The sequence below is a fragment of the Pagrus major genome, chromosome 3, assembly GCF_040436345.1.
Source record: "Pagrus major chromosome 3, Pma_NU_1.0".
Taxonomy (NCBI): domain Eukaryota; kingdom Metazoa; phylum Chordata; class Actinopteri; order Spariformes; family Sparidae; genus Pagrus; species Pagrus major.
This window is the reverse complement of record NC_133217.1, coordinates 3,342,702-3,406,683: the sequence shown is the minus strand read 5'-3', so window position 1 is coordinate 3,406,683 and position 63,982 is coordinate 3,342,702. Positions and strand designations below refer to the sequence as shown.

Genomic DNA, 63,982 nt, shown 5'->3' with positions numbered 1-63,982 from the left:
CAAAAATCAAATGAATATCTACGATACCACAGGTTACATTTGTTTTAGTCCTGACCAATCACAGACATCTTTGGGTGACATTACTCACCATCAAAGCTCAGACTGTGATGCAACAGTTAGTTTATTATTTTACTATTACCTTTCTGTTAAAAAGGAGTTGATAATGAACAATTTAAGCTAAAAAGAGATGCCCATCCAACCGTTTCATTTGACCCGTATGAAATGATCAGACAGGCTACATCGGACCTCTTCAACTACTTTTTTAGAAGGGCTGGATTTTTAAAAAAAAAAATCAAGTGTCAAGGCGCCAGACTTTTTCGTTCCATGTGTCTGAAGGGTTAGAGAATAGTGTCTCCTGTCAGAGGGCTCAGTAGATTTGTATTGGACCAGTCTGATACCCAATGCAGTTCAATGATGGGTCGAAACGTCATTTAACATGAATACTGTGCAACCAACTGTTGGTACATTTTACTGTGTATAAATTGTTGATGAATTTTCATTAATCTGATTAACCCAGGTGAGGAAGGAGATTCAGGAGATTCCCTGTCTGTGATTATTTAACCTGCCACAGAATACTCTGTGGAAATGTGCTTACCTGAGTCATGTTGTTACTGATGGGAGAATATGGAGTTTCATCTATCACAGAGCCAGTGCGTCTCTCTTATGAGATATAGTGATATACATATCTGCCCAGCTGCTTAATAGAACAGTTTCTTCCACTACTAACAAGATCTGGTGTAGGGAGAGGAAAAGGACCCTCTGAGAATCAAGAACATGCAGAAAAGTAGCAGGCAATGCATTAGGTCCCAAACTCTTCACCAGGTCAGCAGCTGGGGGAAGTAAACTTTCCAGAATGCGTCTTGTGATATGTAATGGTGCAAGGCTTGGATCTGCATTCAAAAGTTCAATTTCAGACTTCCAGGAATCATAATCTGCTTCGTGTTGTGGTTTTGGAAGCTTCCCTGAGAAGGTGCGTAGTCGGAGTGAAGACAGAGGTTGAATATTTACATCATCTCTGCGCACAATATGCTCAACTACAACTCTTTGTACCTCAGGGGGGTTCAAGTCATTTCCAGAGAGCGAAATTCTCGGTCCCAGATTTACAGGTGGGTTTGGCTGGGATTGAGGTTCTTGCTGGTCAGTGAAGGAATGGCCTGCTTGCTGTGACGAAAGTACCTCAACAGTGTCTTCCTCTTCATACTCCTCTCCAGTAGCCGCTATTCCCAAATGTGCACTTATTTGGTCAAAGACTCCCTTCAAGACGTTGTCAAAGAATTGGCCACTCTGCTGAGAAAGACGTCTCAGCACTTGGAGGTAGTCAGGGGATGGGGTAGTCCCCACTGTGACTGTAGCAGCGCGCTCACTTGAAAGTAATGAAACAACAAATTCAACGTCTGCAGCTACACGAGATGTGTATGTATATGGCAAATGCGGTTTTAGCTGTGCCAAGGCAGCAGCGTTAATAAATTCGATGGCCAGGTTTTTGTTAAATGGACTTTCACGTTCTGTAACAGTAAACGATGTTTTAAGTTCACCGTAACTACGTAAATGATCAATAATCTCATTTTCTGCTTGAGTGTTTGTTACACCAGTAATGATAACAGAATGAGCAACACTGATACCAAGTTCCTCAAAGGGATCCATATTTTAACTCACCCTTTTTTTCTTAAGTGTAACACATCGGTAAGTACACACAGACACAAAAACATTCACAATAACAGTCTCCTGGCTAGCTCGCCACACATGTAACGCATATGGGCTAGGCGGTTGACTACGGCTACAATAGCGGCAACAGAAGTTTGTTCTTTAAAGGAGCCTGGATTGTGAATGAATGGATGAGACAGTAGTGCAGTTTGAGTGTCTGTATTCAGAGAAATATTTACAAAAAAACAACCAATACAAACAATATATACACCATTCCAATATTCAAAAAATGGATTACCCACATGCCGAAGTATCCTTGAGCAAGATACTGAACCCCGAAATTGCTCCTGACGCACAGTTGGCACCTTGTGTGGCAGCCTCTGCCGTCAGAAAGGGCCTTGCGACGAGCTGGCGACTCGTCCAGGGATATACCCTAGTTGCTGGACTCCCTTTAAAAAAGCTCAGTTTTGAAACATGTTGCGTTGGGAGAAACTGTATACATTTTGTGAAACGCTGTATACAACACATTCTTGAATATTTGAATCTACTTGTTCATTCGGCAAATGTTATACATGAAGATATTTCTTTCTTTGTGTAAAAAACGTGTATCCGTTTGTTCTGATGAGCTCTGGTCACTCAAGATGAAGTCAGAACACATGATGAGCCAACAGTGACAATGGGCTCAACTACACCAATAAGACACATTAGAAATTTCAGCTTTAGGCTTGTTGAACATTTATTAATTATTTTACTGTAACATATTGAACAATAATATCTACATGTAATGCAACAGTATGACAGGTTTGATGATAACACACAGGCTTCTTGGAATTTTATTGCTCAAACTGTTCAAATCAAAGAGGTGTTGTGGTGCTTAGACTCCAGTCATAAAGGGCTGCTGTATCTTTACAAGCCACCAGATGTCAATATGCTGCAGCGTTTGAAGCCCAAAAGCTCCATAAGGCTTCATCCGCCTCTCTGTAGTTCAGACTCAACTGAATTAGTGACTGTACAGAATGTATTGGGGTGGGGAGGGGGTGAATCTACCATCTCATCTGATAAGAAAGCGAGACCATCCAGCATTACTAATGTTTTTCTTTGGACCCTCCCCCAATATCTCAAAACAGTGTATTTATGACAAGAATGACAAACAGAAGCTTTGTTATATGGGCTATTCACTCCACACAGGACACCAAAGAGGAACAATCAGACATGAGTTGGATCAAGTGATGTTGAAGGCTGATATGTTTGAAATCCAGTGTTTGTCAGAAGCAAAGAAGCAGTTGAAGAAGAAGAAGAAGCGTCATTTTACAGACCGTGAACTTAAACTAATGATGGATCAAACTGACAGACGACAAAGAGCATTTTCTGGCTTTAGCAACAAAATGAATGACCTTGAATGGCAGAAAGTGACAGAAGCTTTAAGCGCTGTGAGTTCAGAGCCGCAGACTTTGGAAGAGTTTAAAAAAAGCGGTCTGATTTCAAGCGAGAGGTCAAGAGGAGCATCTCTGCCCACAGTGAGTGTACGAGCTCCTGGAGGAGGAGAGGGGATCCCTGCGCTCCCTCCACCTGATGAGGGGTCATCATCATCATCATGGACCAGAACATCAGTACGTCCCTGAAGAAAACTCGCTCTCACCTAAATTGTGCATTGGCAATGTCCTCCAGCAACGGCAAAGCAGCTGTTGTATCATGTGGCACAGCCATTACGCACGACTACAGCCCTTAGTGCCGTTTAAAGGACCTGATAACAGGTCACACCTGAAGGTATTCTTACTCCCAAACTATACAGGAATGACTTTGTCATATTTTTACATTAAACATATATTTAAGAGACCCATGGGAATGACTTAAATACCATTAGATCTCATGCAGAGATTATTAAATGGTCTTTTGAATAATTTACCAAAAAGTGGCTCAATTCAGTTGATTCTACCATCACACAGTTTAACCACAAAACCAGACCACAGACCTGTGGAGGAGCTTCACTTGACACGAGCTTCTCTTCAACATGATTTGTGCAAAATTGAGGAGTTTTTCAAATATTGACAGGATGCTATTTTTTGCCATGACTTTCTATGTTTCTGTATCTTTATCATCATGGTTAATGAGTAAAATTAGACAATTATTGATGTATGGTTCATTCATGGGGGTGATTTATAACTAATTCACTTTTAAAAGATACCAGCATGTATGTAAGTCTTACCATCAAGTGTCGCTCACTTGAAGTCAAAAACAGACTCAGACAAAACAAATTATTTTAGTCACTCAATCTCTGACTCGAAGCTGTTTTGATCTGTTGTTTTTTCTTCTCACCATAGTTGTGTGAAAAAGGAAGGAAGTGAGTGAGTTCACTGGAAAAACTGTTCCCTGTGGCTCTGGTTGGGTGTGTCTAAATTTAAGACTTTGCCGAACTAACTGTATTATTCACTGTTAACACTTTACTTTATGTGAGGGGTGTTGGGTAGGACTGGATCACTTGTAGGCGGTCAGGACTATTTTTATTCTCTGGACAGAAACACTCACTTTTCTCTGCGAGGACAAATAACAGGAAACAGCTGATCCAGCTCGGTCCTTCACTCACTCGTCTTCATCAAATCAAGATGAAAGCGTCATTGTTGTTGCTTCTCTTCTGTCACGTTTCATCACCAGGTAAGATCACATTTTAAATCTTTAAACTGTTTAAACTTCACAGTCCACTCGACTCTTTTGCTCCAAGTTTAGTTTCACTTCTGCTTCAACTTGATCAGACTGTTTTAACTGAATCATACTGATTTCATCATATTTCTGAGTGTGTATTCAGACTGAATGGAGGCTGTTTGTCCTGCACATTACATTTAAAACGTTTGCATTTTGCTCCTTCGCAGCAAACACACACACTTCTACACTATCATATTTATATTTTCACTTAGCATCATATTCATGATTAGTGTTATTTACAAGCTCCTTTGTTTGTCCTGCAGTGCTACACTCACTGAAGTTTTTCATAACTGTATCAACTATAATCCCAAACCTCCCAGAACTTGTGGCAACACTAGACGTTGATGAACTTCTGATTGGGTCCTGTGACAGCAACAAAAGGCCACGATATTTGTAGGCTGCTTTACTACACAATATATATCTTGATATTTAAAAAATTGTCCTCAAAAGCACATTAATGCGAGGACTGGACAACAAAATGAAGTATCACAGTATATTTCACTAAATACCTTGATATACTTATTGCAACAATATTTCAGAAAAATTAACAATATTAACACAATGAGATTTCTGATCAATAATCAGCAATAATGTGGATATAATGACGACGTGGGTGAAGACAAGTATTAGAACAAGTAGAACAGTCTGGTGAGTTCAGAAAATGACATCAAGTGATGTCGCCTTTAAAACCAGGAAAAGACAACACTTATATCATGATATAACAATATCCACAATCTAAGATGACATATAGTCTCTTATCATAGTAATGGTGTAATATCAATATGTTGCAGCCATAAAGGATGCTCACGTTCATATTAGAAGGGGTACCCGATAGTTAAAAGTACTTTGAGTGTAACTTCTCTTTAAAGTCTGTCCAAACACCAAAATGCTTCTCAGTAGTTGGTGGGCCGTACTGAACCCTGTAATGATAGAATAGGTAAAAGATCAGTTAGATAAGAAGATTCATGCTGTAGATGGCAGGCCATAACCTTAAGTGTTACCATGACATCATATTTATGATGAGTGTGATGATGATGTGTGTATTTATACTGAATGTATGAACCTCTTCTGTCCTGCAGTGAAACACTCCCTGAAGTTTATCTTAACTGCATCTTCTGGACTCCCAGACTTCCCGGAGTTTGTTGCAGGTGCAGTGGTTGATGAAAATCTGTTGGGCTACTGCGACAGCAGCAAAAAGATAATCGAATTAAAACACGACTGGGTGAAAAAAGTATTGGAAGATGATCCTCACCAGTTGGAGCTGTACAATTGGGGATGTTTTGTGCGGGAGCCAATTTTTTTCAAAGCCACAATCAATAGTTTGATGCAGCGCTTCAACCAAAGTGGAGGTACAGTATGTACGATGTTATATTTCACCTTTTACTTCATGAACTGTTCTTTATAATTATAAAAATAATTTAGTAAGATTTGTATCAGAAATATTTGGAATTGATGTTATCAGCCTCCCTGGGCTGAAAGAAAGTTTTCATCATGCACAGTGAAAGAGACTGAATACTTTACTGACTAATACTACTTCAGGGGATGACTGGACCACAGAACATCTGATTGGTGTGCACATTGAAACACGAGGATCCAAGAACCTTTAAATCATTTATTGAGTTGGGAATGCTCCATCAGATGGATGGATGAATGACAGGATGGATGATTTCTGTACAACAGCAAATATAGATCAATATATATGAATACATGCCAAAACTAAGTAAGACAAAAAGTGCATGAGAACAAAGGTAGCTGACATTATTAATGCATCCATGAAGGATGAGTCTTCTGTAATCCTTCACTGTGATTCTGTTATTCAAAACAAAAAGTAAATACACAATAACAATACACAATGATTGTAAATCTAAATATGCGCCATGAGCCATATTTACAGGGTTAAGCTTCTCACAGGAGAGGAAGTAGGAATCAAACAACTCCAGATAATACACCACGGTCTGGTGGGAAGGCAGATACACATTATAAATACTGGCTGCATTTAAACATCACTTAAAAGATATAAACAATACATCATCTGGATGCATGTACACATAACTTAAAGGACACAACAACAGCGTATCAGGAACATGTTGGCAGAATAAGTTCAAACAAACTAACATGTGGCAGCATGGTCTCACACAGAGAAACATACAGGACACACCCAGCATATATGTCCTCCCCTTACTAAACTCCTTCCCTGCAGACAGGTAGGTGAATCTCTTCACCAGTCAAAGCCTCACACAACTGACGCTCGACTTGACTTTTTTTAACTCACAGAATATAACTATTATACTACACAACTGGAGAAAACTGTTTTTGTGTTAGTCCTCTCTATAATAGTTTGGACTCAAACCAGGGACGCTGCATCACTGTTCATTGTTGGCATCTTAAACCTTAAAGTGATGAGGTGAGGTGTTTCTCTCTCTATCTCTCTCTCAGGTGTCCACATTTTACAGAGGGTGAATGGCTGTGAGTGGGATGATGAGACCGGAGAGGTTATTGGTTTTAGTCAGTATGGTTACGATGGAGAGGACTTCCTATCAATTGACCTGAAGACAGAGACATGGATCGCTCTAAAACCACAGGCTGTCATCACCAAACTGAGATGGGATGCTGACAAAGCTAGAATGAAAAGCATTCAGAATTACCTCACAGTGATTCACCCTGAGAGGCTGAAGAAGTTTTTGTATTATGGGAGGAGCTTTCTGCTGAGAACAGGTAGAATCACATGACCTGATGTAGTTTAATGGACACAATCATGTTCATACAGTCTGCTCAGACTGAACTGCTGTTGTGTTATCACTGCAGTCAGTCTGACATTACATTGTTTTCTCTGTTTATTTTCTGTAGCTGTAAGATTCAATGTTGTCCTAACCAATCAGTACACACTGACATTTTGGCTGTTCTGAAATACATTTCCATCGATGCTCAGACTGTGATAGCCAGTGTGCACTTAGCATGAGTGAAGTAAGTTTGCTCAGTCTCAGTGTTTCAAACTAATAATAGTTTCATTGAACTCTCTCCAGAGCTTCCCTCAGTGTCTCTCCTCCAGAAGACTCCCTCCTCTCCAGTCAGCTGCCACGCTACAGGTTTCTACCCTCACAGAGCCTCACTCGTCTGGAGGAAAGATGGAGAGGAGCTTCATGAGGAGGTGGACCACGGAGAGATCCTCCCCAACCACGATGGAACCTTCCAGATGAGTGTTGACCTGAACCTTTCATCAGTCACACCTGAAGACTGGACGAGGTACGACTGTGTGTTTCAGTTCTCTGGTGTGAAGGAGGACATCATCACCAAACTGGAGAAAGATCGGATCAGGACCAACTGGGGTAAGAGTGAGATCAGAGGGTGCTGAAGGGGAGTGCATGGGAATTCATGTTGGAAGAAAACAAAAACAGTAAAAATAAACTATTATTGTATTCAACAGTAAAGCCCAGTGACATGACCGTCCTCGTCACTGCTGCAGTGGTTGTTTTTGCTCTCATTCTCATCGGTGCTGCTGGATTCATCGTTTACAAAAAGAAGAAAGGTGAGAGAGAAAAAGGAAAGATTTCACTACTTTGATTTCAGTCTTTGAGTTGATTTTTTTTATTCAGGTTGCAAAATTAAAACCAGCATCAGAGAAAGTAAATACAGTCAGCACTAAACAGACTGAGTATAAACAGTATCGCTCCCTCCAGGAAATACGCAGGACCACAGTTCTTCAATTACGGATGACTTTATTTTCCTCCTTCCTCATAAACCACCATAAGTCACCGTCGAACTGTTCAAATACACAGTGTGCAAAATTAAGTCATCATTTGTACATACAGAATGTAAACACATACGATACAACACAACAAAAATAAACGTACCTCGCTGGCTGCACACAACCGAGAGGGAATGAGTCCACTTGACAAATCTTTCAAAACCAAAAATAAAATGTCCACAAAATACAATCTTTCAAACGAGAATTAATCTTCAAAATGAGCAGTAAAATGTCTTAAACTTAAGGGTTTAAACTCATATGCGGATGTTTGCACACTTCTCCTGCTTCATCACTTTCTTTACCCTTTTCCTTCTTTTAGTGTTACACTTAAATTCATCCCGCTTGCAACACAGAATAAAAAATTACTTCCTACTCAGTCTTGCACAAAGAAAATAATTATCCATAAAAATAAATAGTATAAAAATAAAGTGTGTAACAAAACATTAAATAATGACATAAATAATATTTGTGGCAGTTAAAAACAGATACTCAGTTTGAGTGACTAGAAGAGAGGAATAAAGTGACTAAAGATAATCTGGCATTTACAACTGTGACTGAAATGATTTGTCTTTTGTTTTGATTTCAGCCATTAGCCCTCCATCTTGTAAGTAAAACTTACTTACTTACTTACTTACTGGTTCTATTTCAGCTGATCTGACTCACACTTCATGTTTTAGATTAAAAAATGTTTCACATTATTGTGCAGATGAACCTTTTCAACACTGTTTCTTGTATTTATTGCTTATAAAAGTTCAATATGGGATGTTTGTTTCTGACCTGCAGCTCCTGACAACAGCACAGAGCTCTCTGAGCAGCTGAATCCAGAGATCTGCATGACAAACACACTCAGTGACTCTCCTGGTGTCACTTGATTTAGCTTTGCAGAACTAAAAGACAGTAAAAGATGGCGTCTTGCACTATAAGTACAGTTATATAAAAAGGACTGATTGAAAAGGTGGGACTGTTCTATGTTCTATGACTCTGATTGGTTGTTTTGTTGATTGTCGTTTTTGTCCTCTAATGATGTACAGCTGAGGTGATGCCAGATGATGCAGCTCTAATTATCATTAAGTAAGAGAGAGTTAGCAAAGCGCTACACCCCACCATGTGAAGAGATAGTAATGTAAGATAGTTTGGTTTTGGGACTTCTAATACCTGATTTGTTGGTGTGCTGTCAGTTGTCTGCGTAGAGTAAATGGAAGAACTGAAGCGTTCTGTGTTCTTTTTGTTAAAAAGGAGTTGATAATGAACAATTTAAGCTAAAAAGAGATGCCCATCCAACCGTTTCATTTGACCCGTATGAAATGATCAGACAGGCTACATCGGACCTCTTCAACTACTTTTTTAGAAGGACTGGATTTTTTTTTTAAAAATCAAGTGTCAAGGCGCCAGACTTTTTCGTTCCATGTGTCTGAAGGGTTAGAGAATATTGTCTCCTGTTAGAGGGCTCAGTAGATTTGTAGTGGACCAGTCTGATACCCACTGCAGTTCAATGATGGCTCGAAACGTCATTTAACATGAATACTGTGCAACCAACTGTTGGTACATTTTACTGAGTATTGATTGTTGATGAATTTTCATTAATCTGATTAACCCAGGTGAGGAAAGAGATTCAGGAGATTCCCTGTCTGTGATTATTTAACCTGCCACAGAATACTCTGTGGAAATGTGCTTACCTGAGTCATGTTGTTACTGATGGGAGAATATGGAGTTTGATCTATCACAGAGCCAGTGCGTCTCTCTTATGAGATATAGTGATATATATATATATATCTGCCCAGCTGCTTAATACAACCGTTTCTTCCACTACTAACAAGATCTGGTGTAGGGAGAGGAAAAGGACCCTCTGAGAATCAAGAACATGCAGAAAAGTAGCAGGCAATGCATTAGGTCCCAAACTCTTCACCAGGTCAGCAGCTGGGGGAAGTAAACTTTCCAGAATGCGTCTTGTGATATGTAATGGTGCAAGGCTTGGATCTGCATTCAAAAGTTCAATTTCAGACTTCCAGGAATCGTAATCTGCTTCGTGTTGTGGTTTTGGAAGCTTCCCTGAGAAGGTGCATAGTCGGAGTGAAGACAGAGGTTGAATATTTACATCATCTCTGCGCACAATATGCTCAACTACAACTCTTTGTACCCCAGGGGGGTTCAAGTCATTTCCAAAAAGCGAAATTTTCGGTCCCAGATTTACAGGTGGGTTTGGCTGGGATTGAGGTTCTTGCTGGTCAGTTGAGGAATGACCTGCTTACTGTGACGAAAGTACCTCAACAGTGTCTTCCTCTTCATACTCCTCTCCAGTAGCCGCTATTCCCAAATGTGCACTTATTTGATCAAAGACTCCCTTCAAGACGTTGTCAAAGGATTGGCCACTCTGCTGGGAAAGACGTCTCAGCACTTGGAGGTAGTCAGGGGATGGGGTAGTCCCCACTGTGACTGTGGCAGCACGCTCACTTGAAAGTAATGAAACAACAAATTCAACGTCTGCAGCTACACGAGATGTGTAAGTATATGGCAAATGCGGTTTTAGCTGTGCCAAGGCAGCAGCGTTAATAAATTCGACGGCCAGGTTTTTGTTAAATGGACTTTCCCGTTCTGTAACAGTAAACGATGTTTTAAGTTCAGCGTAACTACGTAAATGATCAATAATCTCATTTTCTGCTTGAGTGTTTGTTACACCAGCAATGATAACAGAATGAGCAACATTGATACCAAGTTCCTCAAAGGGATCCATATTTCAACTCACCATTTTTTTCTTAAGTGTAACACAACACAGACACAAAAACATTCACAATAACAGTTTCCTGGCTAGCTCGCCACACATGTAACGCATATGGGCTAGGCGGTTGACTACGGCTACAATAGCAGCAACAGAAGTCTGGATTGTGAATGAATGGATGAGACAGTAGTGCAGTTTGAGTGTCTGTATTCAGAGAAATATTTACAAAAAACAACCAATACAAACAATACACCATTCCAATATTCAAAAAATGGATTACCCACAATAAATCAAATGTTCTGTTTTTCACAATAAAGTTCTCAAGGAAAAAACGTTCAGTTCATATCCTTTTAATCCAAAAGGGTTTGTCCAGATCGGTAGGTGTGAGACTTTGTTCTACCGGTTCATTGATGTAGCTCGCCATGTAAGTTGAGATGAATGGATCAAGGTCCATGAGAAGAAAATCCAAAGTTGGTCCAAAAAAAACAATGTGACCTAAAAAGGCCAAAAATACACATCAGTATTCCATTTGAAATAACCAAGTCAGTATCAAAAATAAAATCAATGTATGCTTAAACATTAGCAGCAGCAGAATTAATTATTTAATTCATTAATTGTCTTTAATAAATCAAAGTTACAATAGTAACCAAACCACCTTAACCTAGTACCCCAGTACCATGTTAATATTCAAGGTCAAAGTCAAAAATCAAAATCAAAGTCAAAATGCACCTTTTATAATTCATCAAAAACATTCAATATTAAATTTCAAACAAATCAAGCAGAGTAAGACTCAAGTGTTTCAATAATTGTGCAATACTCATTCATTCATTAAATACGTAGTTACGTTCACATAAATGTGTCAATGATGACCAAACCTCATAGCAGTTGTAGCGTCAATCAAAAAAGTGACATAACTGTTCAAAACAAGAATAACGCTCTAAACTACATGAGCGAGTAATTAAACTAAAATATCATCTACAATTCGGCTGTCTTATTTTAAACAAAAATCAAAGCTTCCATGCACGGCCCAACAGGAAATCCACAGCGTTTTCCAGATGGAGTATTGAACGGGTTGAGTTCAATAACGAGTCTGGTGAAACAGCGCGTTAGTGAGCAATTACACAGACAGTATATGATTTAAACAATTGGAACCTTGACGGCAAAAGACTCAACGGTTTCAAACGATCGATTCAGAGAGCTACAGTCAAATGTTTGCGACGCTGACAATAGCATGCCACAGTCACAGTGGAGACAGAGGAGGAAGTGAACTCCGTGACCCGTGATTAAAGGAAGTTTGAGGTCACGGGAAGTGGGCCTGCAAAATAAATAAATTAATTAAATGAATAACTAAATGCGGGTTACATTAGCTTAGCATTGAAGTTAGAGATTAGACAGCAAGCCAGTATCTTTGTTAAAGGAGCCTTCTGACAGTTTAAGCAACAGTATGTAACTTTTTCAGCTTCAAAATCATTTTGATGGTACAGTGTCTTGTAACAGGGTGAATGGTGTCTCTGTCACTTGTTTCTGCACTATGTAACTTCAGAGAGAGGGTCGGATCACAGAGTTGTATACACGTTTACTTTAACATGCAAGTTTTCAACACACAACATTGTTATGACGTAATGACTTTTGTTTGTAGTTAGCACCCACATTACATCTGACAGATTGTTACAGACCTGAGATTTGTATTTATGAAAGTGGTGTTGCACTCAGAAGCTTCAGCATGTCAGAGCAAAGCTGTAATTCTTTGCCTCCGAGGTGGTCAGAGGATCAGTTTAGAAAGAAAGTGAAACAAATGATGACGTAGAAAACTGAGAGACTCAAAGTGAAATACATGATGAAACATGTTCATTCACAGTAGTGATTTGGGTTGGGAGTAAAAAAAACATTAAATGTACGAGCAACATTCAACAATAATGAAATCACATATACAGAGGTAACACCTGAAGAGTAAAAAGAGAAAATACATATAATCACATGTTTTTTCACCCATTAGAGCTCTGCCCACTTCAAACAGTGAGAAAAGCACTGAAAAAAAAAAGCCAACAGAAATCTCTCGTGAAATAACCAGGACTGGTCTAACTGTGGCAGAAAGTATTGTGTTCATTACTTTTATTGACAAGATGAGTGAGGAAATGTGTTTTCAGGGCCTTTAGTTAAACATGCAGTACGTGATTCTGGACAAACATAGTTGATTGTTGAGTCTCATTCCCAGGTCATCAGATACCAGTGCTTTGGGTCGGGCAGCTGTGAAACTCTCAGCCTCTATTTCATACATGTCTTTTGCTGCCATCTAATGGGTGTTTAGTGGTATTATATACATTATTACAAACAGGGCCGTGACAATTGTATTGTATAGCCTGATTCCCTTTCAAGCAGATAAAAGAAATATTTCACACACATTTGGATATGTATATTGACCTGATAGTTGTGGAGCTATTTTTGGGTTAGTCTGTTTAGACAAGCCACACCTACCAGCACCATGTTTACTTCAAAATATGTTTAAAAAATAAATACTTTTACACTTTTAGAGTAACTACAACTTTAGTTTTTGTAAACGCTGAAAAGATTGAATGTCTGAATAATTCTGCACTGTCCCATTACTGTTGTTCTTTTGCTTTTTAATAAAACAAAAAGTCAAAAAGATGAAGTCAAAAGAAGAATTTTCTCTTAAATCACTGAGATTAAATCAATGGGCTCCAAACTGTGGAGCTATAAAGAAGGGACAAAATCATTGATGACATGTTGCTGGTACATGAGGGTGAATGTAAAGAGCTAAAAGGGAAGTTCAGTACTTAATAGTAACGTTTGCTGTGTGGAGACATTGTTCACCTGCTGTCTGTTTTTAAAATGTTTCTTCTTAACATATATGACATCACTTGTTATCGTTCTTTTGTACTTTCTGGGTTTTAATTACTGTATTACTGTTTCAAGACTAAATTGTCATTAATGTATTTATTTCTTACCACTGATATTTATGTTATTGGGTTTTGTCCTCTAATTTGTATTTACTAAGTTCTCCTTGTGGTTATAATAATCTCATTTCATTCATTACTGTTCTGCATATTGCCTGTTGCTCTTGCATTAATAAAGTCTAATGGTATTTTTCACATTAAAGGTGTTTTAATGTTTTCTTTGAACAGGAAGTAGATTTAGAAGAAAACAAAGATGTCCTCATGTGGGGACGATGGGCTTGTTTTACTGTATAACATAATAAAGTCACCAATGTGAAGCAAAGAATAAGAATTGCTTCCGACTCATCTTCTCATGGATGAAGACCTTCAGCTGCAGTGTTACCTGCGCTGATGAGGATTAGGGATGTGTAAAGTGAAGTTCTGTGTAGGGTTTCTTTAGCAGGATTTTCTGAGCCTCTGGGGAGTTGTGCTATGAAAACCCACATAGATCTTCAGAGGGCAGCACGGTGGCTCAGGGGTTAACACTGTGGCTTCACAGCAGAGGGTACTGGGTTTTTTTCGGGCCTCTTTCTGTCCGTGTGAAGTTGCTCATTCTCCCCGTGTCTGCGTGGGTTTTCTCCGGGTGCTCCGGTTTTTCCCAAATTTAAAAAATATGCAGCTCATTCAGGGCAGATCTGATTCCAGGTGCTTGCAAAAGCCCCCATATCATCTGAATGCCCCATTGCAGCACATTCCCTCCCATCAGGTGAGATTATTTCCTCTGGTTATAAAACTCATCCCTCAGATCGAAGGGAGACATTTCTTTGAAGAAGTTTAGACAAAATTAGGAAAATGACCCTGTTTGTGTTTGTTTAGTTCGCAGGTGAACGTCAGTGAGTCCTCAAGTGATGAAGCCTCGGCTCCTACAAGTGACGACTTTGTCGACGAGACGGTCTGCTGCACTCGAGAACTGAGATCACACTGCTGCTGGAAGATCAGGAGAGCGCAGCAAGGTGAGATGTCTTCCTCTGCTCTCAACAATCAGTTCTCAGATGAGAGAATACTTCAGTTCACCAGAATAACAGCAGATCTGAGAGGAAGTTTATACGATTCTTTAAGATGTCATGACAATAACAAGATAATACTCTGTGTTCATGTTTAGTCTCCAGACTGATGTGGTCAACACATCAAGAAGTCGAGGATTCACATCATCAATTCAGACTTTCAGTGTGAACCTCCTGCCGCTCCTCTGAAGAATGAAGACGGCATTAACATCCAACCTGCATGAAGTCTGCTCACTCTCTGTGTTTTTGTGTTGGTTTTCTCCGGGTGCTCCGGTTTCCTCCCACACTCATTCAGTCAATAAACAATCAGAATACATTTTAGGAAACTGTGTTATGACTTTCATTAGGCTAAGTAATACCACTAGTATTAAGTATTTCTTCAGTGTTGGTTTCAGGTTTAGTATTTAAAAATGAACTACTCAGTACATTTATATTAATGATGGATCAAATCATGTGAAATCCGTCCGTTGTAGAGACAAGCTCACAGAGAAATAACAGCTTTCTTCAGCAAATAAAAGCCTAAAAAAACAAACAAACCACTGTACACTACCTGCTCTGCACCAAACAGCAGACAGACACAGTTAGAGACTAGCTGGTGAACATAGCGGAGCGTTCAAACATTAACATGATTACACACTCTTTCGAGTTTTGTCCTACAAATGCATTAAACAATCTGTCTGCTCTTGACAGAGAAATATACCCTGTAGGTGTATCATATAAGGATAAAAACATAAACATCCATATAGACTCATTTGTTCTATGTGCAAACATCATTTAATCTCCTGTAAACTGTTAATTTCTTCTCAGATCTTCCCAAGCAGTCATCCTTCTTTAAATTAACATGAACCATTATAAAATCCCAATGTCCTCAAACGAGTACCTTCCATTTAGATCCATCCTAGCTTGTTATTATTGCTCAGATTCATCCAATTTTCATCCCACATCAAACTACAGATGTTATTAAGCAAAAATTGGCAAGTTTCTATCACTAAAGGTAACAGTATCAGATACCTCGGGCAATGACCACTAACCAGCGACATCCAAAAAAGGATCAGTAATCCCAAAACTGAAAGGACTACATGTTGCCCCCCATCTCCTCCTGCTGTTGTACCTGGATAAAACCAGGCCAAACTCACACACATAACCAACACAGCTGCCAGGATGATTGGTCTCCCCACACCCAACCTCATAGAGCTGAGCAATATGCCCATTACAACCTCAACTGAACCGGCTGGGATTGCTTTTAAACACATTAATGTATTGTGTTTCTTCGACCACTAGATGGCAGAAACAGGTGTCCAAGAATGAGAACAACAGGTCTAAGTAAAGCAGAATGAAGTGTAAGGTGCAGAAAACCCAAAATGTAATGTCCCTTATATGAGGACGCAGGGTCACAGGAGGTTAACATAAGACAGCAGGTGAATCAAGTCTCAACACAGCAAATGTTACTATGAATGTGTGTTGTCTGTACTCGTGTTTTTCTGTTACAGGATTACCTTCAGCCTTGTGTATCAAACCAGCCGTACGACATGAATGTGGAAATTCTCAGGTCCTATTCATATCACAGTAACTACAGACACAGATAGAGGATCTACGTGTATTTACATAAAGAGCTGGAGTTTTTTATTAAAAAACAAACATCAGTACAAAAGAAATGAAGGAGCGCAAGTGAATCAGACTTTATATGCATTCAGTATTCACAGAAATTCAACAGAAAAGAAACAGAAAAAGTAACTTTGCTTTCACCTTCTTGTAGTGAATCAAAAATATGTATTCTAATATATTCTAATTCTGATATTTCTGTAGCCATAGTTAGAAGAATATTATAGTGATGCACTGACAGTTTGAAGAGAAAATACATAGTCCATCATGAAATAGCAGAACATATTGTAAATCACTCTAAAATATTGTTGTATAGAAAATTAAATATCTTTCATAATCAGATGATAATTTCACACCAAATATAACATACTTGGCTGTGATTTCAACAAAAGCTGCTATCACAGATTAAATAAAACAAACACACAACAAAATACTTTGTTAAATGTATTCATGATTTGATCACAAAAAAAATGAAATGTCTTTTAAATTAAGCTTTACAGGCATGAATACTTCACATCAGAGCATTTTGTTTTCTTGTCATTGGATTGATTGTTCCACATGACGTCCCTGTGAGCAGGGCGGTGTATTTGTCAGTCATGTTTCTGGATCCAGTCTCTTAGAGAGCTCAGAGCTGTTGACAGCAGCTGAAAGGTCCGAAACATACTGTTAGTTCTCTCATCCTGCACCGAACCATCTCAAGCACGCACATTTAATAAGGTAAAAAGAGTTGGTTACATCACTGAGAAGTTGGAGGTGTTCAGCCTGTCGCCTTCAGCTCTTCATCTAACAACTCACTGAGGCTCCTTCTTGTTCCATTACTCCCTCCAATAATTCAGACTGATCAACTGATGACAGTGATGTTAAGCTAGCTGACAAAACCAGAGCCAATTCTTTTTTCTTTTCATCCCACAATAAAATGATACTTCATACACTAATGTTGCAAGATAGTGATATGATTACAGTAATAATAATGCTGATTTCTCCGGGGAGTGCCAAATTCCTGGATGGCGCGCCCATAACGCTGGGTCTGCAGGATGTACTGAATCAGAGCTCTTCACAGGTGAGAGAAAAAATGCGGGAATCATCCGCCCACCTCCAGTCAGGACAGCCATCAAGTGTAGCTCACTTGAACTCAAAGATAGGCTCAGACAAAACAAATTGACCCAATCTCAGACTCGCATCTGTTTAGTCCTGTCTGGGCTCTGTGGTCGGGTCTGTTTTAAGAGAAGGACTTTTTTACGAACTAACTGTATTATTCACTGTTAACACTTTACTGTATGTGAGGTGTTGATGAGGACTGGACTACTTGGAGACAGTCTGGACTATTTTTGTTCTCAGGACAGAAACACTCTCTCCTCCCTCTGCCAGGATAAACAACAGGAAACAGTTGATCCAGCTTGATCCTTCACTCTCGTCTTCATCAAATCAAGATGAGAATGTTATTGTTGTTGCTTCTCTTCTGTCACGTTTCATCACCAGGTAAGATCACATTTTAAATCTTTAAACTCTTTAAACTTCACAGTCCACTCGACTCTTTCCTCCGAGTTTAGTTTTACTTTCAGTGGAGTAGCAAGAAACTGTACTTTAGGTGGGCCAGTGCAGAATGATGTGGGACATCTTTTCCCAGAACAAAAAAGGACTTACAAAAACTTAGAAGTCACAAAAAGGACAAACTGTGACAATTTAACTTTGCAACATTCTGCATCACAAAGACAATGAGAGCAAAACGTTGCCTGTACAACATGATACAACCAAAAGAGCTCAGTCTATAAAGGCTGTACACAACAAAAACCTGTCTGTTACATCCTAATTCAGACTAAAACATATTTGCACCGACAGAAAGAGCAGCACATTGTCTCTACAGCACACGACACTGTTCATTAACCACTTTATTGCACAAAGTGATGAAGACAAAACCAAACAGCAGGGAAGGTGTTAACATGCTGCAGGACATAGCATACATCAGACAGAAATCACACATGTAACATATCCCTTTGCATTCATTACAGTTACTGTAAATCATGAATGATACTATCAATATAATATTGAACTATTTCCTGATTGTATTGATGATATATTGATGTTGTATTGATGACATATTGATGTTGTATTGATGATATATTGATGTTGTATTGATGATATATTGATGTTGTATTGATGTTGTATCCCTCAGAATTGGCTAAAATAATTGCCAGCTGCATCTTATGTACTGAAAAGTAGTCACACAATCCAAACAGTGAATCCACACAGAAACAGCCTCTTCATACATCTGAGAAAAATATAGTAAATAAAACACTATTTATTTTTAACATTTTAACTGTTAATTCATTAGTACTGAAGGATGCAGTTTTTCAGAGTGATAAAGCATTAGTTAATAACATATAATAATTGTGTATTTTCTTCACATCGAGGGCAATGCATTTATATTGATTCATTTTTAAATGAATCCGTGTTTATGCATCACATAGTCTACTATTGAGGCCAGTCCACATGAGGGCACGGCCACCTCAGGGACTGAGATGTAACCAGGAAATCAGCCCCTTGTATGTTATGTGATAAATTTATTTGCTAGTAAATACAGCCAGAGGTGAAATATAATCTGAATAGAAGGACATGTCCCATCATAGAAGTGATTAAGAAACTTACTGTAGCAGCTTCAGGGTACGCTTGGGATACGACTGTGAGACTGCTGTTTGGTCTTTGTTGGTCCTGACACTACAGGAAAGCCAAGCATCTTCCCCCTCACATCTGTATTTCTGCATCCATTTTTATTTAAGTGGTGCACATGTTGGAGTATTGGGCACAGCCCGATGTAATATAACTACCTTGGGGCAGCTGCAGACATGTCCCAACTGGCTTCCTGTGAGAAGACCCGCCGCCGCGAGGCCCGTCCTCTCTTGTCCTATCTCTGTCGATCTCTCATTCCTCATGCCTAAAACTACAAACTACAAACAAATATCCAATATTTCCATGAGGGATGGGTACTTTCCGATGCAGTTGCTAAATGAATAGTGCTGTTAATTCAGCATCCTGAACCGAGATGAGATAGTGATCACACGGGTCCACAGAGACTCCTACTGTGTAAATGTCTTCGACTGTACTGATCCTCCTGGAAACAAGTGTCCAGCTCTGTCAGCTGCCTGTCAAGGATATCATTCCAGATGTGTTTGAGTTCATCACTATTTCACACACTTGTTGCTTTTCCCAAACTAGTTGTGGGCACAGATCCATCAAGCCTTCTCTCTCTGGTCGCAGCTCTTGATTTCATTTTTCTGCATCAGCTGTTCTGTTAGCTTCATAACTTGTTCAAAATCACACTCTGAATTGTCTCTAAACCGAGCATGGCTCTCTTTTAGTCCCTCAATTAGGTCAATGCACTCAGAAACTGATAATGTTGGGCTTTGTAAACCCTGTGTGTCAAAATGGTTCAACTTAAATAATTCCCCAAATGTGACGCTGCTTTCAACACACTCTGCAAACACTTCTAATATTACATCGAGTAACGTCAGTATTTTGCTCACTGCTCCAGATTTGGAGCTCCAGTTTGTGTCCACGTAGGGAGATGTGTGGTGATGATGGGTGTGTATTCATACTGAATGGAGGCTGTTTGTCCTGCACATTACATTTAAAACTTTTGCATTTTGTTCCTTCGCAGCAAACACACACACTTCATATCATATTTATATTTTCACTTAGTATCATATTTATATTAGTGTTATTTATAAGCTCCTTTGTTTGTCCTGCAGTGCTGCACTCACTGAAACATTTCATAACTTCATCAACTGGAATCCCAAACCTCCCAGAACTTGTGGCAACAGCAGAAGTTGATGAACTTCTGTTGGGGTCCTGTTACGGCAACAACAGGATGGAAGTAAAACATGACATTGTTAAATCATTCTTCATGAAGTATCCTGAGCGGTTGCAAATGTACAGACAACGGTGTTACCAGGTTTTGCCAAACTACTTCAAAGCCTTGACTTACAGTTTGATGCGTCTCTACAACCAAAGTGAAGGTACAGTATGTAACATGTTACAGCCTGTTTAACTTTTAACTGTTCTGCATCTTAGTTGTAAAGTGACCCAGGGCCTCAAGATACCAATCAGTTCAAACTCTAACATCATTTTACACATAAGCTGAAATAGAGATTCATGTAAAGCAAACCATCATATCAGTTTGTCTTCAGTGGTCCAGCCACTACCTGTCATTCATCATGTCAACATTAATCAGCTGCTAGTTAGACTTGTTGCTGAAGCTGTTAAACACAGACTACTGATAATAATCTGATGATTCATGAACGCACACGACTAAAAAAATAGCAGTCGTCACACAATGTACAATGTTTTTAAGATCATCTTTCCACTGAATGTTTCATCTGTGAATCAGTGTTAATTACAGTCTCTGTCTCTGTCTCAGGTGTCCATGTTTTACAAGAGGTGGATGGCGTTGAGTGGGATGATGAGACTGGAGAGGTCAAAGGTTTCGCTCAGTTTGGTTATGATGGAGAAGACCTCTTGGCATTGGATCTGAATACATTGACATGGATCGCTCTGAGACCTGAGGCTGACATCGTCATACCACTATGGGACCCTGATAAAGATTCAATGAAATACTATACGTTTCTTTTCACTCAGATTTATCCAGAGTTGCTGAAGGAGTATGTAGACTATGGGAGGAGCTCTCTGCTGAGAACAGGTAGAATCACCTGACCTGATGTAGTTTATTAGACACAGTGATCTTCATATAGGCTGCTCAGACTGAACTGTCATTGTATTATTAATCCAACCTGTCTGACATCACCTTTTTTTGTAGTGGTTACATTTGTTTTAGTCCTGACCAATCACAGACATCTTTGGGTGACATTACTCACCATCAAAGCTCAGACTGTGATGCCACAGTTAGTTTAAGAAAAGTGATTTTACAGTTTCAGTGTTTCGAAATAGAAATATTTCCCCTGAACATTGACACTGTGATTGACGACCTTACTGTGAATCATAAGAACAGACAGACGTTGTTCTTCTCTGACTGAAGTGAGTGTCTTTAGTGGTGGTGTAGCTCCCTCCTCTGTCTGTATACAGATCATGTGGAGGCTTTGTAGCAGATGTGTTGTTATGTACCCTGTCATTATTACACTGTGGTCTGGATACATGGATCACATTACTTGGCCACCATCAACACTGTCCTGCTTTTTTAAACATCAATATTTAGTCGGCCGACGCTATCACAAACTGTTGCAGGTGTAAATTTTAAGGACAATATATATAAAAAAATTAATACAACCAATGAATACAATTCAAGAAAAAGAGAAGAAACAAACAAGACAAACTGTCCAAAATGTTGGTATTTATAGGCAAAATTCAAAGTATTCTGCTCTCATATCCTCATATTCTTCACATTTTAAGAGGAAGTGTATCTCTCTCTCCTCGCCTGTGGTGCAGTGACCACAGACTCTTTCCTCTGTTGGCAGCCACGACTTCTTGTGTCGTCCTTCCTCTGTGGTTGGACTGTGGTCACTGAGTCTGTTTGGTCAGGGTCTGTCTCTGCTTTGTACCTCTGACAGTAAAGAGATCATCTGCTCATTTGTATTCATGGTTTAGCGACTGATAGCAATTAAGTTTGTTCTGAGTTTTAGTTTGATATGTCCAATGTTCAGATAGGCATCTTTTGTTAAGAGGATCTTTTCTCGACTCAGTTCTTGGGTTTGGAGTGCCTGAAAGCTCAGTGCTGAGGGCTCGGTTTAAAATGTGACCAAAATTCACAAGTTGTAATGTTAATAATCAATTGGTAACAGCCTAATTCTGCCCTGCATGCATTGGTTGGTGTTCTTCTGTGGAGGTTTAATTTGTCCCTACAGCATCTAGTTCTAGTGTCGTCCTGATAACTGAGCAGAACCCAGAAGTCCCGTTTAACTTAAAATGTGACCAGAGAAAGGAGAGTTGACTGATGAGGACATGCATGCATGTGGGCGACGTGATTCACATCATGCTGCTGGTTTCACACTATTCCCCTGATCAACAGTTTGCAGCAGTGATGTGCCAAGAAACATAGTATTGTAACAAAATAGTCAGTGCAGACGAAGCCTGCTAGCAAGTAAAAAAAGATGTATATGATGCATCATTTTTAATATTTTAAAAGGTTTGCAGATGTTTCTTGAGGAACAAAATGTATCCAATACATTTGTTCAACATTTGCTTGGAAGCACTTTCACACCTTCTGTTATTGATTTCAAATTGAATTTCTTCATCTTTCTTTTACCTTGTTTCTTTTCCTCTCTCTCCTCTTTAATATCTCTCTCTTTACTCTCCAGCGCTTCCCTCAGTGTCTCTCCTCCAGAAGACTCCCTCCTCTCCAGTCAGCTGCCACGCTACAGGTTTCTACCCTCACAGAGCCTCACTCGTCTGGAGGAAAGATGGAGAGGAGCTTCATGAGGAGGTGGACCACGGAGAGATCCTCCCCAACCACGATGGAACCTTCCAGATGAGTGTTGACCTGAACCTTTCATCAGTCACACCTGAAGACTGGACGAGGTACGACTGTGTGTTTCAGCTCTCTGGTGTGAAGGAGGACATCATCACCAAACTGGAGAAAGATCGGATCAGGACCAACGAAGGTAAGAGTGAGATCAGAGGGTGCTGAAGGGGAGTGCATGGGAATTCATCTTGGAAAAAAACAAAAACCGTAAAAATAAACTATTATTGTATTCAACAGTGAAGCCCAGTGACATGACCGTCCCCGTCACTGCTGCAGTGGTTGTTCTTGCTCTCATTCTCATCGGTGCTGCTGGATTCATCGTTTACAAAAAGAAGAAAGGTGAGAGAGATAAAGGAAAGATTTCACTACTTTGATTTCAGTCTTTGAGCTGATTTTTTTTATTCAGGTTGCAAAATTAAAACAATCATCAGAGAAAGTACTAGCACTAAACAGACTGAGTATAAACAGATACTCAGTTTGAGTGAGCAGAAGAGAGGAATAAAGTGACTAAAGATAATCTGGCATTTACAACTGTGACTGAAATGATTTGTCTTTTGTTTTGATTTCAGCCATTAGCCCTCCATCTTGTAAGTAAAACTTACTTTGGTTCTATTTCAGCTGATCTGACTCACACTTCATGTTTTAGATTAACAAATGCTTCACATTATTGTGCAGATGAACCTTTTCAACACTGTTTCCTGTATTTATTGTTTATAAAAGTTCAATATGGGATGTTTGTTTCTGACCTGCAGCTCCTGACAACAGCACAGAGCTCTCTGAGCGAGTGAATCCAGAGACCTGAATGACAAACACACTCAGCAACTCTCCTGGTGTCACTTTATTTAGCTTTGCAGAACTAAAGACAGTAAAAGATGGCTTCTTGCACTATTAGTACAGTTATATAAAAAGAGCTGATTGAAAAGGTGGGACTGTTCTATGTTCTATGACTCTGATTGGTTGTTTTATTTATTGTCGTTTTCTGTCGAATTCATATTCAAAAACAATCAGGGGACATCGTATGACCAGACTTTAGTTACAAACTATTCTAACTCTAACTTTACAACTTGTATTAGCTTTTTACTAATAGAGATTTAATTTAATCACAAAAGTTGTGTTCATCTGTGAAGATTATATTGACGAACAAAACATTTAAGAATCATAAACTTGTGTTTGATACAGATTTCTTTTTGGCGATATTCCAAAATTAAATTAAAAAAACTCATAGACTTCTTGTGGAGGGAACCAGGTCGATGCTAACTTCAGGGTTAACCTCCAAAAATATGTTATTTCTGCACCACTCTATAGATGGGAGAATATGGAGTTTGGTCTCTGGAGCCATGCTATGCAGGGTCGAGGTGAAGTCTGAACAAGTGAGTCTTGAGTCTTTTGCCGAAGATAGCGAGTGACTCTGCTGTCCTGACATTGTTCGGGAGTTTGTTTCACCACTGAGGCGCCAGAACAGAGAAGAGTCATGACTTCGCTGAGCGACCTTTGTCAGCTCTCAGCAATGGCGGTACCAGCTGGCCAGCTGATGTAGTGGAGCAAAGTGCTGGCGCTGGGGCGTGTGGTCTGACCAGCGTTTGGAGGTAGATGGGTGCAGTTCCGTTGACGGACTTGAAGGCCAGTACCATCGTCTTGAATCGGATGCGGGCTGCAACAGGAAGCCAGTGGAGGTCACGGAGGAGGGGGTCACATGGGAGAATTTGGGTAGATTGAAAACAAGGCGTGCTGCAGCGTTCTGGATATGCTGCAGCGGTTGCGTCACAGAGGCTGGGAGTCCAGCCAAGAGTAGGTTGCAGTAGTCCAGGTGGGAGATGACCAGCGCTTGCGTCCTTTGTGAGGAAAGACCGGATCCTGCAGATGTTGTAGAGGGCAAATCTGCATGATCGGGCCACAGCAGTGATGTTGGGGGTGCAGGATAGTCTGTTGTCGAGGATTACACCCAGGTTCCTCTCAGTTGATAAAGGCGGTACTGTGACGTCCTCGACAGTGACTGACAGGTCCATGCGAGGGCAGTCTTTCCCGGGGATGAAGAGAAGTTCAGTTTTATGAAGATTGAGCTTGAGGTTATGAGCAGTTGTCCAAGCGGAGATGTCTGCCAGACATTCTGAGATACGCGTTGCAATGTGGGTGTCGGAGGATGGGGGAAAAGAGAGGAACAGTTGGGTGTCGTCTGCATAACAGTGTTATGAGAATCCATGTGATGTGATTGCAAAGCCTAGTGATCTAGTGGATAGTGAAAACAGAAGTGGTCCTAGTACTGAGCCTTGAGGGACACCAGTTTCCAGCAGGGTTTGGACAAGGAGCCATTGCATATGACGTGAAAGGTGCGATTTGTCAGGTATGATGTGATCCAGGTGAGAGCAGAGTCAGCGATGCCAAGTTCAGCCAGAGTGGAGAGGAGGATTTGGCGGTTAAATGTGTCAAACACAGAAGATAAGTCGAGGAGAATGAGGACTGACGAGTGGAATGAGGCTTTGGCGGCACTGAGCGACTCGGTCACTGTGAGGAGGGCCGTCTCAGTGGAGTGAGCAGTCCTGAAGCCTGACTGATTGGGGTCAAGGAAGTTGTTTTGTGAAAGATAGGAGGACAGTTGGTTGTAGACTGCACGTTCCAGGGTTTTAGAGAGGAATGAAAGAAGAGATACGGGTCTGTAGTTTCGGATGTCAGCTGAGTCTAGGGTGGGTTTCTTTAGGAGTGGCTTTACTGTAGCTGTCTTGAAAGGAGCTGGAATGAAGCTTGAAGTGAGGGAGGAGTTGATCAGGGTGGTGAGGAATGGCAAATTTACAACTATGAACTTATGAGACTAAACATGTAAATTCCTTTACATTAATGAACATGAATGAATGTTAAACTCAAATGTATTGTTCTTTCTTTTTGTGCTGATGTTTGTCTTTTCAATAAAACCCTCACATTTTAAAAAGTTTGGTCCACATGCTCATTTGTGACGAAACTTCAGTATATTACCTGAACATTCAGTATTCTCACAGAGGATTTGAATGAGAAGCTTGATATCAGTGTTAACTCTGAGCAGAGTTAACTCCCAGACAAGGTTAGCTTAGCTTAGCATGAACACTGAAGTTAGAGATTAAACAGAGAGCCAGTATCTCTGTTAAAGGAGCCTTCTGACAACTAAAAAGTTGACTGACTGATGTCCTGTAACGCTTCACCTCTGAGGAGGTCATAAGATACGTTTAGAAAGAAAGAGAAACAAACTGAGACTGAGAGACTCAGAGTGAGATACATGTTGAAACATGTTTATTCACAGTAGTGATTTGAGCTGACGGTTAACACAAATTAAATGTACAAGCAACATACAACAATAATAGAAATGACGTAAATACAGAGGTACCCTGAGAGAAAATGATTAAATGTTACTATATAATACTGTTTATATGGGTTTATTACATTTATTTCGGCTGGTAAAGTGTTCTGATGTGGGCCTTTAAATGTATTGCTGCTGTTAATGTTTGTATGGTTAATATGGTGAATGACACCAGAATGTCCTATATTTTGAAAGGCCTTTGAACGCATCAGGTTTCTGTGACTCGGGTTCTCATTTGTTTGGGCAGCTGTCAATCATTTTCTGTGTTATTGGGGATTAACCTGACGGATTGTTAGAGGGGCGGGACTGGAGGGAAAGCGAGGGAAACGAGGAGAGAAAGAGCTGCGGAGAGAAGCGGAAAGACGTTAAGTCCGAGCAAACTGTCAAATAACTTCATGGAAAAGTGTTATTTACCGTCATCAAGCGGGAGTTTATGCGAGTGTTTGCTTATTTTGTTAAGAGTGTAACTGAGCGTGTTGTAGAAGTGACGGCTCGTTACTGGCGCAAGCTGAAGGCCGCGATGGGACTGTCGCTAGCTGTTAGCATCGCTAGCTGCTAATCAGGAGACGCCGCGGACGAGGTTGGACATTGGACGTTGCCGCGGCTGCTGCAGGATGGAGGAGTCGGTGACGGACCGAGCCTCGGGACAGGACCGAGCCTCGGGACAGGACCGAGCCTCTGGACGGGTCTGTGGTCACGTCGCTGCCTCTGGGAAGAGGTTTTGGAGGAAACTGCTGGACCGCTTTTCCGTGGTTCGGGTGAGTATCCTGACCTGCGGTTTCAAGGTGGATTTCTATATGAGCTCCAGCTGCCGCCATCACTGGTACCGACTGAAACACTACACAAACCCCGGGCTGTTACTATGTAGAAGGTTCCTCATGTGACTGTATTTCTTGGTTATGAAGTGATTCAAAACAATTAACATAACATAACTTAACATTAAAACGGTTTATTATTGCTAAATCCTTAAATTTTAGAAGCTCTCATCAATTCACTCCCATGCAGTCTGATACATAAAAGGAGTATTCATGAAAATCATAAAACAGAGTTGAGTGAGAGGGCTACAATAGAAAATGTCTTTATACAGTATAGAAATTTAGTTCTTTATATGATTAAATGTGTTGCAACAAAAGGGACAAAAACACATTTTAAAAAGATAATTATCTCAGGTGTGTTTACTCCTCTGAGACCGCTCCTCTTTATGAAACAGTTCTCTTAACACAATTCTTCAAAAAGAAAGTAAATAATATTACATCAATTCAAACAAAGGCAGTGAGTCGCTGTAGGTGTATGATGCTATAAGACCAGAGCTGTGTTAAAATATGTTCAGATGAGTTCATCAAAGTGAAGTCCGTCTGTGTTAGAATATAAGTTGATATATCCAATGTAAAGTTTGTCTGGACTTGAAAGTGAAAAAGCCTGTTTTTACAGTTTGACACTGGTCCAGTGTTAAAGTCCTCCTCAGCCACTGAAACAGATTTACATTGTGTTTTGATACTGTACCTGTCAAAGACAAAGCCGGGCCAGTCCAAACCGGCACTGATGCTTCTCTGTTTCACTGTTAGGCTGTTTGATATTATGAAACTCTGTCAACATAAAGTGAAAAATGTGACTGTTCACTGTGGAGTGAGGCAGATTTTGAATGCATACAGGTAACAAAATGTCAGGTAATATTAAAAAAAATAAGACAAACCATTATTTCTTTTACATTTTAAAGAAAAGCTTTTCTACCAGCCAGTTTCCATTCTGAACTCACTCAGTTAATTCAGCTGATCTCATGCAACAACTGAAGGGTGGCGTAATAAAGACAAAGTTCAGACACACGTACATTAATGTGTTAAGTTGTCCTTCATGAAGTTGAACTGCCATCAAATAATGTTTAACACCTCTATCTATATCTATACATTATTTGAGTAGAAGAACTTCAATTTATATTGACTTTACAAAGACCAAAGACCACAGGAAAACCTTCTGAAGAAGTTTTATCCGTCTAAACCTCTCATCCCCGCTGGGGGGAGCTAAAGACACAGTGAGGGAAGGAAGGAGGCTTGTTATCCAAATTAGAGGTCGACTGATAGTGGATTTTTAAAGGCCGATATAATAACGATAGTTTGGAGCAGGAAAAAGCCGATAGCCGATTAATCGGCCGATATCACTCATGTAAATTAATTCAATATAGCTAATGGATAAAAATATATTAATAGATTTTTTTTAAATAATAACATATAGCTATTAGCTATATGTTATTATATGTGATTAATATATAATTAATATTATATAATATTAATATATTTAATTTAAACTTGTATGTATTCAATATCTATTAAAATCTACATGGATGATTTAAGTTGCACTTTAATATGGGGGGAAATTAAGTGATCCTTCACATTTTTGTGAGTGATGGCACTGTGTGCCTTAAAAAATAATAATCACAAAATAACACTGGTTAAACAAGGCGTATAGTGAAAGGATTTGAACTGTGATTTTCTCATCCTCCCATAGTCAGGCTGTAACCACTAACCAGCTATAGGGATGGTATGTTAGGATTTTATCTTTATCTTATCCATACTCTTAACAGTCCTGTTCTTTATCAATACTAAAGAATGGTTTGTTTTTTTAATTGTCTTTTTTTAAAAGAATAAATTCAGAACAGGAATTCATTTATATTTCAAATATAACTACATATTGTTTTCACTGCAGCAACAGTAAAGTTTACAACAGCAAAGTCACTATATAAACTCAGTAATATGTGGAAACAAATCGAGGGGGGGGGGGGGGGGGGCTGGTTTGTCTCAGCCAGCAGCTAAAGTTTACAAGAAATTACCAAATTTTAAGATTCATGGCAAACTAAGATGAACAGACTACACACAGACAGCTTTCATTTTAGCGTGTTCTTAACAAGCTGTTAATTGTTAGCTTAACAAGCACTGCGGTCATGTAGGCTAAAACATGCCGGTGGAAATGTCGCTGTTTATGCTGAAATGTGATGCACGTTTATGCTTGTTGATGTTTGTTGACTTTCAACTCGTAAAGGTTTTATTGCACTTACAATAACACGTGTCGTCGTCTCGAGTTATCTTCTTAACTTCTCTCCTCTCTCTGCTGCCGCTGCATACGCCCGTCTCTCTCTCTCCCATGCTCTCTCTGTGTGAAGAGCAGCCCCGCCCCTCAGTGATCAGAGCGACAGGGAGCTTTTTTTTTTTTTAGAGAGAGAGACAGAGAGCAGCGCAGGGAAGAAGCAGTTTATGGCGCTGTGGAAAAAAACTGCAGCCATCGGACACTATCGGAGCCAAGTTCCGCCGATTCGGATAGTTTGTAAAACGTCCTATCGGCACGGATTAATCGGCCAAACCGATTAATCAGTCGACCTCCAATCCAAATGGAAAACACCTCCTCCCTTTAGTCACACCATGAAGACTCAACTCCACTGACTCAACTCAGCTGTTAAGTGCATGAAACTTACTTCTCATCAGAACATGAAGATCTTCATTCTCTTGTTTCTCTCAAGGCACTTTGCATCTTCAGGTAAGATAACTTTCCTTAAACATGATTTGTGCAAAATTGAGGTGTCTCTAAAATATCTGATATCTTTATCATCATGGTTAATGTGTAAAATTAGGCAATTATTGATGTATGGTTCAGTCCTGAGGGTGATTTATAACTAATTCACTTTTAAAAGATGCCAGCATGAATGTAAGTCTTACCATCAAGTGTCCCTCACTTGAACTCAAAGACAGGCTCAGACAAATCAAATTCTTTAGTCTGATTCAATCTCTGACTCGCATCTGTTTAGTCCTGTTTTCTTTGGGTTTTTTGTTATCACCATAGTTATGTGCAAAACAAAGTCAGAGATTTCACTGGAGAAACTGATCCCCGGGCTCTGTGGTCGGGTCTGTTTTAAGAGAAGGACTTTGCCAAACTAACTGTATTATTCACTGTTAACACTTAACAGTGAATAATACAATACAATACTCCTTACTGTATGTGAGGGGTGTTGCTGTTTTAAGTGAATCATACTGATTTCATCATATTTCTGAGTGTGTATTCATACTGAATGGAGGCTGTTTGTCCTGCACATTACATTTAAAACTTTTGCATTTTGTTCCTTCGCAGCAAACACACACACTTCATATCATATTTATATTTTCACTTAGCATCATATTTATGATTAGTGTTATTTATAAGCTCCTTTGTTTGTCCTGCAGTGCTACACTCACTGAAGTTGTTCATAACTGTATCAACTGTAATCCCAAACCTCCCAGAACTTGTGGCAACACTAGACGTTGATGAACTTCTCACGGGGTCCTGTGAGAGCAACAAAAGGCCAAGATATTTGTAGGCTGTTTTACTACACAATATATATCTTGATATTTAAAAAAATGTCCTCAAAAGCACATTAATGTGAGGACTGGACAACAAAATGAAGTATCACTGTATATTTCACTAAGTGCCTTGATATCAATATTGCAACAATATTTGAGAAAAATAAACACAATGAGATTTGTGATCAATAATCACCAGTAATGTGGATATAATGACGCTGTGGGTGAAGACAAGTATTAGAACAAGTAGAACAGTCTGGTAAGTTCAGAAAATGACATCAAGTAATGTTGCCTTTAAAACCAGGAAAAGACAACACTTATATCATGATATAACAATATCCACAATCTAAGATGACATATAGTCTCTTATCATAGTAACGGTGTAATATCAATATGTTGCAGCCATAAAGGATGCTCACGTTCATATTAGAAGGGGTACTTGATAGTTAAAAGTACTTTGAGTGTAACTTCTCTTTAAAGTCTGTCCAAACACCAAAATGCTTCTCAGTAGTTGGTGGGCCGTACTGAACCCTGTAATGATAGAATAGGTAAGTTAGATAAGAAGATTCATGCTGTAGATGGCAGGCCATAACCTTAAGTGTTACCATGACATCATATTTATGATGAGTGTGATGATGATGTGTGTATTTATACTGAATGTGTGAACCTCTTCTGTCCTGCAGTGAAACACTCCCTGAAGTTTATCTCCACTGGCTCTTCTGGACTCCCAAACTTCCCAGAGTTTGTTGGAGCTGTAGTGGTTGATGAAAATCTGTTGGGCAACTGCGACAGCAGCAAAAAGATAATCGAACCAAAATATGACTGGGTGAAAAAATTGTTGGAAAATGATCCTCACCAGTTAGAGCGTTACAGTTGGGATTGTTTTGTGCGGGAGCCAATTTTTTTCAAAGCCGAAATCAATACTTTGATGCAGCGCTTCAACCAAAGTGGAGGTACAGTATGTACGATGTTATATTTCACCTTTTACTTCATGAACTGTTCTTTATAATTATAAAAATAATTTAGTGAGATTTGTATCAGAAATATTTGGAATTGATGTTATCAGCCTCCCTGGGCTGAAAGAAAGTTTTCATCATGCACAGTGAAAAAGACTGAATACTTTACTGACTAATACTGCTTCAGGGGATGACTGGACCACAGAACATCTGATTGGTGTGCATTGAACATTGTAACATTGTACATTGAAACACGAGGATCCAAGAACCTTTAAATCATTTATTGAGTTGGGAATGCTCCATCAGATGGATGGATGAATGACAGGATGGATGATTTCTGTACAACAGCAAATATAGATCAATATATGTGAATACATGCCAAAACTAAGTAACACAAAAAGTGCATGAGAACAAAGGTAGCTTACATTATTAATGCATCCACGAAGAATGAGTCTTCTGTAATCCTTCACTGTGATTCTGTTATTCAAAACAAAAAGTAAATACACAATAACAACACACAATGATTGTTCATCTAAATATACACCATGAGCCATATTTACAGGGTTAAGCTTCTCACAGGAGAGGAAGTAGGAATCATACAACTCCAGATAATACACCACGGTCTGGTGGGAAGGCAGATACACATTATAAATACTGGCTGCATTTAAACATCACTTAAAAGATATAAACAATACGTCATCTGGATGCATGTACACATAACTTAAAGGATACAACAACAGCGTATCAGGAACATGTTGGCAGAATAAGTTCAAACAAACTAACATGTGGCAGCATGGTCTCACACAGAGAAACATACAGGACACACCCAGCATATATGTCCTCCCCTTACTCAACTCCTTCCCTGCACACAGGTAGGTGAATCTCTTCACCAGTCAAAGCCTCACACAACTGACGCTCGACTTGACTTTTTTTTAACACACCGAATATAACTATTATACTACACAACTAGAGAAAACTGTTTTTAGGTTAGTCCTCTCTATAATAGTTTGGATTCAAACCAGGGATGCTGCATCACTGTTCATTGTTGGCATCTTAAACCTTAAAGTGATGAGGTGAGGTGTTTCTCTCTCTGTCTCTGTCTCAGGTGTCCACATTTTACAGAAGATGGATGGCTGTGAGTGGGATGATGAGACCGGAGAGGTTATTGGTTATAATCAGTTTGGTTATGATGGAGAAGACTTCCTATCAATCGACCTGAGGACAGAGACATGGATCGCTCTAAAACCAGAGGCTGTCATCACCAAACTGAGATGGGATGCTGACAAAGCTAGAATGAAATTAAATCAGTATGACCTCACAGTGATTTTCCCTGAGTGGCTGAAGATGTATTTGGATTATGGGAGGAGCCAGGGCTGGACTGGGACCAAAAAATGGCCCGGGCATTTTGGTCCCTGGCGGCCCACCATGGTTATTTACATGATATATGGATGGCGTGTGCTGGCGTGTGCTTACATATGTACTAAACTGTCTCCTCCACTCCCATTTCAACAGCATGGCTTGACTAAACACAGAGAAAGAGAGAGAGGCAGAGATGTGTCACTAGTGTTTCTTCTCTGTTTACCAATGATTAATCATCCATTTCAGCAAAGAAATGTTTCACTAATATTATGTGATAATAATAGGCCTAATTGTAACCTGCAACACCTGCAAACTATAACTTTATGGCAAGCTAAAATAAATAACACTGTAAGTTGGACACCAAATCTACTCAAAGCATTATTTGACAACAAAGGCTATAAAGGCAGTATACATAAACACACACACACACACACACACACACACACACACACACACACACACACTCACACACACACACACACCTAAACACACACACACACACACACACACGTATGTTTTAAGACTGACTTAATAAAATTAATATATTATATATTATTATATATGTATATAATTTCCTAGGTTGACCATTTGCATATAAGCCTACAAATTCCCCAGATACTGTTTAGTGTACACATCCAATAACATTTTCATTGTTGATGCCACGTTGATTCTCCTAACATTTCAGTGGCCTCTCTGACCTCAATCTGTCCCTGCTGCTGCTGGGTCACGTCTCTCTCGTCATCATCATCCTCCTCCTCTCCCTCCTTCTCCTCCTCCGCTACCTCTCCGTCAACCACCTGTGCGCTCGCCCCCGGCGCCGGGTCTGGGACTGCTGGACCCGACCGGGCCGACCCGACGACAACCGCCGAGCTTGTGGTAGCAAACATGTTTGTAATTTTCGCACATTTTGCTGCGTCCTCTTTCAGTATTTTTTTTTTTTTTTTCCCTTAGCTTTTCTGCTCCCCCCTTTCGTTTTTGTTTTTTTCCGTCCATCTCGACATCCACCACACTCCCTCCACCTCCAGTCAGGACAAATGATCAAGAGGGAGGGGAGGGGCGGGCCAACGAGAGCTGAGAGATTTCATTGGACTAGCCCAATGTCCTTCAAGAAAATCAACCAATGGGCCACGTTTAGTGTCTCAGATACCGTTGCGGTCGATAAAAAACTATATCCTTTTTTTTTTTTTTTTTTTTTAATTATGACAGTACTGGGCCGGCCCAAATATGTGCATCGGCCCACCGGGCATTGCCCGGTATGCCAGATGGCCAGTCCAGCCCTGGGAGGAGCTTTCTGCTGAGAACAGGTAGAATCACATGACCTGATGTAGTTTAATGGACACAATCATGTTCATACAGTCTGCTCAGACTGAACTGCTGTTGTGTTATCACTGCAGTCAGTCTGACATTACATTGTTTTCTCTGTTTATTTTCTGTAGCTGTAAGATTCGATGTTGTCCTAACCAATCAGTACACAATGACATTTTGGCTGTTCTGAAATTTCTTTCCATCGATGCTCAGACTATGATAGCCAGTGTACACTTAGCATGAGTGAAGTAAGTTTGCTCAGTCTCAGTGTTTCAAACTAGAAATCGGTTCATTGAACTCTCTCCAGAGCTTCCCTCAGTGTCTCTCCTCCAGAAGACTCCCTCCTCTCCAGTCAGCTGCCACGCTACAGGTTTCTACCCTCACAGAGCCGCACTCGTCTGGAGGAAAGATGGAGAGGAGCTTCATGAGGAGGTGGACCACGGAGAGATCCTCCCCAACCACGATGGAACCTTCCAGATGAGTGTTGACCTGAACCTTTCATCAGTCACACCTGAAGACTGGACGAGGTACGACTGTGTGTTTCAGTTCTCTGGTGTGAAGGAGGACATCATCACCAAACTGGAGAAAGATCGGATCAGGACCAACTGGGGTAAGAGTGAGATCAGAGGGTGCTGAAGGGGAGTGCATGGGAATTCATTTTGGAAGAAAACAAAAATAGTAAAAAATAAACTATTATTGTATTCAACAGTGAAGCCCAGTGACATGACCGTCCCCGTCACTGCTGCAGTGGTTGTTCTTGCTCTCATTCTCATCGGTGCTGCTGGATTCATCGTTTACAAAAAGAAGAAAGGTGAGAGAGAAAAAGGAAAGATTTCACTACTTTGATTTCAGTCTTTGAGTTGATTTTTTTAAATTCAAGTTGCAAAATTAAAACCAGCATCAGAGAAAGTAAATACAGTCAGCGCTAAACAGACTGAGTATAAACAGATACTCAGTTTGAGTGAGTAGAAGAGAGGAATAAAGTGACTAAAGATAATCAGGCATTTACAACTGTGACTGAAATGATTTGTCTTTTGTTTTGATTTCAGCCATTAGCCCTCCATCTTGTAAGTAAAACTTACTTTGGTTCTATTTCAGCTGATCTGACTCACACTTCATGTTTTAGATTAAAAAATGTTTGACATTATTGTGCAGATTAACCTTTTCAACACTGTTTCCTGTATTTATTGTTTCTAAAAGTTCAATATGGGATGTTTGTTTCTGACCTGCAGCTCCTGACAACAGCACAGAGCTCTCTGAGCGAGTGAATCCAGAGACCTGAATGACAAACACACTCAGTGACTCTCCTGGTGACACTTTATTTAGCTTTGCAGAACTAAAAGACAGTAAAAGATAGCTTCTTGCACTATTAGTACAATTATATAAGAAGGACTGATTGACAAGGTGGGACGACTGTTCTATGACTCTGATCGGTTGTTTTATTGATTGTCGTTTTTGTCCTCTAATGATGTACAGCTGAGGTGATGCCAGATGATGCAGTTCTAATTAACATTAAGTAACAGAGAGTCAGCAAAGCGCTACACCCCACCATGTGAAGAGACAGTAATGTAAGATAGTTTGGTTTTGGGGCTTCTAATACCTGATTTGTTGGTGTGCTGTCAGTTGTCTGCGTAGAGTAAATGGAAGAACTGAAGCGTTCTGTGTTCTTTCTGTTAAAAAGGAGTTGATAATAACAATTTAAGCTAAAAAGAGATGCCCGTCCAACCGTTTCATTTGACCCGTATGAAATGATCAGACAGGCTACATCGGACCTCTTCAACTACTTTTTTAGAAGGACTGGATTTTTAAAAAAAAATCAAGTGTCAAGGCGCCAGACTTTTTCGTTCCATGTGTCTGAAGGGTTAGAGAATAGTGTCTCCTGTCAGAGGGCTCAGTAGATTTGTAGTGGACCAGTCTGATACCCACTGCAGTTCAATGATGGGTCAAAAGGTCATTTAACATGAATACTGTGCAACCAACTGTTGGTACATTTTACTGAGTATTGATTGTTGATGAATTTTCATTAATCTGATTAACTCAGGTGAGGAAGCAGATTCAGGAGATTCCCTGTCTGTGATTATTTAACCTGCCACAGAATACTCTGTGGAAATGTGCTTACCTGAGTCATGTTGTTACTGATGGGAGAATATGGAGTTTGATCTATCACAGAGCCAGTGCGTCTCTCTTATGAGATATGGTGATATATATATCTGCCCAGCTGCTTAATACAACCGTTTCTTCCACTACTAACAAGATCTGGTGTAGGGAGAGGAAAAGGACCCTCTGAGAATCAAGAACATGCAGAAAAGTAGCAGGCAATACATTAGGTCCCAAACTCTTCACCAGGTCAGCAGCTGGGGGAAGTAAACTTTCCAGAATGCATCTTGTGATATGTAATGGTGCAAGGCTTGGATCTGCATTCAAAAGTTCAATTTGAGACTTGCAGGAATCATAATCTGCTTCATGTTGTGGTTTTGGAAGCTTCCCTGAAAAGGTGCGTAGTCGGAGTGAAGACAGAGGTTGAATATTTACATCATCTCTGCGCACAATTTGCTCAACTACAACTCTTTGTACCTCAGGGGGGTTCAAGTCATTTCCAGAGAGCGAAATTCTCGGTCCCAGATTTACAGGTGGGTTTGGCTAGGATTGAGGTTCTTGCTGGTCAGTGGAGGAATGACCTGCTTGCTGTGACGAAAGTACCACAACAGTGTCTTCCTCTTCATACTCCTCTCCAGTAGCCGCTATTCCCAAATGTGCACTTATTTGATCAAAGACTCCCTTCAAGACGTTGTCAAAGGATTGGCCACTCTGCTGGGAAAGATGTCTCAGCACTTGGAGGTAGTCAGGGGATGGGGTAGTCCCCACTGTGACTGTGGCAGCGCGCTCACTTGAAAGTATTGAAACAACAAATTCAACGTCTGCAGCTACACGAGATGTGTAAGTATATGGCAAATGCGGTTTTAGCTGTGCCAAGGCAGCAGCGTTAATAAATTCGACGGCCAGGTTTTTGTAAAATAGACTTTCCCGTTCTGTAACAGTAAATGATGTTTTAAGTTCAGCGTAACTATGTAAATGATCCATAATCTCATTTTCTGCTGAGTGTTTGTTACACCAGTAATGATAACAGAATGAGCAACATTGATGCCAAGTTCCTCAAAGGGATCCATATTTCAACTCACCCTTTTTTTCTTAAGTGTAACACATTGGTAAGAACACACAGACACAATAACAGTCTCCTGGCTAGCTCGCCACACATGTAACGCATATGGGCTAGGCGGTTGACTTCGGCTACAATAGCAGCAACAGAAGTCTGTTCTTTAAAGGAGCCTGGATTGTGAATGAATGGATGAGACAGTAGTGCAGTTTGAGTGTCTGTATTCAGAGAAATATTTACAAAAAAACAACCAATACAAACAATACACCATTCCAATATTCAAAAAATGGATTACCCACAATAAATCAAATGTTCTGTTGTTCACAATAAAGGTCTCAAGGAAAAAACGTTCAGTTCATATCTTTTTAATCCAAAAAGGTTTGTCCAGATCGGTAGGTGTTAGACTTTGTCCTACCGGTTCGTTGATCTAGCTCGCCATGTAAGTTGAGATGAATGGATCAAGGTCCATGACAAGAAAATCCAAAGTTGGTCCAAAAGAAAAACCTGACCTAAAAAGGCCAAAAATACACATAAGTATTCCATTTGAAATAACCAAGTCAGTATCAAAAATAAAATCAATGTATGCTTAAACATTAGCAGCAGCAGAATTAATTATTTAATTAATTAATTGTCTTTAATAAATCAAAGTTACAATAGTAACCAAACCACCTTAACCTAGTACCCCAGTACCATGTTAATATTCACAGTCAAACTCAAAAATCAAAATCAAAGTCAAAATGCACCTTTTATAATTCATCAAAAACATTCAATATTAAATTTCAAACTACTCAAGCAGAGTAAGACTCAAGTGTTTCAATAATTGTGCAATACTCATTCATTCATTAAATACGTAGCTACGTTCACATAAATGTGTCAATGATGACCAAACCTCATAGCAGTTGTAGCGTCAATCAAAAAAGTGACATAACTGTTCAAAACAAGAATAACGCTCTAAACTACATGAGCGAGTAATTAAACTAAAATATCATCTACAATTCGGCTGTCTTATTTTAAACAAAAATCATCGTTTACCTTCGAACCGAGTGGTCAGAGCTTTGCTTCCATGCGCGGCCCAACAGGAAATCCAAAATAAATTAATTAATTAATTAAATGAATAACTAAATGCGGGTTACATTAGCTTAGCATTGAAGTTAGAGATCAGACAGCGAGCCAGTATCTCTGTTAAAGGAGCCTTCTGACAGTTTAAGCAACATTATGTAACTTTTTCAGCTTCAAAATCATTTTGATGGTACAGTGTCTTGTAACAGGGTGAATGGTGTCTCTGTCACTTGTTTCTGCACTATGTAACTTCAGAGAGAGGGTCAGATCACAGCGTTGTATACACGTTTACTTTAACATGCAAGTTTTCAACACACAACATTGTTATGACGTAATGACTTTTGTTTGTAGTTAGCACCCACATTACATCTGACAGATTGTTACAGACCTGAGATTTGTATTTATGAAAGTGGTGTTGCACTCAGAAGCTTCAGCCTGTCAGAGCAAAGCTGTAATTCTTTGCCTCCAAGGTGGTCAGAGGATCAGTTTAGAAAGAAAGTGAAACAAATTGAAGCAAAAATGAAGTAGAAAACTGAGAGACTCAAAGTGAAATACATGATGAAACATGTTCATTCACAGTTGTGATTTGGGTTGGGAGTAAAAAAAACATTAAATATACGAGCAACATTCAACAATAATGAAATCACATATACAGAGGTAACACCTGAAGGGTAAATTGAAAAAATACATATAATCACGTTTTTTCACCCATTAGAGCTCTGCCCACTTCAAACGGCGAGAAAAGCACTGAAAAAAAAGCCAACAGAAATCTCTCATGTGAAATAACCAGGACTGGTCTAACTGTGGCAGAAAGTATTGTGTTCATTACTTTTATTGACAAGATGAGTGAGGAAATGTGTTTTCAGAGCCTTTAGTTAAACATGCAGTACGTGATTCTGGACAAACATAGTTGATTGTTGAGTCTCATTCCCAGGTCATCAGATACCAGTGCTTTGGGTCGGGCAGCTGTGAAACTCTCAGCCTCTATTTCATACATGTCTTTTGCTGCCATCTAACGGGTGTTTAGTGGTATTATATACAGTATTACAAACAGGGCCGTGACAATTGTATTGTATAGCCTGATTCCCTTTCAAGTGGATATAAGAAATATTTCATACACACTGGTTACTTTAAGGAATCCAAGTTTGACTGGTTCTGTCCAAACTGAAACCTTTGTAAAATATATGTGCTCTGTGGTATTTCTATCTGCTTTGGTTCAGTTGTAGATTAAATCAATGGGCTCCAAACTGTGGAGCTATAAAGAAGGGACAAAATCACTGATGACATGTTGCTGGTACATGAGGGTGAATGTAATCCCTAAAACTGTAGAGCTAAAAGGGAAGTTCAGTACTTAATAGTAGCGTTTGCTGTGTGGAGACATTGTTCACCTGCTGTCTGTTTTTAAAATGTTTCTTCTTAACATATATGACATCACTTGTTATCGTTCTTTTGTACTTTCTGGGTTTTAATTACTGTTTTACTATTTCAAGACTAAATTGTCATTAATGTATTTATTTCTTACCACTGATATTTATGTTAATGGGTTTTGTCCTCTAATTTGTATTTACTAAGTTCTCCTTGTGGTTATAATAATCTCATTTCATTCATTACTGTTCTGCATATTGCCTGTTGCTCTTGCATTAATAAAGTCTAATGGTATTTTTCACATTAAAGGTGTTTTAATGTTTTCTTTGAACAGGAAGTAGATTTTGGAAGAAAAAAAAGATGTCCTCATGTGGGGACGATGGTCTTGTTTTACTGTATAACATAATAAAGTCACCAATGTGAAGCAAAGAATAAGAATTGCTTCCGACTCATCTTCTCATGGATGAAGACCTTCAGCTGCAGTGTTACCTGCGCTGATGAGGATTAGGGATGTGTAAAGTGAAGTTCTGTGTAGGGTTTCTTTAGCAGGATTTTCTGAGCCTCTGGGGAGTTGTGCTATGAAAACCCACATAGATCTTCAGAGGGCAGCACGGTGGCTCAGGGGTTAACACTGTGGCTTCACAGCAGAGGGTACTGGGTTTTTTCGGTCCTCTTTCTGTCCGTGTGAAGTTGCTCATTCTCCCCGTGTCTGTGTGGGTTTTCTCCGGGTGCTCAAGTTTTTCCCAAATTTAAAAAATATGCAGCTCATTCAGGGCAGATCTGATTCCAGTTGCTTGTAAAAGCCCCCATATCATCTGAATATTGACAGGATGCTATGTTTTGTCATGAATTTCTATTTTTCTGTATCTTTATCATCATGGTTAATGCATAAGATTAGACAATTATTGATGTATGGTTTATTTATGAGGGTGATTTATAACTAATTCACTTTAAAAGATACCAGCATTAATTCAAGTCTTACCATTAAGTGTCGCTCACTTGAACTCAAAGACAGGCTCAGACAAAACAAATTCTTTCAGTCTTTTTTGTTTTGTTTTATCACTATAGTTGTTTGAATGACTAAGTGAGGGAGTTCCCTGGAAAGCTGATCAGGTCTATTTGAAGATAAGGCATTTTCCCAGTTAATATTTATTCACTGTTAATACTTTACTGTATGTGGAGGGTGTTGGTGAGGACTGGATCACTTGTAGGCGGTCTGGACTATTTTTATTCTCAGGACAGAAACACTCTCTCTTCCCTCTGCGAGGGTAAAATAACAGCAAACAGCTGATCCAGCTCGGTGCTTCACTCACTCGTCTTCATCAAATCAAGATGAGAACGTTTTTGTTGTTGCTTCTCTTCTGTCACGTTTCATCACCAGGTAAGATCACATTTTAAATCTTTAAACTCTTTAAACTTCACAGTCCACTCGACTCTTTTGCTCCAAGTTTAATTTCACTTGTGTTTCAACTTGATCAGACTGTTTTAACTGAATCGTACTGATTTCATCATATTTCTGAGTGTGTATTCATAATGAATGGAGGCTGTTTGTCCTGCACATTACATTTAAAACTTTTGCATTTTGCTCCTTCACAGCAAACACACACACTTAATCATATTAGTTATAATATATTGGTGTTATTTATAAGCTCCTTTGTTTGTCCTGCAGTGCTACACTCCCTGAAACATTTCATAACTGCATCAACTGGAGTCCCAAACCTCCCAGAACTTGTGAAAACAGCAGAAGTAGATGAACTTCTCATGGGGTCCTGTGACAGCAACAAAAGGCTGGAAGTAAAACAAGACATTGCTAAATCATTCTTCATAAAGTATCCTGAGCGGTTGGAGTGGTACAAACAAGAATGTCTCCATTTGTTGCCAAACTTCAAAGCCTTCACTAACAGTTTGATGCATCTCTACAACCAAAGTGAAGGTATAGTATGTAACATGTTACAGCCTGTTTAACTTTTTACTGTTCTGCATCTTAGTTGTAAAGTGACCCAGGGCCTCAAGATACCAATCAGTTCAAACTCTAACATCATTTTACACATAACCTGAAATAGAGATTCATGTAAAGCAAACCATCATATCAGTTTGTCTTCAGTGGTCCAGCCACTACCTGTCATTCATCATGTCAACATTAATCAGCTGCTAGTTAGGGACCAAGCACAAACCGTGTGAGGACCCTCGTGAAATGCAAGGAATTATGTCTCTTTATTTCTTTACCCCAAGTAAATCGATTTTTGAAGGGCTAAATGTTCACAAAAACTCATGAAACTGCAGAGAGCAGCCCCAGCAGCGAGTTTCACGTAGATCCATGAAATCTGGTACACATCTGTATCGCACGTTGACCTACAAAAAAGTCAGTTGTTGCGATGACTAAACCCAACAGAAAATCAGCCATTCTGAATTTAGTGCTCATTGTACGTGTTGTTGTTTAACAAACTCCGCCTAGAGCGTTAAACCAATCGACTTCAAATTTTGTCAAGGCAATCTTAACTTCTTTGCAATGAAAATTGAATGAAATGAAAAGTTATCAAAGGCTTGAGTTTTCGTTGAATAGCGTAGCCGTGGCAGCACAGTGAATATTGATGATTTGCAAAGAAACAGGAAGTTGTCGTTGAAGCTGTTAAACACAAACCATTGAAAATTTGATGAATCATCTGTGAATCAGTGTTAATTACAGTCTCTGTCTCTGTCTCAGGTGTCCATGTTTTACAGATGGTGGATGGCTGTGAGTGGGATGATGAGACTGGAGAGGTCAAAGGTTTCGCTGAGTTTGGTTATGATGCAGAAGACCTCTTGGCATTGGATCCAAATACATTTACATGGATCCCTCTAAGACCTGAGGCTGTCACCGCCAAACCGATATGGGACGCCAATGAAGATTTTAGGGAATTCTTTAAGACTGCTGTTACTCAGATTTATCCAGAGCAGCTGAAGAAGTTTGTGGACTATGGGAGGAGCTCTCTGCTGAAAACAGGTAGAATCACCTGACGTGATGTAGTTTATTAGACACAATGATCTTCATATAGGCTGCTCAGACTGAACTGTCATTAGGGCCCGAGCGCTTGTCAGTGCGAGGACCTATTGTATCTGTAAGGATTGTTTTTCTTACGCGATTTTAGGCGGCTTTTTGGAGGCCTGCACATGCCCCAAAACTCACGAAACTCGGCACCAACGTCACATCTGGTGTAAATGTTATAATTCCACATGATTGTGGGTGGGTGTGGCCAGGGGACTCCATAGCACCATCTAACGTGGGAAAATTTGAGCGAAAACCATTTTGGTCGTCATGAAATTCACAGGACTTATAGGTCTCATCGATTCAGGCAGGAATTTGTTTTGTTGGAATTTTTGCTGCAACAGGAAGTCAGCCATCTTGAATGGTGTTCGGCGATTTTCATTTTTCCGACACTGTTTAGAGTACTCTAGGATGTTCGCAGACTCACCAAATTTGACACGTAGGTTCAAACTCAGGAGTAGTTTAATTTGATGCCACAACTGCCCTCAATAATGTGTCATATCTATAGTGCATGAAATTTGCAGGAGTCATAGGTCTCATCGATTTAGACAGGAATTAATTTTGTGGAATTTTTGCTGCAACAGGAAGTCAGCCATCTTCGATTGCCTGTGGCCATTTTCATTTTTCAAACGTACAATTTCCAATCTACAACAAATTCGTCACACATGTACAGAGTTTCGCCCTGAATATGACGATGCATCAATACTGTCTCATATCCATAGCGCCATCCACTGGACACAGGAATACACTGCAAATTTCACTGTTGTGTTTTGCCTGACATGTATCCTATTTAGGTTGGATGCACATGCCCTCTGACGGCGCCACAGCCTGACGTACGTGGGTCAAGGGCCCGTTCATCACTGCTTGCAGTTTTAATTGTATTATTAATCCAACCTGTCTGACATCACCTTTTTCGGTAGTGTTTACATTTGTTTTAGTCCTGACCAATCACAGACATCTTTGGGTGACATTACTCACCATCAAAGCTCAGACTGTGATGCGATTAAACAGATCATGTGGAGGCTGTGTAGCAGATGTGTTGTTATGTACCCTGTCATTATTACACTGTGGTCTGGATACATGGATCACATTACTTGGCCACCATCAACACTGTCCTTCTGTTTTTTTAAAAGTCAATGTTTAGTCGGCCGACGCTATTACAAACTGTCACAAGCACATGGGCAACATGATTCACATCATGCTGCTGGTTTCACACTGTTCCCCTGATCAACAGTTTGCAGCAGTGATGTGCCAAGAAACATAGTATTGTAACAAAATAGTCAGTGCAGACGAAGCCTGCTAGCAAGTAAAAAAGGAAGTATATGATGCATCATTTTTTATATTTTAAAAGGTTTGCAGATGTTTCTTGAGGAACAAAATGTATCCAATACATTTGTTCAACATTTGCTTGGAAGCACTTTCACACCTTCTGTTATTGATTCCAAATTTAATTTCTTCATCTTTCTTTTACCTTGTTTCTTTTCCTCTCTCTCCTCTTTAATCTCTCTCTCTTTACTCTCCAGAGCTTCCCTCAGTGTCTCTCCTCCAGAAGACTCCCTCCTCTCCAGTCAGCTGCCACGCTACAGGTTTCTACCCTCACAGAGCCTCACTCGTCTGGAGGAAAGATGGAGAGGAGCTTCATGAGGAGGTGGACCACGGAGAGATCCTCCCCAACCACGATGGAACCTTCCAGATGAGTGTTGACCTGAACCTTTCATCAGTCACACCTGAAGACTGGACGAGGTACGACTGTGTGTTTCAGCTCTCTGGTGTAAAGGAGGACATCATCACCAAACTGGAGAAAGATTGGATCAGGACCAACGGGGGTAAGAATGAGATCAGAGGGTGCTGAAGGGGAGTGCATGGGAATTCATGTTGAAAAAAACAAAAACAGTAAAAATAAACTATTATTGTATTCAACAGTGAAGCCCAGTGACATGACCGTCCCCGTCACTGCTGCAGTGGTTGTTCTTGCTCTCATTCTCATCGGTGCTGCTGGATTCATTGTTTACAAAAAGAAGAAAGGTGAGAGAGAAAAAGGAAAGATTTCACTACTTTGATTTCAGTCTTTGATTTTTTTATTCAGGTTGCAAAATTAAAACCAGCATCAGAGAAAGTAAATACAGTCAGCACTAAACAGACTGAGTATAAACAGATACTCAGTTTGAGTGAGTAGAAGAGAGGAATAAAGTGACTAAAGATAATCTGGCATTTACAACTGTGACTGAAATGATTTGTCTTTTGTTTTGATTTCAGCCATTAGCCCTCCATCTGTTAAGTAAAACTTACTTTGGTTCTATTTCAGCTGATCTGACTCACATTTCATGTTTTAGATTAACAAATGTTTCACATTATTGTGCAGATGAACCTTTTCAACACTGTTTCCTGTATTTATTGTTTCTAAAAGTTCAATATGGGATGTTTGTTTCTGACCTGCAGCTCCTGAAAACAGCACAGAGCTCTCTGAGCAGCTGAATCCAGAGACCTGAATGACAAACACACTCAGTGACTCTCCTGGTGTCACTTTATTTAGCTTCGCAGAACTAGAAGACAGTAAAAGATGACTTCTTGCACTATAAGTACAGTTATATAAAAAGGACTGATTGAAATGGTGGGACGACTGTTCTATGACTCTGATCGGTTGTTTTGTTGATTGTCGTTTTTGTCCTCTAATGATGTACAGCTGAGGTGATGCCAGATGATGCAGCTGTAATTATCATTAAGCTGAGTCAGCAAAGCGCTACACCTCACCATGTGAAGAGACAGTAATGTAAGATAGTTTGGTTTGGGACTTCTAATATCTGATTTGTTGGTGTGCTGTCAGTTCTCTGCGTAGAGTAAATGGAAGAACTGAAGCGTTCTGTGTTCTTTCTGTTAAAATGGAGTTGATAATGAACACTTTAAGCTAAAAAGAGATGCCCATCCAACCATTTAATTTGACCCGTATGAAATGATCAGACAGGCTACATCGGACCTCTTCAACTACTTTTTTAGAAGGGCTGGATTTTTTTTTAAAGATCAAGTGTCAAGGCGCCAGACTTTTTCGTTCCATGTGTCTGAAGGGTTAGAGATTAGTGTCTCCTGTCAGAGGGCTCAGTAGATTTGTAGTGGACCAGTCTGATACCCACTGCAGTTCAATGATGGGTCGAAACGTCATTTAACATGAATACTGTGCAACCAACTGTTGGTACATTTTACTGAGTATTGATTGTTGATGAATTTTCATTAATCTGATTAACCCAGGTGAGGAAGGAGATTCAGGAGATTCCCTGTCTGTGATTATTTAACCTGCCACAGAATACTCTGTGGAAATGTGCTTACCTGAGTCATGTTGTTACTGATGGGAGAATATGGAGTTTGATCTATCACAGAGCCAGTGCGTCTCTCTTATGAGATATAGTGATATATATATCTGCCCAGCTGCTTAATACAACCGTTTCTTCCACTACTAACAAGATCTGGTGTAGGGAGAGGAAAAGGACCCTCTAAGAATCAAGAACATGCAGAAAAGTAGCAGGCAATGCATTAGGTCCCAAACTCTTCACCAGGTCAGCAGCTGGGGGAAGTAAACTTTCCAGAATGCGTCTTGTGATATGTAATGGTGCAAGGCTTGGATCTGCATTCAAAAGTTCAATTTGAGACTTCCAGGAATCATAATCTGCTTCGTGTTGTGGTTTTGGAAGCTTCCCTGAGAAGGTGCATAGTTGGAGTGAAGACAGAGGTTGAATATTTACATCATCTCTGCGCACAATATGCTCAACTACAACTCTTTGTACCTCAGGGGGGTTCAAGTCATTTCCAGAGAGCGAAATTCTCGGTCCCAGATTTACAGGTGGGTTTGGCTGGGATTGAGGTTCTTGCTGGTCAGTGGAGGAATGACCTGCTTGCTGTGAGGAAAGTACCTCAACAGTGTCTTCCTCTTCATACTCCTCTCCAGTAGCCGCTATTCCCAAATGTGCACTTATTTGGTCAAAGACTCCCTTCAAGACGTTGTCAAAGGATTGGCCACTCTGCTGTGAAAGACGTCTCAGCACTTGGAGGTAGTCAGGGGATGGGGTAGTCCCCACTGTGACTGTGGCAGCACGCTCACTTGAAAGTAATGAAACAACAAATTCAACGTCTGCAGCTACACGAGATGTGTAAGTATATGGCAAATGCGGTTTTAGCTGTGCCAAGGCAGCAGCGTTAATAAATTCGACGGCCAGGTTTTTGTTAAATGGACTTTAACGTTCTGTAACAGTAAACGATGTTTTAAGTTCACCGTAACTACGTAAATGATCAATAATCTCATTTTCTGCTTGAGTGTTTGTTACACCAGTAATGATAACAGAATGAGCAACATTGATACCAAGTTCCTCAAAGGGATCCATATTTCAACTCACCCTTTTTTTCTTAAGTGTAACACATCGGTAAGTACACACAGACACAAAAACATTCACAATAACAGTCTCCTGGCTAGCTCGCCACACATGTAACGCATATGGGCTAGGCGGTTGACTACGGCTACAATAGCGGCAACAGAAGTCTGTTCTTGAAAGGAGCCTGGATTGTGAGTGAATGGACGAGACAGTAGTGCAGTTTGAGTGTCTGTATTCAGAGAAATCTTTACAAAAAAACAAACAATACAACATTCCAATATTCAAAAAATGGATTACCCACAATAACTCAAATGTTCTGTTGTTCACAATAAAGTTCTCAAGGAAAAAACGTTCAGTTCATATCCTTTTAATCCAAAAAGGTTTGTCCAGATCGGTAGGTGTGAGACTTTGTCCTACCGGTTCGTTGATCTAGCTCGCCATGTAAGTTGAGATGAATGGATCAAGGTCCATGAGAAGAAAATCCAAAGTTGGTCCAAAAAAAAAAAGTGACCTAAAAAGGCCAAAAATACACATAATTATTCCATTTGAAGTAACCAATTCAGTATCAAAAATAAAATCAATGTATGCTTAAACATTAGCAGCAGCAGAATTAATTATTTAATCCATTAATTGTCTTTAATAAATCAAAGTTACAAGAGTAACCAAACCACCTTAACCTAGTACCCCAGTTCCATGTTAATATTCACAGTCAAAGTCAAAAATCAAAATCAAAGTCAAAATGCACCTTTTATAATTCATCAAAAACATTCAATATTAAATTTCAAACTACTCAAGCAGAGTAAGACTCAAGTGTTTCAATAAGTGCGCAATACTCATTCATTCATTAAATAAGTAGCTACATTCACATAAATGTGTCAATGATAACCAAACCTCATAGCCGTTGTAGCGTCAATCAAAAAAGTGACATAACTGTTCAAAACAAGAATAACGCTCTAAACTACATGAGTGAGTAATTAAACTAAAATATCATCTACAATTCGGCTGTCTTATTTTAAACAAAAATCATCGTTTACCTTGGAACCGAGTGGTCAGAGCTTTGCTTCCATGCGCGGCCCAACGGGAAATCCACAGCGTTTTCCAGATGGATTAGTGAACGGGTTGAGTTCAATAATGACTCTTAGTGAGCAATTACACGGACAGTATATGGTTTAAACAATGGGAACCTTGACGACTCACCAGTGGCTAACGGTTTCAAACGATCGATTCAGAGAGCTCCAGTCAAATGTTTGCGACGCTGACAATAGCATGCCACACTTACAGTGGAGACAGAGGAGGAAGTGAACTCCGTGACCCCTGATTAAAGGAAGTTTGAGGTCACGGGAAGTGGGCCCACAAAATAAATAAATAAATAAATAAAATGAATAACTAAATGCGGGTTACATTAGCTTAGCACTGAAGTTAGAGATTAGACAGCGAGCCAGTATCTCTGTTAAAGGAGCCTTCTGACAGTTTAAGCAACATTATGTAACTTTTTCAGCTTCAAAATCATTTTGATGGTACAGTGTCTTGTAACAGGGTGAATGGTGTCTGTCACTTGTTTCTGCACTATGTAACTTCAAAGAGAGGGTCGGATCACAGCGTTGTATACACGTTTACTTTAACATGCAAGTTTTCAACACACAACATTGTTATGACGTAATGACTTTTGTTTGTAGTTAGCACCCACATTACATCTGACAGATTGTTACAGACCTGAGATTTGTTATCGTTCTTTTGTACTTTCTGGGTGTTCATTACCGTATTCCTGTTTCAAGACTACATTGTCATTAATGTATTTATTTCTTACCACTGATATTTATGTTATTGGGTTTTGTCCTCTAATTTGTATTTAATAAGTTCTCCTTGTGGTTATAATAATCTCATTTCATTCATTACTGTTCTGCATATTGCCTGTTGCTCTTGCATTAATAAAGTCTAATGATATTTTTCACATTAAAGTTGTTTTAATGTTTTCTTTGAACAGGAAGTAGATTTTGGAAGAAAAAAAAGATGTCCTCATGTGGGGACGATGGGCTTGTTTTACTGTATAACATAATAAAGTCACCAATGTGAAGCAAAGAATAAGAATTGCTTCCGACTCATCTTCTCATGGATGAAGACCTTCAGCTGCAGTGTTACCTGCGCTGATGAGGATTAGGGATGTGTAAAGTGAAGTTCTGTGTAGGGTTTCTTTAGCAGGATTTTCTGAGCCTCTGGGGAGTTGTGCTGTGAAAACCCACATAGATCTTCAGAGGGCAGCACGGTGGCTCAGGGGTTAACACTGTGGCTTCACAGCAGAGGGTACTGGGTTTTTTCGGTCCTCTTTCTGTCCGTGTGAAGTTACTCATTCTCCCCGTGTCTGCGTGGGTTTTCTCCGGGTGCTCCGTTTTTTCCCAAATTTAAAAAATATGCAGCTCATTCAGGGCAGATCTGATTCCAGTTGCTTGTAAAAGCCCCCATATCATCTGAATGCCCCATTGCAGCACATTCCCTCCCATCAGGTGAGATTATTTCCTCTGGTTATAAAACTCATCCCTCAGTTCGAAGGGAGACATTTCTTTGAAGACGTCAAGACAATTATAGGAAAATGACCCTGTTTGTGTGTGTTTAGTTCGCAGATGAACATCAGTGAGTCATCAAGTGATGAAGCCTCGGCTTCTACTAGTGACAACTTTGTCGACGAGACGATCTACTGCACTCGAGAACTGAGATCATACTGCTGCTGGAAGATCAGGAGAGCGCAGTAAGGTGAGATGTCTTCCTATTTAAGAGACGCATGGGAATGAGGAAAATATCATTAGATCTCATGCAGAGATAATCATTTACCAAAAAGTGGTTCAATTCAGCTGATTCACTGTAAAACACAGTTTAACCACAAAACCCAGGGTGGAGAAAGAAGAAAGCGGAGAAAGTCGCCGGACTCCCTTTAAAAAAGCTCAGTTTTGAAACATGTTGCATTGGGAGAAACTATACATTTTGTGAAACGCTGTATACAACACATTCTTGAATATTTGAATCTACTTGTTCATTTGGCAAATGTTATACATGAAGATATTTCTTTGTTTGTGTAAAAACGTGTATCCGTTTGTTCTAATGAGCTCTGGTCACTCAAGATGAAGCCAGAGCACATGATGAGCCAACAGTGACAATGGGCTCAACTATACCAATAAGACACATTAGAAATTTCGTGTCAGCAATTTTTCACAGGCTTGTTGGACATTTATTCATTATTTTACTGTAACATATTGCACAATAATATCTACATGTAATGCAACAGTATGACAGGTTTGATGATGACACACAGGCTTCTTGGACTTTTAATGCTCAAACTGTTCAAATCAAAGAGGTGTTGTGGTGCTTAGACTCCAGTCATAAAGGGCTGCTGTATCTTTACAAGCCACCAGATGTCAATATGCTGCAGCGTTTGAAGCCCAAAAGCTTCAGAGATTATTAGATGGTCTTTAGACTCATTTACCAAAAAGTGGCTCAATTCAGTTGATTCTACCATCACACAGTTTAACCACAAAACCTGTGTGACCTGTGGAGGAGCTTCACTTGACACAAGCTTCCTTTAAACATGATTTGTGCAAAATTGAGGAGTTTCTCAAATATTGACAGGATGCTATGTTTTGCCCTGAATTTCTATTTTTCTGTATCTTTTCATTCATGAGGGTGATTTATAACTAACTCACTTTTAAAAGATACCAGCATGAATGTAAGTCTTACCATCAAGTGTCGCTCACTTGAACTCAAAAACAGACTCAGACAAAACAAATTCTTTTAGTCACTCAATCTCTGACTCGAAGCTGTTTTGATCTGTTGTTTTTTCTTCTCACCATAGTTGTGTGAAAAAGGAAGGAAGTGAGTGAGTTCACTGGAAAAACTGTTCCCTGGGGCTCTGGTTGGGTTTGTCTAAATTTAAGACTTTGCCGAACTAACTGTATTATTCACTGTTAACACTTTACTTTATGTGAGGGGTGTTGGTGAGGACTGGATCACTTGGAGGCGGTCTGGACTATTTTTATTCTCTGGACAGAAACACTCACTTTTCTCTGCGAGGACAAATAACAGTAAACAGCTGATCCAGCTCGGTCCTTCACTCACTCGTCTTCATCAAATCAAGATGAAAGCGTCATTGTTGTTGCTTCTCTTCTGTCACGTTTCATCACCAGGTAAGATCACATTTTAAATCTTTAAACTGTTTAAACTTCACAGTCCACTCGACTCTTTTGCTCCAAGTTTAGTTTCACTTCTGCTTCAACTTGATCAGACTGTTTTAACTGAATCATACTGATTTCATCATATTTCTGAGTGTGTATTCATACTGAATGGAGGCTGTTTGTCCTGCACATTACATTTAAAACTTTTGCATTTTGCTCCTTCGCAGCAAACACACACACTTCATATCATATTTATATTTTCACTCAGCATCATATTCATGATTAGTGTTATTTATAAGCTCCTTTGTTTGTCCTGCAGTGCTACACTCACTGAAGTTTTTCATAACTGCATCAACTATAATCCCAAACCTCCCAGAACTTGTGGCAACACTAGAAGTTGATGAACTTCTGATTGGGTCCTGTGACAGCAACAAAAGGCCACGATATTTGTAGGCTGTTTTACTACACAAAATATATCTTGATATTTAAAAAATTGTCCTCAAAAGCACATTAATGCGAGGACTGGATAACAAAATGAAGTATCACAGTATATTTTGCTAAATACCTTGATATCAATATTGCAACAATATTTCAGAAAAAATGAACAAAATGAGATTTCTGATCAATAATCATCAGTAATGTGGATATAATGACGATGTGGGTGAAGACAAGTATTAGAACAAGTAGAACAGTCTGGTAAGTTCAGAAAATGACATCAAGTAATGTCGCCTTTAAAACCAGGAAAAGACAACACTTATATCATGATATAACAATATCCACAATCTAAGATGACATATAGTCTCTTATCAGAGGAAACGGTGTAATATCAATATGTTGCAGCCATAAAGGATGCTCACGTTCATATTAGAAGGGGTACCCGATAGTTAAAAGTACTTTGAGTGTAACTTCTCTTTAAAGTCTGTCCAAACACCAAAATGCTTCTCAGTAGTTGGTGGGCCGTACTGAACCCTGTAATGATAGAATAGGTAATAGATAAGTTAGATAAGAAGATTCATGCTGTAGATGGCAGGCCATAACCTTAAGTGTTACCATGACATCATATTTATGAGTGTGATGATGATGATGTGTGTATTTATACTGAATGTATGAACCTCTTCTGTCCTGCAGTGAGACACTCCCTGAAGTATATCTTAACTGCATCTTCTGGACTCCCAGACTTCCCAGAGTTTGTTGGAGCTGCAGTGGTTGATGAAAATCTGTTGGTTTACTGCGACAGCAGCAAAAAGATAATCGAATTAAATCATGACTTTGCGAAAAAAGTATTGGAAGATGATCTGAACCACTTGGAGCGGTACAAAGGATCATGTTTTGAGTGGTACCCAACTGATTTCAAAGCCACAATCAATAGTTTGATGCAGCGCTTCAACCAAAGTGGAGGTACAGTATGTACGATGTTATATTTCACCTTTTACTTCATGAACTGTTCTTTATAATTATAGAAATAATTTAGTAAGATTTGTATCAGAAATATTTGGAATTGATGTTATCAGCCTCCCTGGGCTGAAAGAAAGTTTTCATCATGCACAGTGAAAAAGACTGAATACTTTACTGACTAATACTGCTTCAGGGGATGACCGGACCACAGAACATCTGATTGGTGTGCACATTGAAACACGAGGATCCAAGAACCTTTAAATCATTTATTGAGTTGGGAATGCTCCATCAGATGGATGGATGAATGACAGGATGGATGATTTCTGCACAACAGCAAATATAGATCAATATATATCAATACATGCCAAAACTAAGTAACACAAAAAGTGCATGAGAACAAAGGTAGCTTACATTATTAATGCATCCATGAAGGATGAGTCTTCTGTAATCCTTCACTGTGATTCTGTTATTCAAAACAAAAAGTAAATCCAGAATAACAATACACAATGCTTGTAAATCTAAATATACGCCGTGAGCCATATTTACAGGGTTAAGCTTCTCACAGGAGAGGAAGTAGGAATCGAACAACTCCAGATAATACACCACGGTCTGGTGGGAAGGCAGATACACATTATAAATACTTGGACTCAAACCAGGGACGCTGCATCACTGTTCATTGTTGGCATCTTAAACCTTAAAGTGATGAGGTGTTTCTCTCTCTGTCTCAGGTGTCCACATTTTACAGAAGATGGATGGCTGTGAGTGGGATGATGAGACCGGAGAGGTTGTTGGTTTTCATCAGTATGGTTATGATGGAGAAGACTTCATATCATTTGACCTGAAGACAGAGACATGGATCGCTCTAAAACCACAGGCTGTCATCACCAAAATGAAATGGGATGCTGACAAAGCTAGAATGAAATTCTATCAGAATTACCTCACAGTGATTTACCCTGAGTGGCTGAAGAAGTATTTGGCCTCTGGGAGGAGTTTTCTGCTGAGAACAGGTAGAATCACATGACCTGATGTAGTTTGATGGACACAATCATGTTCATACAGTCTGCTCAGACTGAACTGCTGTTGTGTTATCACTGCAGTCAGTCTGACATTACATTGTTTTCTTTGTTAAAACTAGAAATATTTTCACTGAACTCTCTCCAGAGCTTCCCTCAGTGTCTCTCCTCCAGAAGACTCCCTCCTCTCCAGTCAGCTGCCACGCTACAGGTTTCTACCCTCACAGAGCCTCACTCGTCTGGAGGAAAGATGAAGAGGAGCTTCATGAGGAGGTGGACCACGGAGAGATCCTCCCCAACCACGATGGAACCTTCCAGATGAGTGTTGACCTGGACCTTTCATCAGTCACACCTGAAGACTGGACGAGGTACGACTGTGTGTTTCAGCTCTCTGGTGTGAAGGAGGACATCATCACCAAACTGGAGAAAGATCGGATCAGGACCAACTGGGGTAAGAGTGAGATCAGAGGGTGCTGAAGGGGAGTGCATGGGAATTCATGTTGAAAAAACAAAAACAGTAATAATAAACTATTATTGTATTCAACAGTGAAGCCCAGTGACATGACCGTCCTCGTCACTGCTGCAGTGGTTGTTCTTGCTGTCATTCTCATCGGTGCTGCTGGATTCATCGTTTACAAAAAGAAGAAAGGTGAGAGAGAAAAAGGAAAGATTTCACTACTTTGATTTCAGTCTTTGAGTTGATTTTTTTATTCAGGTTGCAAAATTAAAACAAGCATCAGAGAAAGTAAATACAGTCAGCACTAAACAGACTGAGTATAAACAGATACTCAGTTTGAGTGAGTAGAAGAGAGGAATAAAGTGACTAAAGATAATCTGGCATTTACAACTGTGACTGAAATGATTTGTCTTTTGTTTTGATTTCAGCCATTCGCCCTCCATCTTGTAAGTAAAACTTACTTTGGTTCTATTTCAGCTGATCTGACTCACACTTCATGTTTTAGATTAAAAAATGTTTCACATTATTGTGCAGATCAACCTTTTCAACACTGTTTCCTGTATTTATTGTTTATAAAAGTTCAATATGGGATGTTTGTTTCTGACCTGCAGCTCCTGACAACAGCGCAGAGCTCTCTGCGCAGCTGAATCCAGAGACCTGAATGACAAACACACTCAGTGACTCTCCTGGTGTCACCTTATTTAGCTTTGCAGAACTAAAAGACAGTAAAAGATGGCTTCTTGCACTATTAGTACAGTTATATAAAAAGGACTGATTGAAAAGGTGGGACGACTGTTCTATGACTCTGATCGGTTGTTTTATTGATTGTCGTTTTTGTCCTCTAATGATGTACAGCTGAGGTGATGCCAGATGATGCAGCTCTAATTATCATTCATTAAGAGAGAGTTAGCAAAGCGCTACACCTCACCATGTGAAGAGACAGTAATGTAAGATAGTTTGGTTTTGGGACTTCTAATACCTGATTTGTTGGGTTGCTGTCAGTTGTCTGCGTAGAGTAAATGGAAGAACTGAAGCGTTCTGTGTTCTTTCTGTTAAAAAAGAGTTGATAATGAACAATTTAAGCTAAAAAGAGATGCCCATCCAACCGTTTCATTTGACCCGTATGAAATGATCAGACAGGCTACATCAGACCTCTTCAACTACTTTTTTAGAAGGACTGGATTTTTAAAAAAAAATCAAGTGTCAAGACTTTTTAGTGCCAGACTTTTTCATTCCATGTGTCTGAAGGGTTAGAGAATAGTGTCTCCATCTCTGCGCACAATATGCTCAACTACAACTCTTTGTACCTCAGGGGGGTTCAAGTCATTTCCAGAGAGCAAAATTCTCGGTCCCAGATTTACAGGTGGGTTTGGCTGGGATTGAGGTTCTTGCTGGTCAGTGGAGGAATGATCTGCTTGCTGTGAGGAAAATACCTCAACAGTGTCTTCCTCTTCATACTCCTCTCCAGTAGCCGCTATTCCCAAATGTGTACTTATTTGGTCAAAGACTCCCTTCAAGACGTTGTCAAAGGTGTCAAAGGATTGGACACTCTGCTGGGAAAGACGTCTCAGCACTTGGAGGTAGTCAGGGGATGGGGTAGTCCCCACTGTGACTGTGGCAGCGCGCTCACTTGAAAGTAATGAAACAACAAATTCAACGTCTGCAGCTACACGAGATGTGTAAGTATATGGCAAATGTGGTTTTAGCTGTGCCAAGGCAGCAGCGTTAATAAATTTGACGGCCAGGTTTTTGTAAAATGGACTTTCACGTTCTGTAACAGTAAACGATGTTTTAAGTTCACTGTAACTACGTAAATGATCAATAATCTCATTTTCTGCTTGAGTGTTTGTTATACCAGTAATGATAACAGAATGAGCAACATTGATACCAAGTTCCTCAAAGGGATCCATATTTCAACTCAACCTTTTTGTCTTAAGTGTAACACATCACAGACACAAAAACATTCACAATAACAGTCTCCTGGCTAGCTCGCCACACATGTAACACATATGGGCTAGGCGGTTGACTACGGCTACAATAGCAGCAACAGAAGTCTGTTCTTTAAAGGAGCCTGGATTGTGAATGAATGGATGAGACAGTAGTGCAGTTTGAGTGTCTGTATTCAGAGAAATATTTACAAAAAAAACAACCAATACAAACAATACACCATTCCAATGTTCAAAAAATGGATCACCCACAATAAATCAAATGTTCTGTTGTTCACAATAAAGTTCTCAAGGAAAAAACGTTCAGTTCATATCCTTTTAATCCAAAAAGGTTTGTCCAGATCGGTAGGTGTGAGACTTTGTCCTACCGGTTCGTTGATCTAGCTCGCCATGTAAGTTGAGATGAATGGATCAAGGTCCATGAGAAGAAAATCCAAAGTTGGTCCAAAAAAAACAATGTGACCTAAAAAGGCCAAAAATACACATCAGTATTCCATTTGAAATAACCAAGTCAGTATCAAAAATAAAATCAATGTATGCTTAAACATTAGCAGCAGCAGAATTAATTATTTAATTCATTAATTGTCTTTAATAAATTAAAGTTACAATAGTAACCAAACCACCTTAACCTAGTACCCCAGTACCATGTTAATATTCACAGTCAAAGTCAAAAATCAAAGTCAAAATGCACCTTTTATAATTCATCAAAAACATTCAATATTAAATTTCAAACTACTCAAGCAGAGTAAGACTTGAGTGTTTCAATAATTGCGCAATACTCATTCATTCATTAAATACGTAGCTACGTTCACATAAATGTGTCAATGATGACCAAACCTCATAGCCGTTGTAGCGTCAATCAAAAAAGTGACATAACTGTTCAAAACAAGAATAAAGCTCTAAACTACATGAGCGAGTAATTAAACTAAAATATCATCTACAATTCGGCTGTCTTATTTTAAACAAAAATCATCATTTACCTTCGAACCAAGGGGTCAGAGCTTAGCTTCCATGCGCGGACCAACAGGAAATCCACAGCATTTTCCAGATGGATTATTGAACGGGTTGAGTTCAATAAGGACTCTGGTGAAACAGCGCGTTAGTGAGCAATTACACGGTATTTGGTTTAAACAATGGGAACCTTGACGGCAAAAGACTCACCAGTGGCTAACGGTTTCAAATGATCGATTCAGAGAGCTCCAGTCAAATGTTTGCGACACTGACAATAGCATGCCACAGTCACAGTGGAGACGGAGGAGGAAGTGAACTCCGTGACCCGTGATTAAAGGAAGTTTGAGGTCACAGGAAGTGAGCCCGCAAAATAAATAAATAAATAAATAAAATGAATAACTAAATGCGGGTTACATTAGCTTAGCATTGAAGTTAGAGATTAGACAGCGAGCCAGTATCTCTGTTAAAGGAGCCTTCTGACAGTTTAAGCAACATTATGTAACTTTTTCAGCTTCAAAATCATTTTGATGGTACAGTGTCTTGTAACAGGGTGAATGGTGTCTCTGTCACTTGTTTCTGCACTATGTAACTTCAGAGAGAGGGTCGGATCACAGTGTTGTATACACGTTTACTTTAACGTGCAAGTTTTCAACGCACAACATTGTTATGACGTCATGACTTTTGTTTGTAGTTAGCACCCACTTTACATCTGACAGATTGTTACAGACCTGAGATTTGTATTTATGAAAGTGGTGTTGCACTCAGAAGCTTCAGCATGTCAGAGCAAAGCTGTAATTCTTTGCCTCCGAGGTGGTCAGAGGATCAGTTTAGAAAGAAAGTGAAACAAATGATGAAGTAGAAAACTGAGAGACTCAAAGTGAAATTCATGATGAAACATGAAAAAAAACAGCCAACAGAAATCTCTCATGTGAAATAACCAGGACTGGTCTAACTGTGGCAGAGAGTATTGTGTTCATTACATTTATTGACAAGATGAGTGAGGAAATGTGTTTTCAGGGCCTTTAGTTAAACATGCAGTATGTGATTCTGGACAAACATAGTTGATTGTTGAGTCTCATTCCCAGGTCATCATGATACCAGTGCTTTGGGTCGGGCAGCTGTGAAACTCTCAGCCTCTATTTCATACATGTCTTTTGCTGCCATCTAATGGGTGTTTAGTGGTATTATATACAGTATTACAGACAGGGCCGTGACAATTGTATTGTATAGCCTGATTCCCTTTCAAGCAGATAAAAGAAATATTTCACACACACTTGGATATGCATATTGACCTGATAGTTGTGGAGCTATTTTTGGGCATGTTCGTCCAGACAAGCCACACCTACCAGCACCATGTTAACTTCAAAATACTTTTAAAGAATAAATGCTTTTACACTTTACATTTTGAAGAATATATTTTTTTCCTCTCTGTTGAGTTTTTGTAAACGCTGAAAAGATTGAATGTCTGTATAATTCTGCATTGTCCCATTACTCTTGTTCTTTTGCTTTTTAATAAAACAAAAAGTCAAAAAGATGAAGTCAAGAAAAGAGTTTTCTCTTAAATCACTGAGATTAAATCAATGGGCTCCAAACTGTGGAGCTATAAAGAAGGGACAAAATCACTGATGACATGTTGCTGGTACATGAGGGTGAATGTAAAGAGCTAAAAGGGAAGTTCAGTACTTAATAGTAACGTTTGCTGTGTGGAGACATTGTTCACCTGCTGTCTGTTTTTAAAATGTTTCTTCTTAACATATATGACATCACTTGTTATCGTTCTTTTGTACTTTCTGGGTTTTAATTACTGTATTACTGTTTCAAGACTAAATTGTCATTAATGTATTTATTTCTTACCACTGATATTTATGTTATTGGGTTTTGTCCTCTAATTTGTATTTAATAAGTTCTCCTTGTGGTTATAATAATCTCATTTCATTCATTACTGTTCTGCATATTGCCTGTTGCTCTTGCATTAATAAAGTCTAATGGTATTTTTCACATTAAAGGTGTTTTAATGTTTTCTTTGAACAGGAAGTAGATTTTGGAAGAAAAAAAAGATGTCCTCATGTGGGGACGATGGGCTTGTTTTACTGTATAACATAATAAAGTCACCAATGTGAAGCAAAGAATAAGAATTGCTTCCGACTCATCTTCTCATGGATGAAGACCTTCAGCTGCAGTGTTACCTGTGCTGATGAGGATTAGGGATGTATAAAGTGAAGTCCTGTGTAGGGTTTCTTTAGCAGGATTTTCTGAGCCTCTGGGGAGTTGTGCTGTGAAAACCCACATAGATCTTCAGAGGGCAGCACGGTAGCTCAGGGGTTAACACTGTGGCTTCACAGCAGAGGGTACTGGGTTTTTTCGGTCCTCTTTCTGTCCGTGTGAAGTCGCTCATTCTCCCCGTGTCTGCGTGGGTTTTCTCCGGGTGCTCCGGTTTTTCCCAAATTTAAAAAAATATGCAGCTCATTCAGGGAAGATCTAATTTCAGTTGCTTGTAAAAGCCCCCATATCATCTGAATGCCCCATTACAGCACATTCCCTCCCATCAGGTGAGATTATTTCCTCTGGTTATAAAACTCATCCCTCAGTTCGAAGGGAGACATTTCTCTGAAGACGTCAAGACAATAATAGGAAAATGACCCTGTTTGTGTTTGTTTAGTTCGCAGATGAACGTCAGTGAGTCGTCAAGTGATGAAGCCTCGGCTTCTACAAGTGACGACTTTGTCGACGAGACGGTCTACTGCACTCGAGAACTGAGATCACACTGCTGCTGGAAGATCAGGAGAGCGCAGTACGGTGAGATGTCTTCCTCTGGTCACAACAATCAGTTCTCAGATGAGAGAATACTTCAGTTCACCAGAATAACAGCAGATCTGAGAGGAAGTTTATATGATTCTTTAAGATGTCATGACAATAACAGGATAATACTCTGTGTGTTCATGTTTAGTCTCCAGACTGATGTGGTCAACACATCAAGAAGTCGAGGATTCACATCTTCAAATCACCTTCAGTGTGAACCTCCTGCCACTCCTCTGAAGAATGAAGACAGCATTAACATCCAACCTGCATGAAGTCTGCTCACTCTGTGTTTTTGTGTTGGTTTTCTCCGGGTGCTCCGGTTTCCTCCCACACTCATTCAGTCAATAAACAATCAGAATACATTTTAGGAAACTGTGTTATGACTTTCATTAGGCTAAGTAATACCACTAGTATTAAGTATTTCTTCAGTGTTGGTTTCAGGTTTAGTATTTAAAAATGAACTACTCAGTACTTTTATATTAATGATGGATCAAATCATGTGAAATGTGTCCGTTGTAGAGACAAGCTCACAGAGAAATAACAGCTTTCTTCAGCAAATAAAAGCCTAAAAAAAACAAACAAACCACTGTACACTACCTGCTCCGCACCAAACAGCAGACAGACACCGTTAGAGACTAGCTGGTGAACATAGCGAAGCATTCAAACTTTAACATGATTACACACTCTTTCAAGTTTTGTCCTAAAAATGCATTAAACAATCTGTCTGCTCTTGACAGAGAAATATGACCTGTAGGTGTATCATATAAGGATAAAAACATAAACATCCATATAGACTCATTTGTTCTATGTGCAAAAATCATTTAATCTCCTGTAAACTGTTAATTCCTTCTCAGATCTTCCCAAGCAGTCATCCTTCTTTAATTTGAACCATAATAAAATCCCAATCCCACTAACCAGCGACATCCAAAAAAGGAGCCATCAAAGACTATCAGTCATCCCAAAACTGAAAGGACTACATGTTGCCCCCCATCTCCTCCTGCTGTTGTACCTGGATAAAACTAGGCCAAACTCACACACATAACCAACACAGCTGCCAGGATGATTGGTCTCCCCACACCCAACCTCACAGAGCTGAGTAATATGCCCATTACAACCTCAACTGAACCGGCTGGGATTGCTTTTAAACACATTAATGTATTGTGCTTTTTCGACCACTAGATGGCAGAAACAGGTGTCCAAGAATGAGAACAACAGGTCTAAGTAAAGCAGAATGAAGTGTAAGGTGCAGAAAACCCAAAATGTAATGTCCCTTATATGAGGACGCAGGGTCACAGGAGGTTAACATAAGACAGCAGGTGAATCAAGTCTCAACACAGCAAATGTTACTATTAATGTGTGTTGTCTGTACTCGTGTTTTTCTTTCAAAGGATTACCTTCACCCTTGTGTATCAAACCAGCCGTACGACATGAATGTGGAAATTCTCAGGTCCTATTCATGTCACAGTAACTACAGACACAGATAGAGGATCTACGTGTATTTACATAAAGAGCCGGAGCTTTTTATTAAAAAACAAATATCAGTACAAAAGAAATGAAGGAGTGCAAGTGAATCAGACTTTATATGCATTCAGTATTCACAGAAATTCAACAGAGAAGAAACAGAAAAAGGAACTTTGCTTTCCCCTTCTTGTAGTGAATCAAAAATATGTATTCTAATATATTCTAATTCTGATATTTCTGTAGCCATAGTTAGAAGAATATTATATTGATGCACTGACAGTTTGAAGAGAAAATACATAGTCCATCATGAAATAGCAGAACATATTGTAAATCACTCTAAAATATTGTTGTATAGAAAATTAAATATCTTTCATAATCAGATGATTATTTCACACCAAATATAACATACTTGGCTGTGATTTCAACAAAAGCTGCTATCACAGATTAAATAAAACAAACACACAACAAAATACTTTGTTAAATGTATTCATGATTTGATCACAAAAAAAATGAAATGTCTTTTAAATTAAGCTTTACAGGCATGAATACTTCACATCAGAGCATTTTGTTTTCTTGTCATTGGATTGATTGTTCCACATGACGTCCCTGTGAGCAGGGCGGTGTATTTGTCAGTCATGTTTCTGGATCCAGTCTCTTAGAGAGCTCAGAGCTGTTGACAGCAGCTGAAAGGTCCGAAACATACTGTTAGTTCTCTCATCCTGCACCGAACCATCTCAAGCACGCACATTTAATAAGGTAAAAAGAGTTGGTTACATCACTGAGAAGTTGGAGGTGTTCAGCCTGTCGCCTTCAGCTCTTCATCTAACAACTCACTGAGGCTCCTTCTTGTTCCATTACTCCCTCCAATAATTCAGACTGATCAACTGATGACAGTGATGTTAAGCTAGCTGACAAAACCAGAGCCAATTCTTTTTTCTTTTCATCCCACAATAAAATGATACTTCATACACTAATGTTGCAAGATAGTGATATGATTACAGTAATAATAATGCTGATTTCTCCGGGAGTGCCAAATTCCTGGATGGCGCGCCCATAACGCTGGGTCTGCAGGATGTACTGAATCAGAGCTCTTCACAGGTGAGAGAAAAAATGCGGGAATCATCCGCCCACCTCCAGTCAGGACAGCCATCAAGTGTAGCTCACTTGAACTCAAAGATAGGCTCAGACAAAACAAATTGACCCAATCTCAGACTCGCATCTGTTTAGTCCTGTCTGGGCTCTGTGGTCGGGTCTGTTTTAAGAGAAGGACTTTTTTACGAACTAACTGTATTATTCACTGTTAACACTTTACTGTATGTGAGGTGTTGATGAGGACTGGACTACTTGGAGAGAGTCTGGACTATTTTTCTTCTCAGGACAGAAACACTCTCTCCTCCCTCTGCCAGGATAAACAACAGGAAACAGTTGATCCAGCTTGATCCTTCACTCTCGTCTTCATCAAATCAAGATGAGAACGTTATTGTTGTTGCTTCTCTTCTGTCACGTTTCATCACCAGGTAAGATCACATTTTAAATCTTTAAACTCTTTAAACTTCACAGTCCACTCGACTCTTTCCTCCGAGTTTAGTTTTACTTTCAGTGGAGTAGCAAGAAACTGTACTTTAGGTGGGCCAGTGCAGAATGATGTGGGACATCTTTTCCCAGAACAAAAAAGGACTTACAAAAACTTAGAAGTCACAAAAAGGACAAACTGTGACAATTTAACTTTGCAACATTCTGCATCACAAAGACAATGAGAGCAAAACATTGCCTGTACAACATGATACAACCAAAAGAGCTCAGTCTATAAAGGCTGTACACAACAAAAACCTCTGTCTGTTACATCCTAATTCAGACTAAAACATATTTGCACCGACAGAAAGAGCAGCACATCGTCTCTACAGCACACGACACTGTTCATTAACCACTTTATTGCACAAAGTGATGAAGACAAAACCAAACAGCAGGGAAGGTGTTAACATGCTGCAGGACATAGCATACATCAGACAGAAATCACACATGTAACATATCCCTTTGCATTCATTACAGTTACTGTAAATCATGAGTGATACTATCAATATAATATTGAACTATTTTCTGATTGTATTGATGATATATTGATGTTGTATTGATGATATATTGATGTCGTATTGATGATATATTGATGTCGTATTGATGATATATTGATGTTGTATTGATGATATATTGATGTTGTATTGATGATATATTGATGTTGTATTGATGATATATTGATGTTGTATTGATGTTGTATTGATTACATATCCCTCAGAATTGGCTAAAATAATTGTCAGCTGCCTCTTATGTACTGAAAAGTCACACAATCCAAACAGTGAATCCACACAGAAACAGCCTCTTCATACATCTGAGAAAAATAAATGTATTTGCTAGTAAATACAGCCAGAGGTGAAATATAATCTGAATAGAAGGACATGTCCCATCATAGAAGCGATTAAGAAACTTACTGTAACAGCTTCAGGAGACGCTTGGTATACGAAGAGCTGTGAGACTGCTGTTTGGTCTTTGTTGGTCCTGACACTGCAGGAAAGTCAAGCATCCTCCCCCTCACATCTGTATTTCTGCATCCGTTTTTATTTGAGTGCTGCTCATATTGGAGTATTGGGCACAGCCCGATGTAATATAACTACCTTGGCGCAGCTGCAGACATGTCCCAACTGCCGCCGCGAGGCCCCCACTCTCTTGTCCTATCTGTGTCAATC

The 63,982-nt window shown here is 39.5% G+C and overlaps 5 protein-coding genes across 5 annotated transcripts; all 5 read left to right on the top strand.

Moving 5' to 3' along the window:
• The first annotated feature begins 4,226 nt into the window (after window positions 1-4,226).
• On the top strand, window positions 4,227-8,976 carry LOC140993458 (major histocompatibility complex class I-related gene protein-like). Its single transcript, XM_073462896.1, has 7 exons — window positions 4,227-4,296; window positions 5,424-5,693; window positions 6,781-7,059; window positions 7,368-7,670; window positions 7,769-7,870; window positions 8,676-8,693; window positions 8,873-8,976. The coding sequence occupies exons 1-7, from the start codon at window positions 4,248-4,250 to the stop codon at window positions 8,959-8,961; spliced, it is 1,110 nt and encodes a 369-aa protein (XP_073318997.1). The 5' UTR covers window positions 4,227-4,247; the 3' UTR covers window positions 8,962-8,976.
• Window positions 8,977-20,117: 11,141 nt separating this feature from the next.
• LOC140993460 (major histocompatibility complex class I-related gene protein-like) lies at window positions 20,118-23,866 on the top strand. The gene is made up of 6 exons (XM_073462898.1): window positions 20,118-20,378; window positions 20,780-21,058; window positions 22,671-22,973; window positions 23,072-23,173; window positions 23,404-23,421; window positions 23,587-23,866. Exons 1-6 carry the CDS (start codon window positions 20,231-20,233, stop codon window positions 23,634-23,636), a joined length of 900 nt encoding a protein of 299 aa, XP_073318999.1. The 5' UTR covers window positions 20,118-20,230; the 3' UTR covers window positions 23,637-23,866.
• A 5,769-nt stretch (window positions 23,867-29,635) lies between these two features.
• On the top strand, window positions 29,636-35,448 carry LOC140993459 (major histocompatibility complex class I-related gene protein-like). The gene is made up of 8 exons (XM_073462897.1): window positions 29,636-29,684; window positions 31,165-31,434; window positions 32,543-32,808; window positions 34,088-34,100; window positions 34,409-34,711; window positions 34,811-34,912; window positions 35,151-35,168; window positions 35,334-35,448. Exons 1-8 carry the CDS (start codon window positions 29,636-29,638, stop codon window positions 35,381-35,383), a joined length of 1,071 nt encoding a protein of 356 aa, XP_073318998.1. The 3' UTR covers window positions 35,384-35,448.
• A 6,139-nt stretch (window positions 35,449-41,587) lies between these two features.
• On the top strand, window positions 41,588-45,193 carry LOC140994126 (major histocompatibility complex class I-related gene protein-like). The gene is made up of 5 exons (XM_073463698.1): window positions 41,588-41,612; window positions 42,384-42,662; window positions 44,228-44,530; window positions 44,628-44,735; window positions 45,135-45,193. The coding sequence occupies exons 1-5, from the start codon at window positions 41,588-41,590 to the stop codon at window positions 45,191-45,193; spliced, it is 774 nt and encodes a 257-aa protein (XP_073319799.1).
• A 7,375-nt stretch (window positions 45,194-52,568) lies between these two features.
• LOC140993462 (major histocompatibility complex class I-related gene protein-like) lies at window positions 52,569-54,781 on the top strand. The gene is made up of 6 exons (XM_073462899.1): window positions 52,569-52,620; window positions 53,346-53,624; window positions 53,779-54,081; window positions 54,178-54,279; window positions 54,516-54,533; window positions 54,699-54,781. Exons 1-6 carry the CDS (start codon window positions 52,596-52,598, stop codon window positions 54,746-54,748), a joined length of 777 nt encoding a protein of 258 aa, XP_073319000.1. The 5' UTR covers window positions 52,569-52,595; the 3' UTR covers window positions 54,749-54,781.
• The last annotated feature ends 9,201 nt before the right edge of the window (window positions 54,782-63,982 follow it).

Excerpts from the sequence above, each read along its gene's own strand:
- LOC140993458 (XM_073462896.1), top strand. The coding sequence starts at position 4,248 with ATGAAAGCGTCATTGTTGTTGCTTCTCTTCTGTCACGTTTCATCACCA. Across the intron at positions 5,694-6,780 it reads GCGCTTCAACCAAAGTGGAG|GTGTCCACATTTTACAGAGG; the intron begins GTACAGTATGTA and ends TCTCTCTCTCAG. Across the intron at positions 7,671-7,768 it reads TCGGATCAGGACCAACTGGG|TAAAGCCCAGTGACATGACC; the intron begins GTAAGAGTGAGA and ends TGTATTCAACAG.
- LOC140993460 (XM_073462898.1), top strand. The coding sequence starts at position 20,231 with ATGGAAGTAAAACATGACATTGTTAAATCATTCTTCATGAAGTATCCT. Across the intron at positions 20,379-20,779 it reads TCTCTACAACCAAAGTGAAG|GTGTCCATGTTTTACAAGAG; the intron begins GTACAGTATGTA and ends TCTCTGTCTCAG. Across the intron at positions 22,974-23,071 it reads TCGGATCAGGACCAACGAAG|TGAAGCCCAGTGACATGACC; the intron begins GTAAGAGTGAGA and ends TGTATTCAACAG.
- LOC140993459 (XM_073462897.1), top strand. The coding sequence starts at position 29,636 with ATGAAGATCTTCATTCTCTTGTTTCTCTCAAGGCACTTTGCATCTTCA. Across the intron at positions 29,685-31,164 it reads AAGGCACTTTGCATCTTCAG|TGAAACACTCCCTGAAGTTT; the intron begins GTAAGATAACTT and ends TCTGTCCTGCAG. Across the intron at positions 31,435-32,542 it reads GCGCTTCAACCAAAGTGGAG|GTGTCCACATTTTACAGAAG; the intron begins GTACAGTATGTA and ends TCTCTGTCTCAG.
- LOC140994126 (XM_073463698.1), top strand. The coding sequence starts at position 41,588 with ATGCATCTCTACAACCAAAGTGAAG. Across the intron at positions 41,613-42,383 it reads TCTCTACAACCAAAGTGAAG|GTGTCCATGTTTTACAGATG; the intron begins GTATAGTATGTA and ends TCTCTGTCTCAG. Across the intron at positions 44,531-44,627 it reads TTGGATCAGGACCAACGGGG|TGAAGCCCAGTGACATGACC; the intron begins GTAAGAATGAGA and ends TGTATTCAACAG.
- LOC140993462 (XM_073462899.1), top strand. The coding sequence starts at position 52,596 with ATGCAGCGCTTCAACCAAAGTGGAG. Across the intron at positions 52,621-53,345 it reads GCGCTTCAACCAAAGTGGAG|GTGTCCACATTTTACAGAAG; the intron begins GTACAGTATGTA and ends TCTCTGTCTCAG. Across the intron at positions 53,625-53,778 it reads GAGTTTTCTGCTGAGAACAG|AGCTTCCCTCAGTGTCTCTC; the intron begins GTAGAATCACAT and ends AACTCTCTCCAG.